We start from the raw sequence: 72,089 nt of genomic DNA, 5'->3' as shown, positions 1-72,089 counted from the left end.
AGGTGAAATTTTTAACTCCTTGTAAGTTGGGAGATATGGTAATTCTCCACGAGTATCGATTTCTAGCAATTTTGCATGACAATTTTCTGTGCTTAACTTTTAGGTTGGATGCACACTTTTTCTTGATGAATCGGCCTTTTTGGACTTAATGGGTTGTAGAGGACATAAAATACTACCCAAAATTTGAAGTGCGAGTTATAATTCAATCGAAGCTAGGAGAAATGGTGATTTTTCTTGGATATCAATTTCTAGACATTTAATTGCTGATGTAGGCTAACTTGTGGCTCTTCAAGAATTTAATGTTAGGTTTATTTTTATTTAATATTCACTAAGTGCTGACTTGTGGATTTTATATGTTCTAGAATGATTTGTAAGCCATTTTGGCTAGTATAAATAGAGTGTTTAGGCTTAGAGTTGAGAAGTTTTTAAGAGAGGATTGGAGCAAAACTAGAAAGTATGAATTTGCTATTGGATCTTTGAATATGAATGTATTTTGTATCTGGCCATAACCCAAAAGGCCTTACATTTGGGCATGTATGTTGAATATTTGAAGAATCAATGAAGTTTTTTTCTCTTCCTCCTTTGGTTGTTGATTCTATGTGTTAGATTTCCACTGTGTTAACTCTTGCAAGGTGGTTCAGAGAGCTAGGTGTGCCATTGGCCCTAGTTCTCCCTATCCTTTAGTGTGTTAGGTGGTATCACAGATTGAGGTTCATCCTTGTGGAGATTAGATCTTGTAGAACCCTAATTTAGATTTGGTTTTAGGATTGTAGATCTATAGATTTGACCTATAACTTGTAGAGGGTTACGATCTTGTAGGAACCTAATTTGTAAACATGGTTCATGGTAGAGGAATTGCTAATAATGCTATGTTGAATTAGTTGAGACAAATTGTGACCAAATTAGATGATGTGGAGATAGACTAGAGGAGAGGAGTGCATCTTGATGATGTATTTGATGATGAAGTAGTAGCTCCAAACCATAATCTGAAACGTGAAGGAGATCAAGATGAGGAAATATTGTTGAGAGTGTTGTCTAGAAAAAGTTCAAAACTCGCTATAAAAGTTGTTCCTTATGATGGAAATTGTATACCAATGTTGTGTTAGATTGGATCTCAAATATGGAGAAGTTCTTTGAGTATGAAAACACTCTTGATAATAAGAAGGTGAATATTGCAACTACTAGATTGAAAGATCATGCTTCACTATGGTGGGAGCATTTGCAAATTGGTAGAAAAAGGAGAGGAAAGGAGAAGGTAAAAACTTGGCCAAAGATGGTGAACAAGGTAAAGAATAAATTCCTTCCTACTAATTACCAAGTTAGCTTGCTAAGAAAGATGCAAAATTTAAAATAAAAGGACATGACTGTGAAAGAGTATACCAAGGAATTCTACAGATTGGACATCAAGTTTGGACATGCAGATGATAATGTTGAGAAAATTGTAAAGTACATAAATGGATTAAGATCTAGAATTCAAGATGAAATAAGTTTTGTGAAGTTGGAAAGTGTGGAAGAAGCATATCAATATGCCTTGAAAGTTGAGGAGATCTTGACAAAGAAGCATGAACAAAGACAAAGAGGTAGAGGTGATAGATTCCAAAGAGGCATAGGAAGATCTTATGGAGAAGGTGATAGATCTGAGAGTTCTATGCATGATAATGGAAAATTTGAATGGAAGGGTGATGATAAAGACAAGACCAAGTGGAAAGCTGGCAGTTCATACCGAGGAGGTACTAGATCTTACCTAGGAAGAAGTAATTCTTATTCTAGAGGTAGTTTTCATGGTAATTGTTTCAGATGTGTTAAAGAAGGACATATATCTTTTGAATATAGATCCTCTAAAAGTGGGCAGAATAATAGAAATGTTTTGATTCAAGTAGACATTGAGAGTTCACCATGTGGACTTGAGGCTGAAAAAATTTGATGGTGAGAATAACCTTATGTAATAAGGGAAGTGATGAGGAACCTATCCTTAGAAGAACTCTTTTCATGACCAGATATAAGATGGTTGAAAAATGTTGCAAGGTGATCATTGATAGTGGAAGTTCAACCAATTTGGCATTAGAAGAGATGGTTACAAAGTTGTGGTTGTAGAGGTTGAAACACTCTAAACCTTATCATGTTTCATGGATTAAAGATGAGCATAAGATATTGGTAAATGAGCAATGTATTATGAAGTTCAAAATTGGACATTACTTTGATGAAGTTTTGTGTGATATTATGCCCATGGATTGTTGTCATATTTTTTTGGGTAGATGTTGGAAATATGATAAGTATGTTGCGCATGATGGAAGATTGAATCAATATACTCTTTGGGTAAATGGGAAGAAACAAATATTGTTGCCTTTATTCGAAAGTCCAAATGAGGTTAGTTGTACTACAATAAAAGTTTGCATGGTTAATGAAAAGAAATTTGAAAAGGAAGTAAACAAGAATCAAGTTTGTTTTGCTATAGTTCCCAAAGGACTGAGTGTTGATAGTAATGACTGAGTAGGAGAAGTTGGTAATGAAAAAGTGATAGAAGAAATTATAGAATTGCTAAATGAGTATAAAGATATTGTTTTTTTTCTAAAATAGAGGTATCCCTGTAGCCCAACCTAGTGCTTAGAAGAGGCAAGTTGAGGCAAGACTAATCCTTTGTGGGTGGGGCAATAGGCTTTTACAGCGGTCCTACTAGTTAATCATGGAGAGAGGTTTGAACCCAAGACCATGGGGGTAACCCACAACCTCAAGCCTCATCTCTCAACCAAATGAGATAGCGTCTTTCAACATTATAAAGATATTTTTGCTGATGATACTCCCGATGATTTACCTCCAGTAAGAAGTATAAGTCATTGTATGGATTTGATTCCTAGAGTTAGTTTGTCAAACAAAGCACCATATAGATTGACACCTATAGAGAATGAAGAACTTAATAGATAATTGCATGAGCTATTGTAGAAAGGTTTGATCAAAGAAAGTTTGAGTCCATGTGTTGTACCTATTGTATTCGCACCTAAAAAGAATCGAGAATGGAGAATGTGTACTAATTCCAGATCTATTAATAAAATGATAGTGAAATATAGATTTCCTATGCTAAGGATGGATGACATAATGGATTGTTTGAGTGGAGAAAAGTATTTTATCAAGATTGATTTGAAGAGTGGCTATCATCAAATCAAAACCAAAGAACGTGATGAGTGGAAAACTACTTTCAAGAGAAAAGATGGTTTGTATGAATGGTTGGTTATGCCTTTTGGTTTGACTAATGTACCTAGTACTTTCATGAGATTGATGAATGAAGTTTTGAAAAGATTCCTGGGTAATTTTGTGATTGTTTATTTGGATGATATTTTGATATTCTGTAAGCCTAAGGAAGAACATCTTGAGCATATTAGATGAGGATTGTAGAGGTTGAAAGAGGAAAATTTGTTGATTAATCTAAAAAAGTGTTCTTTTATGCAAGAGGAGATTGTGTATTTGGGATTTTTGATTTCAGCTAATGGATTGAAGATGGATCCTTAGAAGGTTAAAGCAATTTGTAATGGCCTACACCTGAGAATGTGGGTGAGGTAAGATCATTTCATGGTTTGTTAGTTTTTACAAAAAATTTATAAAGAATTTCAGTGTTGTTTGTAATGCTATGAGTGAGACAATGAGAGGAGATAAAATGGAATTCAAGTGGACACATGGAGTTGATAAGAGTTTTGAGACTTTGAAATAAAAGGTTGCTAAATTACCTATATTGGCTTTACCTGATTTCAACAAAGTATTTCAAGTTGAATGTGATGCAAGTGGTAATGCAATAGGAGCTATATTAAGTCAAGAAGCTAAACATATTGCTTTCTTTAGTGAGAAGTTGAATGATGCTAAAAGGAAGTATTTTGTGTATGATCAAGAGTTTTATGCTATTTTCCAAGCATTGAAGCAATGGATATATTAATTGATTCCTACGGAGTTTGTGTTGTATACTAATCATTTAGCTTTACAATACTTGGCAAGTCAACATAAATTGAATCAGAGACATATGAAGTGGGTTGAGTACATTCAGAATTTTACATTTATCATTAAGCATAAAAGTGGAGTTACTAACAGAGTTGCTGATGCATTGAGTAGAAGACATTCTTTGTTGATTGAAATGAAAGAATTGTATGATGTTGATCCTGATTTTCCTAGGGTGTGGAGAGAGTGCAGAGCACCAAATTTTAAAAAATCACATAAGTAAGTATGATGAGTATTTCATTCAAGAAGGTATGTTGTTCGAAGGTATTCAGTTGTGTATTTCTAAAATTTCTATCAAGTTGAATCTGATTAAGAAAAAGCATAGTGGTGGATTGGCTGGACATCTTGGAATTGATAAGATATCAAGTTTGCTAAAATAGAAGTATTTTTGGCCACAAATGTATAGTAATGTTCAAAAATTTGTAAAGAGTTCTAGAGTTTTTCAAATTGCAAAGGGAGTGAGTCAAAATACAATTTGTATACAATTATTACTATTGCTAAGAAACCTTGGAGTGACATTAGTATGGATTTATTTTTTGGGTTACCTAAGATAGTGAAGGGGCATGATTCCATATTTTTTGTAGTGGATAAATTTTCTAAGATGTCTCATTTCATACCATGTAAGAAGACATCAGGTGCTGAGTATGTTGCTGAGCTTTTCTTTAAAGAGATTGTGAGATTGCATGGACTACCAAGAAGTATTATTTCTGACAGAGATAATAAGTTTATTGGTTAGTTTTGGAAGACTTTGTGGAAGAAGATGGGTATTGAATTAAAGTTTAGGTCTACATTCCATCTACAAATAGATGGATAGATAGAGGTTGTGAATAGAAGCTTGGGTAATTTGTTGAGATGTTTTGTTGGGAATAAGCCAAGTAATTGGGAGATGGTATTGGCACAAGTTGAATTTGCATATAATAACTCCATGAATAGGAGTTATAGGGAAGACACATTTTGAGATTTTTACTAAAATAAAGCCTAGAGGACTATTAGATTTGAGAGATATTATTGGTGAAGAAAAGAGAAGTGCTACAAGAGAAAAATTTACTGATTTAATGAAATCTTTACATAAGGAAGTGAAGTTGACAATAGAACAAAGTAATCATAAATATAAGGAGAATTTTGATCAATCTAGGAGACATCATGACTTTCAAGTTGGTGATGAGGTGACGGTTCATCTAAAGAAAGGAAGATTTCTATTTGGAACATATAGTCAGCTTAAGATGAGTAAGTTTGGACATTGTAAGATCTTGAAGAAGTTTGACAGTGGAAATGCTTATGAAATTGAGTTACCTAATGACATGGATATATCTCCTATATTCAATGTTGCTAATTTATACAAGTATCATGAGTCAGTTGATGAAGTTATTGTATCAGAGGACTATCCTAAGAAGAAGATTGAATAATTTGAATAGATATTAGATTAGAGAGTTGGCAAGAGAACAATGGGAAAATATTATTATGAATATTTGGTGAAGTGGAAGAACAAAGCTGTGGAAGATGCTTCATGGATTTCTCAATCTGAGTTCGATTCAGCTCAAGTTGTGACATCTCAATGATTCAGGAGATTCATTCCTTCCAACCTTGTTTGTATGATGTAGGAGCATCCTAGATTGCACTACTATTGTGTATGTTTTCAATTTTTACATTGTCGTTGAAACTGTGTTATGTTGAAACTATGTTTTCTGGTTTTTGGGTGCCTATTGTAGACCATGTACCTAATTTTCCATAATGAATGAGAGGCTATAAACTTTATGGATTTAAGAGGTCCTAGAGTACTATCTATGGTCCAAGGAAAAATCTATAACTCTTTGTAAGTTGGGAGATATGGTAATTCTCCTGGAGTATCGATTATGGCAGTTTTGCGCAATAGTTTTTTGCACTTGACTTTTAGGTTGGAGCACACTTTTCCTTGATGAATCAACCTTTGCACATTTAAGGGTTTGTAGAAGAGCTAAAATACTACCCAAATTTTGAAGTGCGAATTCTAATTCAATCAAAGCTGGAGATATCATGATTTTTCTTGGACATCAATTTTTGGACATTTAATTGTTGATGCAAGTCAACTGGTGGCTCTTCAAGAATTTAATGTTAGGTTTATTTTCATTTAATATTTGTTGAGAGCTAACTTGTGGCTTCTCTATGTTCTAGAATGATCTATAAGCCATTTTGGCTAGTATAAATAGAGTGTTTAGGCTTAGAGCTAAGCAATTTTTAAGAAAGGATTGGAGCCGAACTAGAAAGTATGAATTTACTGTTGGATCTTTGAATATGAATGTATTTTGTATTTGGTCATAACCCAAAAGGCCTTACAGCTAGCATCTATGTTAATTTTTTGAAGAATCAATGAAAGTGTTTTCTCTTCCTCCTTTGATTTTTGATTCTATGTGTTAGATTTTCGCTGTGTTAACTCTTACAAGGTGGTTCAGAGAGTTGAGTGTGCCATTGGCCTAGTTTTCCCTATCCTTTCATGCATCAACTACCTTCTATAAATCCTCCCCTATAACTTCACAACATTTTTGAAAAAAGAATGCTTGAAAACTATCTAGTCCTAAAGATTTATTAGGGTTGAAAACTATATACATATTTATATACATATATACATACATGGGTATGTGCAGGATCATGGTTTGCCAAAAAGTGGCGACGTGAAAAAAAAAGAGTTTGAAGATGCCTAAAAGCGCTTCAAAATCCACTCTGACTTTTTTTCACCTATCCAGGAACCAAACCTGGAAGGTAAGGCCGAGCCTTATCGGATATCCGACATGTGACCGGATATCTGATAATTAGAGTAATAATATTATACCGCTATTATTATTATTATTTAATATTATTATAATAATAACTATTATAATATAATAGTATGATATATTATTTAATATTAATATTTAATATGATATTATTATTATTTAATAATAATATTATATTAAATAATAATAATATCATATTAAATATTATTATTAAATAATATAACATATTAAAAAATATTATTATTATTATTATAATAAATAATATATCATATTAAATGATAATAATAATATTAAATAATATATCATACTATTATATTATAATATTATTATTATTATTTAATATTATTATTATAATAATTATTGTACTGTAATATAATATTATTATTATTATATTATAATCGTATAATATTATACTATAATAATAATATTATAATGTATTATATTATAATAATATAATATAATATTTAATATATTATAATATATAGTAATGTAATATAATATATATATAACATATAATATAATAATAAAAAGTAACATCTTATAATATAATATATGATAAAAAAGTATAATATATTATAAATTATAATAATATAATATAATATTATTATTATTATATAATAAAATATTTTATATTATAATATATAGTAAATTAATATAATATATATAAAATATAATATAAAAATATATAAAATGTAATATAATGTAATATAATGTAATATATATTATATGTTATATGTTATATTACATATATTATACTCATTATATGTTATTGCGGCCATATCAGATATCCGATGTTATATCGGATATCTGATATAATATCAGATATCCGATACCTATGCATTGGATTAAATAAAATCACAGACCCATGGGCCCTCATTTTACACGAATTTGGGGCCAGTATTACCATTATCGATCGGATATCAAATACGAGATCGGATATCAGATATTTAGGTTTTTTTTTTCCCTCAACTCATTTTTAACCTAAATTTAATAGATTTTAGGATGATTTTGTTTGTTTTAGTTGAATCTAGGGCTTTTTTGACAAAAATGGTTAAAATTTAGATTTTTTTTTAATATATATTACGTTTTGCAATTCAATAGGAATGGCTTATCGCAATGATGACACTGAGGTAGGGAATAATATTCCTTGTAACCCACCACCAAATGATCCAGTATCCCCACAAAACCATCCACCAAATGATCCTCTACCTCCTCAAAACCCTCTTCAAATCGAGGATTTGATAAATGATAATCTCACCGAGTTGAGAAGTTTGCATAGAACATATAATAATGTACCTTCACTGGCTCCTATGTTATCCACGTTAAACACCATAGTGGATAACATCGAAACCCTTACGAACCAACAAAATGCCACTCTTCGTTGGCATGATGAAATGCACCAGATGTTTGATGATGGTTTGGATTATGATGAGCTCGCGGCCCTCAACATATCCAAAGACAATTTGGCTAGCCTTTTTGCTAACCCAAAAATGGGTATACCAGTTGACCCAAAAAAAAATAAACTATCGATTAAATGGTGCACAAATGATGCCATACGTGCAAATTTTTGGGATCGTTGGTGGATGATCTTTGATAGCCCTCCACATGGCAATTTAGACATACCATTTTATTTCCTTAGAAAATTATATGTAGAATTTGTGTTGAAACTTAAAGTGAACTATTGGAGCATGAAGCCCAACATGGACTTGGGACTAGGAGCTCCTTAGGATAGACCCTCTTCCTAGTGGAAGAAACTTGGCACTTTTGTCCCCCCCCCCCACTAATATCTTCCCCCCTCCTCGAGTGCAACATCTAGATATTATGGCAGAGGCTAGCTCTCAGACCATCAAAGCCATTCATAGGCTAAGTAGCCTAATGATATCTTAGGCTAGGTCAGTCCTGCCTCCTCGTGTTGATGATGTTGGTGCCAGTTCATCATTGGCTAGCTCATCACACGTTTGTGTGCCTCACACTTGCATTACATGCAAGAATATTTGCCTAGGTCCCATAGGTGATCTTCTTGAGTATCATTTTGTATTAGACGAGGATACACCAGATGCACGTGCAGAGGCTACAGACCCTGATGCGAGAGAGGAGGGGAATGAGGAGGCATGGACTCCTTCAATGTCGGTACGTGTATATATTTTTTTGTTATGACATATGCGATTTAAAGTTAATTTTTATAATAGAGTAATTTTAATTTTTAAGCCATACTAACTTTTACATGTATGTGATCGTCATTCATGTTTAGTTGATGACCGAGGAGGAGCTCAGACAGATAGACAATGCTACACTCTCGACCATTTCATTTGGCCTTGAGACATCTACGGTACATTATGTTGTGTTCAATTTTTTTTTTCTAATATTGTAGCATATATGGTTGCTAATCTTTCTTTTATCTTTCAGATACCACCTGCCCTGGTGGGACAAAGTGCAGGGGGTGAGCCAGCATGCACTGACAAAGGAAAGGTAATTAGATGTTTTCTAATTGATTAAATATCGATGCATTCTTGTAAAATGTTTGTGGTAATATCATTTAATTACATTCTTTATTGTATATAGGGTGTGGCTACTGGCGATGAGCCTATATAGATTTGGCGTCCTAGATCATCAGGGATTTCCATTCGCACAAAGAGCCCCATTGTATGTATAAGTATCATTTATTTTTTATTTTTCTTATTGATGCAGAGGAAAGTATGATTGTTGTTTCATACAATTTATGTGATTTTTTCCATACCAATAATGATTCATGTCTTGCATATGTTCATTACAACTTAAATAGGCTTATATGCACTTGCCCAACTGACCAAGTTGGTTACAAAGGTTTATTTAATCAAACAAATACCAAATTACTACTTTCCCTCCAAAACTAATATGACCGTTTGAATTTGAAGTTCAAATTTCAAACTATAGTTTTTATGCATTCCCTAACTTTCTAAACTATTCCATTGACTCAAAATTGGTCATATGGATTTATTAAATGCAACTAAGTATGAAACTATCCTAAGACTACCCCATATGGCTCTTTTGGCCATTTTACATCATGTTGCCCTTAGGTCCTTACTAGGACTTTTATGACTTTTGTCTTTCAAAGTACATTGTTTATTACATAATTCCATTATTGGTTTTAATATATTCCAATTAACAATCAATGATGTCTTTGATCCTCTATCTTCATCTAGTACCAAGGCTCTCTTAGATGATTTAATAGGTGCCCCTGCACCAAACACCCCACCTTCAAAGAAACTCTTGTCCCAAGAGTTAAGAGGTACTATCTTCTTTCCTCCCATCCTTCTAGAGGGATGTTTGCAACTTTGCACCTGCAATGTATTACCCTACACACCTGCATAAAAATCATTAGAAACAAAAGGCATTAGATCCTTGTTACCAATCATGGTAACCTTACTGTCTGTTGATTGTGAACAGTCATGTTTTATCCTTGACAAAGGCTGAATAAATTGTTGTCTCAGGTCATGTTGACCCTGTCACTTATCCTCCATGGATATGTTCACTTCTTTGTTCACTCTCGTCACCAAAGGACACCATACTATTCCTATCATCACTCCTTTTTCTGTCACTGTCTGCTTGTAAGCAGAATTCTGAGTTTTGTCTTGAACAATCTCATCCTTCATAACCAAAAGAGATGGCTTCAGTGGCAGATCTGTCATATCATGTTTACTATCCCTCTGCTCCTAGAATTCCACAAACTCTTTTTTTTCCAAAACAAATAACTCTTTCCTCATCATGACCAGTCAAAGGATTTAGCTTAAACTTCACACCATCTTTGTGTGCTATATAAACATTTGATGAGCCAAAATGAATAGTGTTCCTTGAGGCTTGCCAAGGCCTTCCAAGGATTACATGGCAACATGTCATTAGAATGACATCACATATAACTTGATCTTTATATTATCCTATAGAGAAATCCACTATTGCTTGCTCCCTTACAACAATATTTTGTGCATCACTGACCCAAGATGCCCTATATGGTCTATCAATAGGATACTTCTTCAATCCTAGTTTATTTACCATTTCATAAGACACTAAATCATCAAAGGAACCAGAGTCTATTATCATCTTACAAATTGATCAAAAGTTCCTACAACCATGACTATCACCAATTACTTGGCAAAAACCGGTCAAGCACATGGGCTTGCTTGACCTAGGGCCGACTTGGAAAAATAGTTTCCCTTCTCTCTAGGCCTCCAATCTCTAGCATTATGTTTCCTAGTCTCCTAACTTGCATATCCCTCAGTTTTAGAGGGTGCCACTGGTGGGAATGCAAGTTAGGGATGCATTTGTGGAAGGGTCTAGGAAACAAGGCCTTTCAGACCACCTTCTACTAAAATGAAAATAATTTTTAAACCCCAACTCCTTTTTGAGTCAAACCAAAACCAAAAGTTTCCTAACTCACCCCTACAACTATTTTATACACTTAGTAATCATAAAAGTTTTGTATGGATCCGTACTAGCGTAACAGCTGAGCAATTACTAGTAAATTTTCAAAAAATTGAAGTTTTTATTATTTTTTCTCCAAACCACTGTACACTCTGATCTCCCCCTTTCAACTAAGATCACATATGACATATATAAAGGTCTACATGACCATTGGAACAACCATATAGGTTTTTCCAACCATAAAACAAATAAACAACTTTTTGCTAATACTGTTTAGACTCTAAATACCCTATTCTAAGGCCTTTTGGTCCCATGAAGTCACTTGGTTTATAACCACACCAAAATTCTCGTGGGCCTTACATGTGCCTTTATTAAAAAACATATACCAACTTGTAAAATATGGACCAAACCTTTATTCCAACTTCCTAATCTACTTGAATCCTCGCTTTCATGGAGTGGCAAGGTGTCTGGTAACATAGATACTTGTTCCCCCCTACCACATAGGTTAGGTGCCCTGCACCACCTTTCCTCTCTCTCATTCTGAACACTAGTCCACCAAGTGAGTGTTGTTCCTCTCAGTCTTGCTTTTGCTACTTTTACCTTCTTATTTGCCTCTATGTCTTCAAGATCAAAGTAGTTCTCAAGGGCCTCTATCCACCCTAGCACTTCTTCACTATCCATTTTACCCTGGTATATTGAAAAATCAATATGGTTCTTGCCACCATTACCTTGTACTACCTTAATGATTCTCATAAATCTCCTTTCTTTAGCATCATTCGTTGTCTCATGCTCTTGCCTTGCATTACTAACCTCTTCTTCTTCATGGTTCTCTCCATGATTTCTTCCTCTAACCTCTTCTCCTCTAGGTTCTTGCCCTTCCTTTTCTAAGGATTCTATCCTTGCAATAAGCTTTAGCCTCTCTCTTCTCATCTGTCTTTCTTCCCTCACTCTAGATGCTTCAAGTTCTCTCCTCTCTCTTTTCTCTCTTGCCAACTCTTCTCTCAATTATTCAAGTTCTCTAGCCATTTGATTTTTAGGAGGCATTTTCATCACAAGTTTTCTTCCTTCCCAAGGGCCAACTCACTAATTCTCTTTCTTTCCTCACCAAGAAATCTCTGGACACCACTTATGTACCTTTCAACTCTGGGACGCACAAGGAGGAATCAGACACTCCAAGGCTTCAACAAAGGGACCAGCACACTAAGGATGACAAAGACTCCTATGATGATGAAACCTACAAGTTATCTACTCCCAAAAGACCTTGTTGATTCTCTAATACCATTTGATGTAGAGGATGGAGGATCTAACCACAAACTTGCAAATTCAAGCACAATATGGACCCAACCCCTATGTTTCAATGGTGTTCCCAAATGCACACAATGCCACCAAAGACTCCAAACTTGGATTTACATTCACCAAGTGTTGCCTCCACCTCTACACACCTTTAAAAACTTTAACCAACATGTTTCTAAGGTTTCCAAACCCAAAAATCTTCAGTAGATACAAAAGAGACCAGTTTTGCCCTTTACTAGGCTATTCTCTTCTTTGGATCAGCAGACCCTATTTTCTTGATTTTTCTCCCAAACTTTCCAAAAGACCAAGAAAATAAACTAGATTTTCAGATACCCTTTTTTTATTTTTATAACATATCCTAAAATCAGATATCACTCCTTTGGAAAGATTGTACGAAACAAGGCAGTTTGTCTCAGAATTAAGCCTAATTAGACCACTTTTACAAAGCAAGTACCCTTTAAACTTGCAATCTGACTTAATCCTTTTTCATAGTCTCTATTAATGATCTAAATCAAAGTATTTTGAAGATTATAGGTGTTGGTAACACTCCTAAACACCCAAACTTCAAAACCCTCCTTAAAATGGCTTAAAAACCATGGCTTGGTTGTTCAAACCCCAAAACTCAATTCTAGAACTTCTCCTTCAGCATTCACCATGAATTTACATATCTAATATGATATTACCACTCATTCCAATATCAGAAAGCACTTACAAAACAAAGGATTCTTCAAGTTGCTCTTGAAAACCAATCACTTTCATTCAATTTTTTGAGACAGTCCATACAAATCTGACCCTTGATGTTGTACAATCATAATTTATAAGTTTCAAGGGATGGTTAGTAATCCCCTCAACCACCTCCAATCGGTTTCATTTGTTAACTCTTCATAAAATTTAAATTATGGAGTTTCCCTCCAAAAAACTCTTAACCGTTACTATTCAAATTTCTAGTTATTAAACTATGCTTTTAATGGGCTTATTGAACATTTCGACTTGTCTAATGACAAGATATGATCATGAAAACCTACATGAACCTATCAAATGACTCATCTACCATATAAAATCCTAAAATCCTATCTCATGCCCAATTGCAACTTTTTTTCACATATGAGTCCAACATTATAACTTTGTATGCTTCCATGAGCCATAATTGGTGCAAGGATTGCCCAATTGACTTCAAGAGATGCTCCAAAACCTCTATAATGCCTTGGATCTTCAATGTTCCCCTGATGAGCATGGGATGCTCCTGCATCACTTATCTTCATAAATAAATTCAAAACTAATTTTCGTGATATTAACAACTACTATTTTGTATCTCATAGGAGACTCCTAGTGCACATGAGGTCTGACGGGAAAATTATGTAGATTTGATGACGCGGCCACTCACTCCTGAGGAGGAGCCTACAATAGTAAGTTGTAGTTTGAATTCATGATTAAATACGTTATAAACTTAGCATGCTATGAATTATAATGTTATAGTTTAAATTGTAGATTCATCTGACAAAGGTATTTGAACATATACAACCCACAATCAGAGAGGTACCATCATTGTCGAGGGCATACGAGAGGACTCCTGACCAGTGTAGGAGGTTGACGAGAGAGGTATTTATTATGAAATTTTGATAGTATTAATCTCCATTATGCAAAAGATCATTATGCATTTGAGTAATTCAATGTTAGATACGTAGAATCATATAAATTTAGTAGTCTAACTTTGGGTTTTCCTTTTTTGTTTATGTAGGAGGCATCCGATCCACCTAGTGCAGTGAAGAGGCTGCATTTTGATCATCCACCAGCACCCTAGGATAGTATAGTTTTCGTAGGATGCATCATGAGACATTTTGAGATGGCATATGCCACGTTGTATAAAGAAACAGTGATATTATACACATTCTGATGGCATGATCAGACACATTTTGTATATGGATCTATGTATTTTGATATATGTTTGAGTACTTTGTCTATGGATACATGATCTTTGATATATATTTGTGTAAAATTTTGTTTATGGATACATGTATTTTGATATATATTTTTGTCATTTATGTGCACAATGATATACATATTAATTTAGTATCTAGTATTGTTCAATTTATCATGGATCATGTGTCATGCTCTAAATTTTACTAGTAAAAACACAACAATTTTTTTTTTTTTTGTAGCTTATGAAGTCGCATAAGAAATTACATATTGTAAAACAAGGTTATCATTGAATAGGAGTTCAAGACTCATGTGGATAGTGTCATCCGGTTGTAACATTTTAGTCACAGGTGGTTTTCAAATAGATTGGATGACAGCCTAGTTCAAGTTAGCGTCACGAGTCAAATGAGCAAGTTCAAGATACAAAACTCATAAATTAGTGGGTAATTCATATCCTAACAAGCCTCTGATACTAATATTCTAATAGGTTCTATTGGTTGTATCATATGGACTAGGTCGTGATTCTAGCATGTAAGGGAAGGGGATCAGAATTACTTATTATCCTCATTACCAATGTATACACATTCATTAATCATTACAATATATATTAATGTGACAATTACTATATGGTGTGGAAGTGTAGTATATCTTAACCGATTAAACACACGTATCTAGAGAATTTAGATTTAGTATTCATCACATGAGCACCCTTAGTCAAATAAGAAAATGTGCACTTATCTACCACACTATATTGAATCTAACCATTGGAAATTAGAAAAGATATGCCCCAAAGGTAGCTTCGAAGTCTACATGATGGAGAAGGGGCCACTTGCATTGATAGTATCCATCATTCAACACATTAGTTACACAACTTATGGAATAAACAATTTATTTTATGTGCCAAATGTGTATCATGTGCTTGCATCCATATCTTACTGGTTACAGGTCCTCTCGAAGATTGGACCAATACTGAGTCATTTTCTCCCTCTTTACTCTATTTAGTCATCCTTATGCATTCTATCAACATTGCTTCCTCACCCAAGTAGCACTCACTATAGTTTCCTAAACACAAAAATTACTATTTCAATACATAAATTAAACTCACTCTAACAAAAGACAATTACTAACTATCTAGCTCATCAACTACTAACTAATCTAGCTACATTTCCATGCTTTTACATTTACTATTTTAATTACTATAATTACTAGACTATTACATTTAAATTTTACATTATTACATCTAATTATTCATCATAAGCTCACTTTCTCACTATCAATATTATTATTATCAAAGCATGTTAAGATTCAAAGTAGTTTCATAGTACGAATTAGTAAGCACATAAAATGAGGAACTCTTAGTAAGTCTAAGGGCCAATTCAAAGTACTTAATGGGTAAGTGCACCAAGTTGTGGTGCCAAAAGGGGGGTATAAGTGGAAACCTTTTTCCTGAAATTAGCAATTTTTGGACTTCAACAAGAATTTGAAGATAGTTACGCTCAAAATTTTATGATATGACAAAAATAAAAGTCATAGTCCTCTGAATCTAGTTTCTAAACTACTAATTTTTTTTCAAAATGGTTTAGTTTTAGGTCCTCAAAAAAGGGGGCCACAAAAAGTGGTACTGTTTATTCTAGAAAAACATAACATAGTACAAAGTGTGGCCCCCATAAAATTTTAACTTTTTTTTTTGAAAATCTTTAATCACTCTAGTCAAAAGTTACCTAACACTGTTTAGTTTATCCTAGATTTTTTGGGTAATTTTATAATGTGTATTTTTTTTTAATGAATTTTTTAATCGGACACATCCCAAAAACTTGAAATATTTGTGTGCTCCCCCTAGAAATGATTGAAAACTAATGTAAAATCAAAACTTGTTTTTTTCAAAGTGTGTAGAATGGAGTCTAGTTTCTAAAAAACTAAGTTGTTGCAAAATTTGATGAACGAGCTAAAATCTATAGCCCAATTAGTACATGTTGGTTTTTGACAAAAAATGGACATACATTCAAAAGAAATTATAGATGAAAGGCTTGAAATAGTTTAAATAAAAAATAAATTATATGGTTGTGTAGCTAACACAAAGACCCATAATGTCATTTAACCTGATTTTATTGATGCTCAACCATGAGGAAACTAGAAGGAGAGCACACAAGAAAAATCAATCTTTTTTTGTATGTTTGCAACAAAACACGTCTTAGACCAGTTTATAGACTCCAAAGCTTTGGGTTGGATCCCCAAGGCAAAGCCAAACATTAGGCTTGGTAGAATGTAAAGCTTTAAATAGTGTGTGTGCCCTATAGTGCGTGCGCGCTATAGCACGCACACACTATTTAAAGCCTTTTAAATAGCACATACGCGCTTTGTAAAAATTTAAAAAAAAATTAAAGTGTGCACGCACTTTAATGCATACACACTATAGTGCATGTGCACTATAGTGCGTACGCACTATAGCACGTGTGCGCTTTGCAAAACTAGAATGAGAAAAAGAGGTGTCATCTTTTTGGCACCACAACTTGGTGCACTTACCCTAATAATAATTCATGATCTGTATTTAAACACATCCTACTACACCATCACATTGAGTGTGTCAATTTAAATTTGTTAGATGAATTGTTTATGCAAGGATTAGGTGCAAGCGTATATATAAGGTTTGTATATAACATACCTTGTCGTTCTGACATATATGTATTCATCATTTCATCCAACTAACATAGTACAATGTGGTGTACATGAATCATATTATCATTAATTATACATAGGGTACATGAGCTAACGAGCTACCTCTGATGACATGCCTATTGACCCTTATTACATAGTAGCTAACTAAAGCTTTATTCCTACACTACATTTTCAAATTGGTATATATATTCTATCGACTTTGATATTCTACTAATATCTTCAATCAAATCCACAAATTCATTATCTAACTAACATTCTCTCAAGCCAAATATAAAATTCACTTGACATTAAATCCAACATCTACACAGGTTTGTCATGCATTCAATTCTATCTAGTAACTCTTATCTATCAATGTGCTTTATTGACTAGATAAAACTAGATATGAGTTATTATTTTAATCCACCATCCATCCTTATCCTTGATTCTCCAATCCCATCATCCCGACAACTTACTTCATATTAACCCTATTATATGTACATCCAACTATCCTAATTTATAGTCTCAACACTAATTTAATTAAACCCTTTGTACTTAAAATCATGTTCAATTATATATGCATTCTCGTAAACTTATTTATTTCATTTAATTTATTTTCCTATATTGAACTTTTCCATTACCATATGGTTTAATTGTTACATGTTTCTAAATGAGCCCCTTGATATAAAAATTACCCTTAAACTAAGGTCAAATACACTAAGTGTCATTATCCTCTATTCAAGACTTGAAATGATTAAATAATTATCTAATAAAAATAAAAATAAATCTAAAGGGTGAATCTCCTATTTATCTTAAATCCTCATCATTCCCTAACTCTTTGAAAGGCCACATTTCTTCCTACACGTGGTCCCCACAAGGTCCCACGTGGGTCATGTGCAGAATTTTGACTAATCCAAGCCTTAGGACATCTTCTTCCCATCCCTCCAATCAACAATCCTAATGTGAACAAGTCATATTAAATTTCAACTTGACATTCTCCTAAGTATAAATCCCTTGGGATTGCTATCCAACTCCCCCTTAATTTCAAGTCGACTACCTATGCTTGGGAACACATGACCACTGCTGCAAGAAATTTCAAGTCGACTACCTATGCTTGGGAACACGTGACCACTACTGCAAGGAGGGGACGGCTAGTGCATAAGACAAGGATGTGACATAAACCCTTTCTCCTATGTACCCAAGTATATTAATGGGGATGAAACCCCTTTTCAAGAAGGCAAGCTCAAGGATAAAAGTTTTGACATGACATGTCAAAATGAATGTCAGATTTAACAATACACCTTGGGGAGTGGAGAAAACTTTTTTCATTATGATGGCTTAGGAAATGTTGGGGGCTACTATAGAAGGGTAGTCAAGATCAATCTTGGCTTTTATTTTATTTTTGAGTTAAATATTTAAATTTTTCATATTCTCTAACATGCACACTAATATGCCTTTATTTATTTAATTACTAATTTATAATTAGAGTGTTGGACGTGACTTAGAGGTCACAAGATTGTAATGTGTACCATTCTATCACTTAGGAAATATATTAGTCTAGGACACTCATTAGTCTCTATATGTTATTATTATTTTTATTTTTATTTGATAGCAGTCTAGAATTTGGGAATATTCTTAAATATTTTATTGCTCTATATTAAGTAAGAGATTTATTTGCCTTTACCATACATTTTCTAGAGAGGAAACTGCATGCCTACAACAATGTATCTCATATATTTTATTATGTCTTCTCTTACAAAAAACTTCATTTTGTTTTATCTTGAAATTAATTTGGTGATTTCCTTGCTTAGAATTGCATTAATCTTGGTAATTAACATCAATGTTATCCATGCATGTGATATGAACATAAAATTTTCCTTCCAAATTATTGAGTGCACAACAAGATTGTAAGAAATCTACTAAGTTTTAAATTTATACAATCAATGGTATCACATAACATCTATGGATTGTTATTATCAACTAGTCATTTACAATACCACAAGGAGAAAACTTTCTTTCACATTTTCAAATGATAACAAGGATGTCAAAGAAAATCTATGACTCATACCGATGCTTTCATAACAATATAAAATCCGAATGAAACATGCATATACAACCTTATCAATTATTTCCTCTACACGTACATTAGGTAACAATGATACAATCTCCTTCCATCACAATGGGGCAACATAAGGGACTTTTCAAAATCATAAGGAACATGAACATTCGAAGATATGGACAATGAGTAGCATGAACATTGTCCAACATGATCGTTGAGAACATGAACAAGCTAGTGAATCCTCCTTCACAAATGAGGGCACAATGTTAAGTTTTCTCATCCAACATCAATCTGCAAGATGATCATTTCAAGCCATTTCCATTGCTCCCTTGGACACAAATCTGCATATGCAACACAACAAAATAACAAGGACCATGGGTGCTTTCCACCTAACCATAGGCCTCAAAGAGACCACCCCCGCACTAGGGAACAAGGCTCAAACTGGGATACACATACAATATTTCAATGCATAAACATTACATTTAAAACTTGAACAATTTCCCCCCAAGGCTATTTCACAATGGCTTCACAGATGGAACCATAAACATAGGGTGAAGGTGTGTTCTAAAATGGAGACTTGCCATACCAAACCATATCTACAATTAACAATTTTCATGCCCTCTTGGGGCTATCATAATTCAAAAAATTTCATGCCCTCTCGGGGCTATCATAAATCAACAATTTAATGCCCTCTCGGGGCCTCCACATTTCCTCCTCCAAACCCACTACCATCAGTTGTAACTCCTCAAACTTCCTTTCTACACCATACTTTCCTTATCACCCCCAGCAAGATATGAAATGTTATGGCATACAATGGAGCCCATACTCCAAGGTTCTTAATACATTTTTTGAACCCAACTTAAGTCCTTCACCTTGGACTTCTCTTCCCTTCCCACAAGGGTGAGTGTAAGTCCCACACCCATAACAATACTCAAGCACAAAACAAGAAAAAAAAACCAAGTAGAAATAAAACAAGAAATTTTCAAGAGCACATCACATTTTCACAACACAATATCAACACCCATAATACAACAAGGAAATAGACGAAATCCAAACCTCATACTCACAATACTCCACATAATACAACAAGATGCACAATGGTGTCACACTAATCTACATGGAATGAACACCATTCAAGCACTCACATGAATGCTACTCCAGAATGCAATGCAATGCATACTCCATTGATAAACTCCACGCTTGAATATTTGCTTAACCATGCTAAAAGAAAGAAATGGAAAAGAAGCAAGTTTGAGATACCAACCTTGGTCCAAGCTAGGGTAAGGATAGTTGTAGTAGAGCTCCCCTAATCTCCCTCCAAAACCTAACTATCTCTGAAATTAGAGAGTGGGCCGACACCCCACTAGTTTGGCCAAGACCCTCTAATAAAGCCTTCCCACTAACTTATTTTAGCAAAAAAACTAAGCCACTACTTCTTACAAACTCTTCTCCTCTAATGGTGGATTGATAGCCCTCACAAGCTCTAAGTTATGACCCTCAAAGGATTGACCTCAAAATGCACTTAGAGCACCTTGGAGACTCCTCAGTACAGCGTGGCTGCAAATGATGGATGGTCTTCATGGCCACAACAAGGGTGTGACTAGGGTTCACCCGCCCATACAGAGTGAATGGAACTGATGATTCGATTCCCAGATCAGTGGTTTCAAAGTTACATTGTGGTGTACCTATGAATTGAGGCACACTGTGAGTTTTAGCATCGAGCGAGATCATTGTGCTAAATCCAAATAGAATGTGATCTCTCAAAAATGAGATAGATTATTTTAGGCATTAGTATCACCATCTTATAGCATTTGATAGTTAATCAATAGCCCTCACGAGCTCTAAGTTATGACCCTCAAAAGATCGACCTCAAAATGCACTTAGAGCACCTTAGAGACTCCTCGATACGGGGTGGCCGCAAATGATGGATGGTCTTCGTGGCTGGAACAAAGGTGTGACTAGGGTTCACCCATCCATCTAGAGCTAATGAAACTAATGATTCGATGCCAAGATCAGCGGTTTCAAAGTTACGCTATGGTGCACCTATGAACTGAGGCACACATTGAGTTTTGGCATCGAGTGAGATGCTGTGTTGAATCCAAACAGAATGTGATCTCTTGAAAATGAGACAGGTTATTTTAGGCCTCAGTATCACTATCCTATAGCATTTGACAGTTCACTAATAGCCCTCACGAGCTCTAAGTTATGACCCTCGAAAGATCGACCTCAAAATGCACTTAGAGCACCTTGGAGACTTCGGTATGGGGTGGCCGCAAATGATGGATGGTCTTTGTGGCTAGAACAAGGGTATGACTAGGGTTCACCTGCCCATCTAGATCTAATGGAACTGATGATTCAATGCCAAGATCAGCAGTTTCAAAGTTACACTGTGGTGCACCTATGAACTGAGGCACACTGTGAGTTTTGGCATCGAGCGAGATCATTGTGCCAAATCCAAACGAAATGTGATCTCTCAAAAATGAGATAGGTTATTTTAGGCCTCAACATCAACATCCTATATCATTTGATAGTTTATCGATAGCCCTCATGAGCTCCAAGTTATGACCCTCAGAATATCGACCTCAAAACACACATAGAGAACCTTGGGGACTCCTCGGTACGGGGTGGCCATGGATGATAGAGGATCTTTTTGGTTGGAACAAGGGTATCACTATGGTTCACCCACCCACTCAGAGCTAATGGCACTGACTTGTAGCCATTAGGAGTTAGATTTTTAAAAGTTGTCAAGAAAGGTTGACCCCTTTGACTTGTATCATGAAAGGTTGCTTTGTGCCTTGCTTGATTGTTTGAAGACTACTCCATGTGTCACTATCTTTCTTGGAAAAAAAATTGCTTTTGAACATCAAGCTTGCAATATTATCAATTATTGTCAAACTTTTTCAACCATGTCAAAACTTCAAGTGCAAATATTTGTTTGCATTTTTTTCTAAGGGGAGTTTCATAAATTGACTTTGATTTTCTATGTCTCTAGTGCTTGAACATGCTTAAAATGGCTCTTTGGTCTTAGAGCTATTGGTATTTTCTAATTTCATGGTCTATGATATGCATACTAAGAATTTCTTTCACTAAATGGTTTCCTTGATCTATTGACTACACTTAAATTTGTTCACTCGTCATCTCTCTTTCTTTATCTACATTACTATTTGGGATTTTTTGGTAGTTCTTGACTTGAGTCACTAGTGTTGTAACCTGCTTGGACAATTTGTTTGACAAGTCACTCATTCATTTCTACCTCTCTTTGACATGTGAACACTCTACCTCTCTAGTTTGGACATCAAGTTATCTTGTGTCACCTTATTAGCTTCCTCTTGTCTCCTTCATGCTTTATTATCTATCTACCACTATGGTATTCAAACCTTGTGCTACCAAACCTCAACCAAATCTAAATGATCATGATATCCTCCATGCCACTAAAGAGTTTCAAGATCTATATGTTCAATACAAAGAGCTAGAAGAGACAAATAATCTTTCTTAACTTCATCTCTCTAAGCACATGATAGAAATCAATTCTAAACTTGAGAAAAGGTTAGAGGAGAATATTGCATTCTCAAATTAATCTCCCTTAAGACCTTTACATACACACGGGTCATCTTCTTCAAGGTCTACATATTCTACGCCAAGACATCAAGTATCTTCATCTTCTACATCTAAAGACCTCTTTAGAGAACAAGCAAGTGATACCTCCTTTGAGCCTATGCCAAACTTTCATTATGGACCTATCTTTGACCGAGATAGTGATGAAGACATGGATGCATTCTATTCACTTAAGAAACAAAAAAATTATCATGGACAAATTTTTGAGAGAACTTTTACTCCATTGGAAGATTCTCATGAAAACATCTTGCAAACACTTCTTGATAATGAATCCATCACATTACTAGACAACTCTAGAACTTATGAACCCAAAATCAAACCTCCATGGTGGAGAAATTATCACTATTGCCACTTCCATGGAAGAAAATTTCATAAAACTAAAGATTCCATACTGTTGAAACATAAAATCGAAGATCTCATTTATGATGGGATTGTTGATACCTCTAATGACTCATGTGTCACAAGATCATGCTGATGAACCTATGTCAAGTGATGATTTCCTTGACACCTTCACTTCTTATAACACTAATGAACCTTCTAAAGTTTCAAAGCTTTTGAAAATGCCTCCACCAAACAAAGAACCTAATTCTTTCCATATAGACCATGTGTACCCTCAAGGGCTACAACTAAAAGAAAATCAAGCTAACCTTCACTTGTCTGCAAACCTTTTCCATGCTACTAAGACTAAATATCCTCAACATTCATGCAATACTATGATTACTATGCTCACTTTAGCTAAACTTGCATTATTGCTTTAAGATTATATCATGCTCACCTCACATTTTCCCTTGTCCTTAGAAGGTGCTCCATATCAAGATGACTCTCAAAAAGAAAAATATATAAATAAAGATCAAGATCAAACACCTTTTCATCTCATCCAAAATTTCACCTTTCTATATCCTATGTGTTACCCACCTTCTACATATGATGAGGATACCATTTCCACTACCTCCATTGAGCTTACTGAAACTTATGGGAAAAGTTATCTTTCTATTCTATATAAAGAAAGATGTCAAGATCAAAGTGTCCCCTCATGTTCTACTTCTCCATATCCACTTCAAAACTATGCTCAAGATTCAAACACTTCTATCAAAGGTCTTTCTCCTATAAAAGGTACTCATGAGTCTATTCATGACTTTGGTCATGCTACTCACTCTAAAGATGTTGAAATCCCTAGTCACTATCCCTTTGCATTTCATAATTCTATCTTTGGTCCTTATCCATCTAATCTAAAGTCTTCAAACCTTCTCCTACACTTTCTACTTCTAGCTCTCCAAAGTCTCTCTTGAAAGACTTTAATATTGAACATAAATCCAATTTGACATTCAATATTCCAAAGGCATCCACTCCATTTTCTTCCAAACATCTTTCTCAAAAGCTTACAAATATTCCACTCAATCTTCTTCTAACATTGTCCTACCAGCTCATACATCTAAACCTTGATCCATTTCCTCTATGATTCCTCCATCATTCAAAAACCCTCCAAGGTGTGTATAAATGTTGGTCTTCCCCACTTTGTCACCTACCCTTATGCAATGTTTTCAAAGCTACACTTACCTACTATCCATACTCATATAATCCTTCCAAGGAATGAACTCTTATCCTACTATCATCTCACTTCTTTCACCCTATCAACATCATTGAGAATACTATCTATGATCTTGGCTTATCATAACTTATCTTTCCTTTAGGAACACTATCTAACTTGAAAATAGTTGACTTGTTTCTAAAAAAAAATTTTAAAAATAGAAAAGAAGATAAAAAATGTGCCTTGGTGAAAACCATTATCTTATCCATGAGATTCCCTATTTTACTTTCTCATTCACTCATAGCCTTCATATCCAACTTTATATCATGTCATTATGCATATCCTATCTTGCTTATTGGCTTTAATTTCTTATCCTACATGCTATCTTCTTTCATGGATTTCATGGCTTATCCGAAATGTGCTTCATACAACTTTTAAATATGAAAGTCTTTCAAAATATTATACAATATTATGACGCTTTATGCTTTCAAATGCTATGATTGGTTGCAAAATGGAAGAAATAAAGTATTCTAATTGTTCATCCGTACTTTATAGATTTTTCTTATTTGATTATTTTGATAAAAATAGTTTTAATAATCATAATGTCAAGTTTATGTCAAATAAGGAAAAAACCAAATCTGTAATAAGATATCTGCAAGCAATTATCTTTCATATAGTTATAAATGCTCTTAAAATTGTCCTTATAGCCTTGTATCACATGCAAATATGATTTGCAAGAACTTGTTCAATATCTTCCTCTTATAATTCCTTACAACGAACCTACCAAAATACAAAACCCATACACAAAAAAAGTACACATTTTACATCATAATACATCATAAATTTTAGAAATTCTCTCCAATACCACCCCCCTCCAAAACTTCATGATGTACCTACATTCCAATATCATACAAAAATTAGTAACTTATTTTATTAAACAATATAATCATCAATTCATTAAATCATTATGAAGAAAATAACATAAGAAGTATATATACCTAGTCGAGTATTCCAATAGGGTCCTCTCTCTATTTTAGGGTCTCCAATAGGGCTTCATGATCAGCATTAGCAATAGTAAAAAGTTCTTTTACTTTTGGTCTTCCTTGATGCTTCAATAACTTTACATTTCTTGCTATAATAAGATACGAATATATGAGAATTACTTTGTGCTTCTAATAGTCTTTGAATGCAGGAATTTTGTTCCTTCTAAGCATGTATGTCCACGACCATGTTCTAGCAACAACCACTAAACCAATAGGATATGTGAATCCATCATCATCTATGAGCGGTTGTGCAAGTTTTTGTTTTCCTCTTACACAACATGCTAACCAATAATCGGATTTCTCATCATTCCCCTGTGGTGCAACCAATCCAAAGACATGTCCTGGCTGAAGTAGATCTGATAGATGGTTATGCTCAAGTGAACTTTCCATGTCATCATTTTTTATAGAGGGTATGATAGACAATGGAGTAATATAATGTGGATCCCATGTGTCCACCCACTCACTTGACTCACAATGATGCCAATCAAACTGAAAACAAGTATGACAAAAACAAGCTAGTTGTCATGTCCAAATGGTCCATGTACTAGAATCAGAGCTCCGAAATGAATGCATTTTTTTATGAGTCTCTCACTGTAGCACAATCTGATCTATCACCTATGGACCCTTCCTCAACCAATCAAAAGAACCTATGTACCACTGAATCAAGAGTCCCCTCCTGTGATAATGCTAAACTACACCAATCAACAATGCTACGAGCATTAAGAAGCTTTGTTGTTGAAATCTTCAGTTGCTCCTTAACTAGAGCTCTCTTCACACATGCCATTGCTCCATCATGTTCCCCTTTTCCATGGCCGGACTCAATAAAACTCCAAATATGAGGCACCCCTCTCTCTACGTGCATCCTACACAACCAATAAAACATACGAGCATTCTTGAATTGACCTGTACAGTTATCTGACCAAATGATATGTCTATCCATAGCAATTGCATGCTCATCTAAGAAGTCAAAAAAATTCTCAAAAAAATGTTGCACAAACTTGTGAGAGTGAGATCTATCATCACTCATAAAAAAATGATACTCTCTAATAATCTTTCGATTATCTTCTGCACTATCAGGGGCATGTCTATATGTTATGTGAACAAAAATTGCAATCTGAATGGAGTTGTAATACTGAGATTGTGTCTCATTTTGAGGTTGCAATGTGTAGTTCTCAGAAAAATCAATAACTGATATAATAGTGCCAATGGGAAAAGTCTCCTTACAGGTTATAAATTGTTGATCCAACCACTGAGACCTGTGACTATGTCTTACATACTTCTAAAAAATATTTTCCTTGAAATCTAAAATAAAATTACCCACACTGATATCTTTTCCAACCAATTCACATCTAGAGCTCTCACTCCCACTCTTCAATGTTTATTTCACCATTTCATATACCCTTTTTTTCAGTATTATCTTTCCAAGATCTTGTTCACACCCCTCATGGAAACATGTGTCAAACTTAGATAAGCCACCACATTCTTAACACTTCTCATTTAAGTGCACATTTTTATAAAAGGAAAAACCATAAACTCTATGACATAAGAGTTGATCTAGCAAGTCTCTTGATGATTTTGGAAGCCCACTAGCCCCACAATCCTCCAACATTTCTTTACTATGCAAAGTAGAATGGATGGAGCGTAATAGTTCATAGTGCATAGAAAACTCAACATGATATTTGTAACAACATGTATTTCAAATTGTGAGTGGCACACAATAAAATGGCTTCAAATATTCAAAAGTCCTTTGTGATATATGAAGACTTGGATGACTCTCCCTAAATTGTTTGAACAACATAGTTTGACTTACCTCTAAATGGTGTTTAGGATGTGGCGTGTGGTCTCTGATGCCAATTCTCAACTTTAAGACGTCTTTAGCATTGGGTAATACTCATGAGTTAGAGTGTCAAAATTGTGTAATTTCTTCCTTCACATTGTCAAATAGCTTCTTATCAAAATGTGGAAGTCTCCCATCAAATTCCCATGTTTCATTTTGAAGAGGATCATCAATTTTCTCTCATCGAATAAGTGCTCTTCTCAAAGTAGTATGATTTAGATTCAAATCAATACAAGTTTGTCTCATATATCTACCCTTTCTCAAATGATGACTTACCAAAGAGGTTGTAATAACCCTTCGAGCATCTCTATTATCCTTCTCTCTGCTATTTTTCCCAATGCTATTGAGAGCACTGAAAAGATTCTTCATGATAATGGCATTTCTTTCCAACTTTTTATTGACACGAATCTTCAATTTGGAAAGCATAGGTCTCATCTTTTGCATCTTTCATAAGCGCATGAAAAGCTGACATTGCTCTACCACTGTTTTGTTCCCGAAAAACATCTAATATAGTCTTGAAGCCCATAACCGAATGGTTCTTTCTAATTTTTTTCCTTCCAAACTAGTAATAATCGTTTCATTAATTTCAATTATCCATTTTGGTGTTTTAGAACCTTCATATCAATTATAATTAGGAGATATGTAAGGTTCTTGTGCATTAGTTTCCTCTTCATTGTCATCTTCAACATGGTCAATTATGCAATTTGGATTATCACTTGGTGGCATTTCTTCTTCAAAATTTTCATTCTCCAAATTTTCAATTTTGGCATTATCCTTTTCAATAGGTCAAATGACCTATGACCCCCTTTGACCCATATGAATGATTCGAATATGTTCTTAGGGGTCCTAGAACCCCTAGCGACATATCTCATCGTTCAACGGGTCAAAGAGGGTCATAAGTCACCCTATGACCCCCTTTGACCCATATGGCCCATTCAAATATGTCCCTAGGGGTCCTAGGACCCAGAAGGACATATGTTGTCATTTAATGGGTCAAAGGAGGTCATAGGTCACCCTATGACCCTTTTTGAGTCATATGAATGATTCGAATATGTCCCTATGGTCCTAGTGACATATGTCATCATTTAATGAGTCAAAGGGGGTCATAAGTCACCCAATGACCCCCTTTGACCCATATGAATGATTCGAATATGTCCCTATGGGTCCTAGGACCCCTAGGGACATATGTCATCATTTAATGGGTCAAAGGGTGTCATAAGGCACCCTGTGGCCCCCTTTGACCCATATGAATGATTCGAATATGTCCCTAGGGGTCTTAGGACACCTAGGGACATATGTCATCGTTTAGTGTGTCAAAGAGGGTTTGACCCATATTTCCCATTCGAATATGTCCCTAGGACCCCTAGGGACATATGTCATCGTTGCATGAGTCAAAGGGGGTCATAGGGCACCCTATGACCCCCTTTGACCCATATGAACGATTTGAATATGTCCTTAGGGGTCCCAGGACCCCTAGGGACATATGTCGTAATTTAATATGTCAAAGGGGGTCATAGGTCACCCTATAACCCCCTTTGACACATTAAATGATGACTTATGTCCCTAGCGGTCATAGGACCCCTAAGGACATATTCGAATTTTACAGATTGGTCAAAGGGGGTCATAGGGTAACTTATGACCCCCTTTGACCCATTAAACGATGACATATGTCCCTAGAGGTCTTGGGACCCCTACGGACATATTCGAATCGTTCATATGGGTCAAAGGGGGTGATAGGTACCCTATGACACCCTTTGACCCATTAAATGACAACATGTGTCGCTAGGGGTCCAAAGACCCATAGGGACATATTCAAATCGTTCATATGGGTCAAAGGGGGTCATAGGGTTACCTATGACCCCATTTGACCCATTGAACGATCACATATGTCCCTAAGGGTCCTAGAACCCATAGGCACATATTCAAATCGTTCATATGCGTCAAAGGGGGTCATAGGGTGATCTACGACCCCCTTTGACCCATTAAACGATGACATATGTCCCTAGGGGTCCTGGGAGCCCTAAGGACATATTCGAATCATTCATATGGGTCAAACGGGGTGATAGGGTGCCCTATCATTGCTTTTGACCCATTAAATGATGACATATGTCCCGAGGGGTCCTATGACCTGTAGGGAAATATTCGAATCGTTCATATGGGTCAAAAGGGGTCATAGGGTGACCTATGACCCCCTTTGACCCATTGAATGACGAAATATGTCTCTAAGGGTCCTAGGACCTCTAGGGACATATTCGAATCGTTCATATGGGTCAAAAGGGTCATAGGGTGACCTATGACACCCTTTAACCCATTAAACGATGACATATGTCCCTAGGGGTCATAGGACCCCTAAGGACATATTCGAATTGTTCAAATTGGTCAAAAGGGGTCATAGGGTGACTTATGACCCCCTTTGACCCATTAAACGACGACATATGTCCCTAGGGGTCCTAAGACCCCTAGCGACATATTTGAATCATTCATATGCATCAAAGGGGGTCATAGGGTGACCTATGACCTCCTTTGACCCATATGAATGATGACATATGTCCTTAAGGGTCCTAGGACCCCTAGAGACATATTCAAATCGTTCATATGGGTCAAAGGGGGTCATGGGTGACCTATGTCCCCCTTTGACCCATTAAATGATGACATATGTCCCTAGGGGTCCTAGGACCCATAAGTGTAGACACCTAAATTTGATTACATCACTTCAGTAATCCTATTTAGTTATCTCTAAAGGAATCATTAATTAAATTCCTATTTAATCAATCCTTTGCCATTCCCTAGTTGATTAATTTAATTAATCATCTATAGTCCTAATTGATAAATCAAATAACTTATGATTTATCAATTAAATCCTATTCTTCTATCTAAATCCAAAATCCTCATTTATTAAATAAACCTATTTGATAAATAAAACCCACAAATCTAATAACCCTTAACTTATTCCTAAACCCTCCTTTTAGCCTAATCCACCCCATCCACCCATACTAACCAAGCTTAGCCACTAACTCACCCACCCTTATGAATTCCATACACTTGCAAATCTCTAACATCCCTAATCTAATCCTAAACCCAAGCCTAATCCACCCCCTAATGTTGTCACATTCCCTAAGCAAGCTTAAGACTTTCTTAAGCCAAGGAAAGTCAACAATCTCAACTCCCTCCAAAATATCCCAACCACCCAACAATGAATGCTCTTACAAAAGCCATAAAGACTCTTACAAGCTCTTACAAGCCATAATGAAGGGTCTTTATGAATATATTATCCTTTGAGCCTCCTTTGATGAATAATCCTTCCCCTTTCCTCCATCCACTCACCCTATGACATGTGTCACTCCCTGATTGATGCTAAACAAGCACAATTCATGTGCTCCCTTTTGAGTGCATCCTAGCCCTCCTTAAGCTTTCATCTTTGCTTCCATCTTAGCCCTCCATCCCTCAAGCCCTTAGCCTATAAATTGAATCCCCTCCCAAGCCATTTCATCACAATCTTGGAGCTAAAGTTATAATGCCCTTTTGAGAGCCAAAAAGCCATCAACCATACCCTTATGATGCCAAATTGAGAGCTCACAAAGCTACCAATTTGCCATTTTTCATCTCCATTGAAGCTAGTTTTTGGCAACCTTGAGCATACATCCCAATCTTTAGACCCATCTACCAAGCAAGGAGCTAAATCCCATTGGGAGAGTCCATTTATTTGGCTCACATTTCCAATTGGGTTTTCCTCTTTAGTATCCCATTTATGTTATGGTTTATATGCTAGTTAATGATTTTTTTTTTGAATAGATTAGTATTACTTGCTAACATATTTCTCATATACATTTTGACACACTCGGTGGGACCCTACTATGGGTCATTTAATCCTCTATTTCTATCTATATGTTGTTTTTTGCTAATAATCTAATGTTTCTTGTCATTTGAGTGAGTTGTAGGGTTTAATCTTGTTCTTGTAGGTTAAAGGAAGCATTAGGGAGAAAAAACGAAGCTTCAAAAATCAAATTCCAAAATTTTTCTGAAGAAAATCCGCATGTTTTAAACCAAATTCTGCGCAATGTTGTCTCCGCAGATCGGCGTCTTTGACTGGTTGACTATCGTCTCCGAATCTAAAACTGTCATCTCCAAAGTGAATTATGTCATCTGTGTAGATCAGTGTCTCCGCATTTCAGTGTCTCTGCCTGGCTTTTATCGTCGTCTCCGATGCTGCCATCAGTCAAATTTTCATCTCCGCTACCGCCAGCAAACAAACTGTCATCTCCGCCGCTGCCAACTTAATCTGACGTCTTTGCCTCTTCCTTTGTCATCTATGCAGATTAGCATCTCTGCAGTTTGGCGTCTGCGCTTGATGAACTGTCGTCTTCACCTGTCACTGTTGCACTTTTGCTTTAAAATTTGACTTTTAGTGGTTTCGTAGGATTTAGACCATTTTAAGCATTTTTACGCATAGGAAAAACCACAAAAAAAGTTTTTAAAAAATTTCCCATAGTTAAGCTTTCCTTTTTGAAGATTTTGGTGACTAATCAATGTCTTTTTTGTCTTATTGTAGGTTGGAGCAACTTTTTGGGTGACTAATCATGTGTTTTAGGGTTTTCATTGAATGAACTTGAATGGTTAAACACATTTTCTATTGAATGAATGTTGCTAAAAAAAACACTCTTGAATGCCATGGGTTAAAATCAAATTTTCCTTGAATGCATGATTAAAATAACAAATCCAATCTTGAATGTCAAGGATCAATTAACCATTGCAATATCAAACACTTCATTTGGAGCTTCTAAAATTGAACAAAACAAATCTCTTTTCCACATGCAATCTAGGTAAAGTTTGATTTTTGGACATTCAAGAAACTTTGTTAAGTTAAAATACAAATTTGCAAAAATCAGTTTGAGTAGTTCCTTGGACTCACCTCTTTTCTAATCACCCATCAATTCAACCATTGGTTGCAATCTCAGTGCCATTTATGGGGATGGGTCTACTTGAAAAAGGTGTTAAATGTTCTACAATCTAACTCACTCACTTGGTCCTTGAACATTTGCTTTAACTTTATCAAAATTCTTAAATGATCAAAACTCTAGATTAAATCGATCACACTTCAAGTTTGGGCACTAAAATTGAACAACTATTGACGTGGAGGGCCTACGGGCATGCGCTTGACAAATCGAGTCTCACACATCTTTGCTTTGGGCTTTAAAACAAAATCACACCAACTCTTGAATGCTTTAAAAGGAAATCAATCGATACTTGACGTGGAGGGCCTCCGAGCGCGCGGGTTTACTTTTTTGTTGACCCTAACTCTTCTTCTTGTATTCATTCTTTGCTCGATTTTGTTTTGTTGGCACTTCAAGTTGGAATTAAACATTGTCTCTTAAACATGAGTGCTTGCAAGGTCTAGATCAGCACACATAAGAGTTAGTTGGTAAAAGAACAAGCATGTTTTTTAGCCCAAGGTCATCCAAGTCTTCTCTCCCCCTATCATCTTTCGAGGCCATCTTGTGTGCATAAGATTAGGATCCAAAACCTTGTTTCTTTTTAGGAGGCCTACTTGGGGATTTCATCACCCCTTGGGATGACCTCAACTCCAGCGTTTTGGCAGAGTACAAAGATCAGGAGGTGAATCCAAAAACACCTCTCTGGGAATCAAGATTTTTGTCACTCGGGCTAAGCCTCAAGGAACTTTATACCCTTGAGAAGTGAAAGAGGAGAAGTGGGTTACTGCTCCTCTTGGCTGTGTGACATATTTTTTGTTTCATCTATGGATTTGGGCCTCACGTACCTTTGGGTATATCGAGGATTCCCTAGCTAAACCAACTGTCAGCCTTATAGACAACCATCTAGGATGTTAATGTGTTTAAAGTGACTAATCGAAACATTTGTAGAACATACACACTCCTTGGTGCAAGTATCACATTTTGGGAATCAAAACTACTATCTGGTTGTTTCTATCTATTATTTGGTCTTTTACTTATTGAATGCATGTTTGCCAAACTTGGTCAATCCTAGCTTAGGGCACACTTAGCGTAGTCACTGCCTATCCTAGAAGTTGAACAAGTTGAAGCAAAATAACCGAGGTCTCTCAAAGCCAAACAGATCCAAGAATTCATGTCAGAGCAACCCAAACCCAAATAGAAGTTCCACAAAGTCAAACTCAAGCCATCTCAGGCATACCAAGAACTTTTAGCCAAGAGAAAGGAACTAACACTAAGCCCTCGAATTGCCAAACTCCACAAAGCAGAGGACAAAGTTGCCGACAAAGCAGTTCAAGAGGCCTGGTTAGAGTGCACCATCAAATTTAGCCAAAATCCAGGAGTTAACAATGCTTATTCCTTACCAACTAGGCATGATTTCTATGATTAGACCCCCTTGTTTCTCCACATCTTTTTGGATAAGCTTCACTTTAGAGTCATCTTTGTAGAAAATTCAGCCATTTTAGGTTATCCCCTTAAGCATTATTAGCTCATTCATCTCATTTAGGACCAAACCATCTAGCCAGCAATCCAAAATCTTCACATCCAAGCCTTCAAAATTTGTTGTCACCTTGCCAAAAGTTTTCCATTCCTAAAAACTTTCAAATCCACCAACCTCACCAAGGTTATCCCTTTGACAGAGCTTTGTCTAGGGTAATCTAGCTTTGTCACTTGTCATCCCTCATCACCTTGAGCTAAAGGTTGGGATCCACAAGTGGTCAATCTTGTGTTCTTCCTAAAGGATCATCAGTCTATCCTTAAGTTGACACAATCACCACGAAGCTTGCACATAGGAAATCAGACCTTTTGTGCTTTGGCATCATATTTTTGAAGTTAGAATCCCAAACCCAATCCTCCTTAGGTTTTGTCATATAGCTTTGCCTCAACCTAGGAAATCATTTGCATAGAAAAACCTTCCCCCCTTTTTTGCATCCACCAGCATTTGTTGCATCCCATCCCTAGGAGCATTTTTAATGCCACTTGTCACTTGCTTAGCCAAGAAGAAAGAAACAATGGATCCCTATCATTTGGATCGAGTAGCCTCACCCCCCTTGAGAAATCAGCCATCCTTTAGCCCAGAGAAAGCTATGCCATCACCTATTGACATTGAAGCTTTCATGAACCAACCAGGAAATGCAGTATTGTTAAATGCCATTATAAACAAGAACAAAGAGACAATCATGGCTAATTTTCAAAGGGACAATGTAGGAACCTTTGACTTTGGAAGACCCCATCCATTATCAAATCCATCTCACCCATTGTTTGGGCAGCTGCCACCACCCATAGGCTCTTATGATCCAAATTATCCTCAATATATGCCAAAAGAAGAGCCTCCAGCCAATCCATATGATCCAATAGACCCAAACATACCATCATCCACCCAAGTTGAAATCTCCATGCTGCAAGCCAAACCAGCCGCCACCACTCCATCCTTGGTTCATACCTCTCCGCTCCAAACCCCCTTTACCCAAAACACCTCACCATTCATGCCCTTCACTATTGCTGTTGTTGCTCCCCAACCCAACCTTCCAAATCCACCCATCTCCCAAATCAGTGCTAGCATCTTTGGCCAACCTTAGCAATATACAACAGGGATGTTGCCCATGGGGCCAAGTAATCAACCTTTCATCACCCCCAGCTTGTTCAACATAGCCCAAAGCACAATCCCATCATTTCCATTAGGTCTTGGGAGCTCAGTGCCATCAGCCACAAATCCACAAGCTACTACCCTCACTCCACAAAGTTATCAAACCCCACAAGCTACTACCAATGTTCTGCTCAGCTCTCAAGTGACCCAAGCTCCCACCACCACTCTACCAAGCTTCCAAATCCAACCACCAAGCTATCAAACCCCATCAATTCCATTTCCTAGCTTTCAATTCCCACCACCTCCACCACCAACTAATCCATTACCTCCTAATACCAACTACTTTTCAATGCCACTTCTAGGAGGTAACCCACCAATCCAGCTGACCACCAATTATTTGTAGGTGCCATCCCAAATGGGGGCACAGCCCACATACCTTGGTCAAACCCCACAAGCCCCCCGATCCTTTCCCCAAGCTTCACAACCATCTTACACCTTACCTCCACAAATCCATTCATTTATCCCACAGCTAGCTTATGTTCCTCAATCCCAACCTCAAATCCCATATCAATAGCAAGCCTCGCAGCACATGCAGCAATATGCGCCACCTCCCCCTCAACAACTCGTCATCCACCATGCAGCTACCCAAACAATGTACAATCCCTATCAGCAAATCCCTCACATCCATCCATATTCGGTGGCCCCATCTAGTGCATACCTACCTCAAGGCACTCCTATATTGGGGGCACCCCAACCATCACCTATCAATTCAGAATGGGAGCAAATGAAGACAACTATGAAAGCCATCCAAGAAGGGAATGATCCGAAGACATTCAAGTTTGAGAATGTGTGTCCTTACCCATTTGATAGAGCCATTACCATGAAACCATTTCCCAAACACTTTGAGGTACCCAAATTTGACAAATTCAGAGGAAAAGGAGACCCTGTCACACATATCAAAGAATTTTACATGCACTGCCAGGACGTGGCATACAATGATGTCTTCCTCTTGCACCTTTTTCCCAAAAGCTTGGCTAGACCAGCTCTTGAATGGTTTTATAGAATCCCCTATGGCACAATTAAAAGCTTTGCTGAATTATCTGAGGCATTCGTAGCCCAATATGCCCATCTTGTTGAAACAGAGCTATCAATAGTTGACCTTGTCCATACTAAGAAAAAAGGTGGAGAAAGCCTCACTGAATACCTGCAAAGATGGAAAACCCTTACCACCTGCATATCCTGCACCTTGCCAAAGCACCATGTGGTGAAAATGTTTATTGATAATGTCCATCCTAGCTTGGCTCACCACATGACCATGAACTATTTGCAGACCTACAAAGATATCAAAGAGAAAGGAATGATCCTTGACCAAGGACTCGTTAAAGATGGTGTGGTCAAGATTTACAAGGCAGCCAACCAAAATCAATCACATTCCAATGACAAGTCTAGATATTGGAACAAAAACAAGCATGTTGCAATAGATGGCTTCACTGACACCAGACATGTGAATATTGTCGATCCTTCTCACAACCAGTCCAACCCACCATATCAACCAAACAATCAACAAGCTATCAACTACCAACAACAGAATAATCAAAGCTATCAAAACAACAATCCAAGACCCAACTTCCAAGGGTCTAGCAATCAAGCTAATGCCATCAATGTAGTTGCAAGACAAAAGCCCAAATTCCAACATACACCTAGAAATTATACACCCCTTGGTGAACCTTTGGATGTCATTTTTGAGAAATTAGTCAAGGAAAACCTCATCAAATTTCCTCCTACCCAGCAAATTGACCCAAGCCAATCTAAAGCTGCATGGTACAAAGATAATGAGTACTGCAAATTTCATAGGGTAAAAGGTCACACTACCCTCAGATGCATGAAACTGAAAGACTATGTGCAGGACCTCATTGATCAGAAGGAAATCACTGTTGGTGCCCAAACCTCTCCCAATGCAGGCTTACAAATCTATCAAAATGCTTTTCCTTCTCACAACAATAAAAATCTTGGAAAAGCACCTATCCAAACCAACAACAACAACACCAACAAATGTCAGCCAAACCAACAGCATGGGAAGAACAATGACCACACTTCATCCTATATAGACTATGGTAGCCTTATAGGTTGTATATCCAAGAAAGAGCCTTCTGTCAATGTTATCGATATCTAAGGACCAAACAATGAGTGTGCAATCACCACTCAAAGAGCCCGTTTTAACATCGCAGGCCCACCAATTTCACTAGCACCATCAGCTCTGTCAAAAAGCCAGTTCAATATCTTGGAACACCTTGGGAACATGCCAGCCCAAATCTCCATTTTAGACCTTCTTCGCACTAGTCATGTGTACAAGAACATCCTTGATAGTGCTCTCATAGAATCTTGTGTCCCTTCTGATATCAATGCTACTGATTTTTGTAATCTTGTTGGACACCTATCCTCCTCATGTGCCCTATCATTCAAACCCATCGACATACCCATGGTCGAGCCAGATCACACCCTTTCGCTTCGCATAGCCATCATGGTATCCAACTTTACCGTGAAAAGTGTAATGATAGATAATGGATCAGCTTTGAATATTTGCACCCTAAAATTTATAAAACAAGCTGGGTATACTGAGGAAGATATCATCAGTGAGGTTATCACCATCAAAGCTTATGACAACTTGGAAAGAACCATAGAAGGAACTATTTTACTGCCAATCAAGGTTGGGCCAGTCATCCAAGAAACACTCTGCCATGTTATTGATCTAAACCTACCATTTAACATCCTCCTTGGTCGCCCATGGATTCATGCCATGAAAGCCGTTCCATCCACTTACCATCAGTGCATCAAATTTTTGCATCAAGGCACTAAGGTAACCATCCATGCCGATCCAGAACCCTTTGCCTACTGCAATGCGGTTGAAGCTTCATATACAAACCACTGCCCTAGAATTGATATTGGCACATCCATCGCCAGCTCATCCCACAATTTTAATGACCTAGAAACCATTCTCGCCTCCACCTTATCTACTGTGAAGATCAATAACAAAGGCTGTGGAGAGTATAGTCTGTCGGATGCATTTGTTGTTGGGGCACTCCCACTTGATCCACATGCCCATGGAAGACTGACATATCACAAAGCTAAGGAGATTCCACCTCCTTTATACAAACAGTTTGGCCCAACAACCTTTGTATCCTCGAAAATCCCTCTTCATGAGGAGCTCACTCCAGATATCAACAAATGGTTACATAAGGATGCACCTCAAAGAAGTCAAGCACACCTTGATCACTTTAGCCAGAAGTATCCCCAAGAACATAAGCTCATTACTGACAAATGGAACTATCAAGGTGGTGGTCTAGGACCAGAAGAAAGAGGCATGCAGTGCCCCATCGACGCACACAAGTGGGAATCGAAGGCAGGTCTTGGCTTTGGCATACCCACAACTAGGGGTACCAATGAGAACAGTCACACTTTTTCGAACATTCACCATGACCTTGTCGACATTAAATACATTCCTGAGGAAGTTGAAAAGAGAGCCTATGACGATATCCTAGACCAAATCTCCCTCGGAGACTTTGTTCTTCAAGAACTATCCATCCACCTCATTGACCTACCACTCGCCCATCCACAACTCATAGATTGGGACCAACCAAGCGTCATACACATTGATGAGTTCACATCAGAGGAAGCACTTTTGAGATTCATGGGAGCCAAAACACCTCACAAGAAAAAAAAGCCAGATTCTGCCTATATCTACAAGCTAGATCCCGAAGGGTATTTTGGAGAAAATCCCCAACCTAGTTTCGATACACCCAAAACTGGAACTAAGGTGAATATGAGACTAGCTAAGGCAGCAAAGAGAACCCCTCAGCAAGGAAATCCAAGGCCACAAGCAGAACATGAGGATTTAGCATTACCTCCTCAAGATAATCAACCAGAGATATCTTCTATTCTAATTGAGGATACTAGGGAAGTCAACATCGATTCTTCAACGATCCCTAGGCTTGTTCACATTGCTGCATCCCTATCACAGGACCAAGCTGACCTCCTCTTTGAGGTCTTAAGAGAGAGCATTGGTCGATTTGCATGGTCATATCAAGACATGCTAGGGCTTGATCCAAAGCTTGTAGTTCATCATCTTGTAGTCGATCCAAAGATCAAGCCCGTCAGACAAAAGCTTAGAAAAATGCACCCCAAGGTGGCATTATTGGTCAAAGCTGAATTAGAGAGAATGTTAGCTGCTAAGGTTATCTGACCTATCGACTACTCAGAGTGGATCTCCAACATGGTCCCTATCACTAAACCTTCCAATGACATCAGAATCTACATTGATTTCAGAGATCTTAACAAAGCTTGTCCAAAAGATGATTTTCCCTTGCCCAACATAGATATGATTGTTGATCTTACAGCTGTACATGAAATTTTGTCCCTCATGGATAGATTTTCTAGGTATAATCAAATCAATATTGCAGAAGAGGATCAGCATAAGACAACATTCACTACCCCTTGGGGAACCTTTTGCTACAACATGATGCCTTTTGGCCTAAAGAATGCTGGGGCTACCTATCAAAGAGCTATGACAGCCATTTTTCATGATCTCATCCATAGCATTTTGGAAGATTATGTGGATGATATCTTGGTCAAGTCTCATACCTTCATGAATCATCTTGCTGACCTGGAGAAAGTCTTTGATAGGTTAGCCAAATATCATCTCATGCTGAATCCCAAGAAATGTGTCTTTGGGGTCACATCGGGCAAGCTTCTAGGCTTCATAGTTTCTAAACGAGGTATAGAGATCGACCCCAAGAAGGTCAAGGCTATCTTAGACATGCCTCCTCCCCAAATACTGCGACAGCTTTGCTCTCTTCAAGGAAAGCTCCAATTTTTTTGACGCTTCATCTCCCAGCTTGCGGATAAGTGTACACCATTTTCACATTTACTGAAGAAGGATGAGAACTTCAAGTGGGATCCTTTATGTCAGCGCAACTTTGACCATCTCAAGTAGTATCTCATCAATCCCCCTATCTTGGTTCCACCAGTTCCTGGTCGTCCCCTGATTTTGTACATATCAGCAACACCTACTACTCTAGGGGCACTTCTAGCACAGCTTGATGACTACAACAGAGAAAGAGCTATCTACTACATTAGTAGAACCCTAGTTGGTAATGAACTCAATTACACTCCTATGGAAAAAGCTTGTTTGGCAGTTGTTTTCTCAACTCAAAAGCTTTGCCACTACATGCTAAGTCATACCATCCAACTAGTCTCCAAGATTGACCCTCTCAAGTATATGCTCTTCAAAACAGCACTTACAGGCCATTTGGCCAAATGGGTTATGCTCCTTAGCGAATTTGACATCCAGTATGTGGACAGAAAGGCAATCAAAGGGCAGGCTATAGCAGATCACCTAGTTGATGCACCTCTAATAGATGCATATCCTTTGATCACAGAATTTCCAGATGAGCATATTTGCCTAATTGAAGAATAGCCCCCATGGAAACTTTATTTTGATGGCTCATACACATCTCATGGATCAGGGGTAGGAATATTGTTGGTCACACCTCAAGGAGATTACATTCCAAAAGCCTTCAAGCTACAATTCCCTAGCACCAACAATATAGCTGAATATGAGGCCCTCATAGTAGGATTAAAGATAGCTATAGAATGGAATATCACTGAGTTACAAATCTTTGGTGATTCTCAGCTCATCATCAAGCAATCCCTAAATGAATATCAAACCAAAGATGAAAATCTATTACCCTACAAAGAGCTAGTTGATCTGCTGACCCAACATTTTACAAAGCTTCAATTTACACAAGTGCCTCGAATACAGAACAAAGCAGTAGATGCTATGGCTACTATAGGCTCGCTCTTGGAAATTCCCCAAGCAGCTACACAGTATGAGTTTTTAGTGGAGCAACTCCTCACACCTGCCTATGCGAATGAGGATTCAAACTGTATTTGTATCTTGGTTGGTCCCCAATCCCCTTGGTACCATGAGATTCACGCTTACCTTAACGATGGTATCATATCCCCTCACCTCACATGTACCCAATGCCAAAACCTCATCCAAAAATCATCCCGCTATGTTGTCATAGCCAATACCCTATATCGTCGAGGTTATCACGATACTCTCTCTCGATGTTTAGACCAAAACGAGGCCGCGATGGTGTTAAAGGAAGTACACTCTGGACTTTTCGGTGCCCACACAAGTGGTATTGTCCTAGTGTGACAAATCCTTAGAGTAGGCTACTATTGGCCTACCATTGAAGAAGACTGACTTTGTCAGAAAGTGTCTCCCATGTTAGTAGCATGCAAATCTTGTGCACGCTCCAGCACAAGATCTACAGCCTATTGCACCACCTTGGCCTTTCGCTTGTTGGGGCCTTGATCTAGTTGGAACTATCACACCCCTCTCATCTGATGGACATAAATGGATAATAACAGCTACAGACTATTTCACTAAATGGGTAGAACCAGTCCCCCTAGTCTCAGCTACAGGAGTTCAAGTCTCCAAGTTCATCTTGTACCACATTGTTTGCCGCTTCGGCATCCCATCCACCATCTTCACTGACCACGGAGGTAACTTTGAAAATCTCAACATGAAAGAATTATGCACTTCCCTCTGCATCCGTCACCGCTTTTCTAGCCCATATTTCCCACAAGGTAACGGCCAGGAAGAGGCAACTAACAAAACCCTCCTCAAAATCCTAAAGAAAGTTGTCAATGATTTCGGCCGTGATTGGCACCTACAAATAAATCCAGCCCTATTGGCCTATCAAACTTCCTTCCGTACATCCACAGGCACAACTCCATACTCCCTAGTCTATGGTGCCGAAGTGGTACTACCTATAGAGGTTGAACTTCCCTCCTTGTGCATATCTTTGCAAGGGCAAATATCAGATGAAGAATACAAAGTAGCTTGGCTCACCCAGCTAGATCTCTTAGACGAGAAGCGACAACAAGCCTATGATCATCTCACAATCTATCAAACTCATCTCAAAAGGAATTTCAACAAGAGGGTGCTTCCACGAAACTTTCAGCCAGGTGACTTGGTCCTCAAAGAAAACATGAAAGTCCAAGTAGATCAAGAAAAGAAAGGCAAGTTTGAACCTACATGGCTTGGTCCTTATGTTGTCACTGCTTCCTTTGGCTCCGAAGCCTATCAGCTATCTACATCGAAAGGAGAACTCTTGAATGATCCTACTAGCATCATTCATCTCAAGAAGTTCTATGCTTGAAGATCCTTGGTATACCCAGCTTTTGAAAAATACAAAAAAAAATAGTAAAGAGAAATAAGTGTCCAATGGTGAAAACTTGGCAATTCAAGTGCCTTGGATAGGTACCTTGGTGAAAACCTGGTAATTCAGGCACCTTGTGTACTAAGACTAATCCATTATCTATCACTATCCTATCCCTCATCCATTCACCCACCATCCCATAAAATACCTGCTTGTTCCCTTAGTGTTCCAACCAAATATCCAAAATCTAATGGAACTTGTAAATACCTCCTATACAGCTTGTAAAATCTTGTACCAAAGCTTGTATTATACCTTTTAAATCTTGTACCATACCTTGTATATCCTAATCTTGTCCAAAGTTTGTACCATATTCTAGCCTGTAAATAATCTTGTATCCTAGCTTGTATACTATCACGTGCACACACAAAACCCCATTTTCACTTAAGCTTTTCGCAAACCATCTACCTATCCACCTATCACCTATTATAGACATCCCATCCTTCACAAACATTTCCATCTCACAAAAACCAAAACATGAACAAACTTGTACATTTTTAACATATCTTGGTCCATCAGCTTGTACATCCTCTTTAGCTTAGTACCATTGTATCTATCCAGCGTTCGTGTCAGTTCGTCCTTGATCAACATCTTGCACCCATTGCACATCTTGGTTAACTATTCCATTGCATCCTTTAGCTAGATCTCCTATCACCAAAGTGTTATCCTTCTTAGTTCAGCTTGCCAGAGGCATCACTCATCCAGATCCATCAGCTTAGGTGCTCTCCGATAGATCCTCGCAGGATATAGCTTTCCTCATGTCTAATCTTGGTCCGTTAGTACCTCGTCCTACCCATCTCATTGGCAAACGGTTCTCTTTTGGATTTTCACTTTCTTTTGATTTGGGATCTTCCCTTTTGGGTCTTGAAGTATCTTTTCCAAGAAATCTCCTTGTTCCCTCCTCAAGGTTGCCACGATCTTCCATATCATAGTATGCTGCGAATGGGGCAATTAGAGTGTAAGGTCTTGATCAAGTCTTTCATTTGTTTTTCTTTTCTGCTTGTGGGTTCTCCAGTGTCGTTTCCACGTTGCTTCCTCTAGGATTCATGTGTGATGCTGGGGCAATCTTTGTGTGTTTTTTTTGAGTCAGTCTGTTAGTCCCCTGGATAGTTGGTGAAAAAGCCTTGATGTTCTTAGTAACCTTGGCAATTAACCAACAGTCCTATAGAAAATCTAGTGCTCAACTACATGGTGGTACTTCTATTTGAAGTATCCCCCTGCTCAAAAAGCTTCAATGGAATCCCTTTCTCTCCATTATCCCCCATCCATATCTAGCATCCATCTCTCCTACCCCAGCTTATGCATCAGTATCTCTTTGAATCACTCCTCACCTTTAGCTTTAGGGATCCACAATCCTAGTCTTAGGGATCCACCAATCTAATCAACCCACCAAGCCTCATCTTTCAAGATCCACAATCCTAGTCCTAGGGATCTTTGAAACCCATCTTCAGCCAATCTGACTCTTTGAAATCCTACTGCATTAGCTCTATCATCCCATCATCCATCTCCCTACTATGGATTCATTTTATAGCGCTCTAATCATCCATCCTCCTCCCAATCCTAGAAATTCTTAAGCTTGCTTTACTCTTGTGCCCCTGATTTTCCTTTATCATCCTCCCGTAATGAGAGTTTGAGCTAATTCAGCCCCTTCTCTTTGCCAACCTGTATCATAGCTCATCTCAATTTCTTGTACTTTTCAAGAAATTTTCGAGCCTCATTTCTCTCCCTGCCACCTTCTTGAGGGGGCATCATTTAAGTCTAGTCTCTCCTCTTCTTATCCGAGACTGGGGCAACCTCGTTGCTAAAACATCTTCCTTGTGTTGTCTTCATTCGAACTTCTTTGAAATAGTGTTGTCTCAACACTATGTCAAAGAGGGGGAAAATGTAGATACCTAAATTTGATTACATTGCTTCAGTAATCCTATTAAGTTATCTCTAAAGGCATCATTAATTAAATTCCTATTTAATTAATCTTTTGCCATCCCCTAGCTGATTAATTTAATTAATCATCTATAGTCCTAATTGATAAATCAAATAACTTATCATTTATCAATTAAATCCTATTCTTCTATCTAAATCCAAAATCCCGATTTATTAAATAAACCTATTTGATAAATAAAACCCATAAATCTAATAACCCTTAACTTATTCCTAAACCCTCTTTTTAGCCTAATCCACCCCATCCACCCATACTAACCAAGCTTAGCCACTAACTCACCCACCCTCATGAATGACATCCACTTGCAAATCTCTAACATCCCTAATCTAATCCTAAACCCAAGCCTAATCCACCCCCTAATGTTGTCACATTCCCTAAGCAAGCTTAATACTTTCTTAAGCCAAGGAAAGTCAACAATCTCAACTCCCTCCAAAATATCCCAACCACCCAACAATGAATGCTCTTACAAAAGCCATAAAGACTCTTACAAGCTCTTACAAGCCATAATGAAGGATCATTATGAAGATATTATCCTTTGAGCCTCCTTTGATGACTCATCCTTCCCCTTTCCTTCCATCCACTCACCCTGTGACATGTGTCACTCCCTGATTGATGCTAAACAAGCACAATCCATGTGCTCCCTTTTTAGTGCATCCTAGCCCTCCTTAAGCTTTCATCTTTCCTTCCATCTTAGCCCTCCATCCCTCAAGCCCTTAGCCTATAAATTGAATCCCCTCCCAAGCCATTTCATCACAATCTTGGAGCTAAAGTTATAATGCCCTTTTGAGAGCCAAAAAGCCATCAACCATACCCTTATGATGCCCAATTGAGAACTCACAAAGCTACCAATTTTCCATTTTTCATCTCCATTGAAGCTAGTTTTTGGGAACCTTGAGCATACATCCCAATCTTTAGACCCATCTACCAAGCAAGGAGCTAAATCCCATTGGGAGAGTCCATTCATTTGGCTCACATTTTCAATTGGGGTTTCCTCTTTAGTCTCTCATTTATGTTATGGTTTATATGCTAGTTAATGCTTTTGTTTTTTAATAGATTAGTATTACTTGCTAACATATTTCTCATATACAATAAGGACATATTCGAATCATTCATATGGGTCAAAGGGGGTCATAGCATGACCTTTGACCCCCTTTGACCCATTAATCGATGACATATGTCCCTAGGGGTCCTAGGACACCTAGGGACATATTCGAATGGGCTATATGGGTCAAAGGGGGTAATAGGGTGATTTATGACCCCCTTTCACCCATTAAACAATCACATATGTCCATAGAGGATCTAGTACACCTAAGGACATATTTTAATCATTCTTATGGATCAAAGGGGATCATAGGGTGACCTGTGACTCCCTTTGACCCATTAAATGATCACATATGTCCCTAGGGGGCATAGGACCCCTAAGGACATATTCGAATCGTTCATATGAGTCAAAGCGGGTCATAGGGTGACGTATGACCCCCTTTGACCCATTAAACGATGACATATGTTCCTAGGGGTCCTAGAAAACTTAAGGACATATTCCAATCATTCATATGGGTCAAAAAGGGTCATAGGGTGACTTGTGTCCCCCTTTGACCCATTAGATGATGACATATGTCCCTAGGGGTATTAGAACCCATAGGGACATATTCGAATCATTCCTATAGGTCAAAGGGGGAAATAGGGTGACCTATGACTCCCTTTGACCCATTAAACAATGTCATATGTTCGTAAGGGTCATAGGACCCCTAAGGACATATTCGAATGGTTCAAATTGGTCAAAGGGGGTCATAGGTTGATCTATGACACCCTTTGACCCATTAAACAATGACATATGTCCCTAGGGGTTCTAGGACCCCTAGGGACATATTTGAATCATTCATATGGGTTAAAGAGGGTCATAGGGTGACCTATGACTCCCTTTGACCCATTAAACGGTGACATATGTCCCTAGGGGTCACAGGACCCCTAAGGACATATTTGAATCGTTCATATGAGTCAAAGGGGGTGATAAGGTGCCCTATGACCCCCTTTGACCCCATAAATGATGACATATGTCCCTAGGGGTCCTAAGACCCATAGGGACATATTCGAATCATTCACATGGGTCAAAGGGGGTCATAGGTCACCCTATGACCCCATTTGACCCATTACACGATGACATATGTCCCTATGGGTCCTAGGACCCATAGCGACATATTTGAATCATTCATATGGGTCAAAGGGGGTCGTAGGGTGACCTATGACTCCCTTTGACCCTTTAAAAGATGACATATGTCCCCAGGGGTCCTAGGACCCCTCGGGACATATTCGAATTGTTCATATGGGTCAAAGGGGTTCATAGGATGACCTATGTCCCCCTCTGACCCATTAAACGATGACATATGTCCCTAGAGGTCCTAGAACCCATAAGTACATATTTGAATCGTTCATATGGATCAAAGAGGGTCATAGCGTGACCTATAACTCCCTTTGACCCATTAAATGGTGACATATGTTCCTAGGGGTCATAGGACCCTTAAGGACATATTCAAATCGTTCATATGGGTCAAAGGTCATAGGGTGACCTATGACCCCCTTTGACCCATTAAATGATGACATATGTCCCTAAGGGTCCTAGGACCTTGAGGGACATATTTGAATCGTTCCTATGGCTCAAAGGGGGTCATAGGGTTACCTATGACTCCCTTTGACCCATTAAATGATGACATATGTCCCTAGGGGTCATAGGACCCCTACGGACATATTTTAATGATTCAAATTGGTCAAAGGTGGCCTATGACCCCCTTTGACACATTAAATGATGACATATGTCCCTAGGGGTCTTAGGACCCCTAGGGACATATTCAAATCCTTCATATGGGTCAAAGGGGGTCATAGGGTGATCTATGACACCCTTTAACCCATTAAACGATGACATATGTCCCTATGGGTCCTAGGACCCGTAAGGACATATTCGAATCATTCATATGGGTCAAAGGGGGTCATAGGGTGACCTATGATCCCCTTTGACCCATTAAATGATGACATATGTCTTTAGGGTCCTAGGACCCCTAAGGACATATTTGAATCATTCATATGGGTCAAAGGGGGTGATAGGGTGCCCTATGACCTCTTTTGACCGATTAAATGATAACATATGTCCCTAGGGTTCCTAGGAACCCTAGAGACATATTTGAATCGTTCATATGGGTCAAAGGGGGTCATAATGTGACCTATGTAAACCTTTCACCCATTAAATGATGACATATGTCCCTATGGGTCCTAGAACCCAGAGGGACATATTTGAATCGTTCATATGAGTTAAAGGGTTTCGTAGGGTGACCAATGACCCCCTTTGACCCATTGAATGACAACATATGTCCCTAGGGGTCCTAGGACCGCTAGTGGTGCAGAGCACAAAGCTTGGTATTAGAGGAATGGATAAAAACTCCATCTTGTCTTCATTCTTCCTTCCTCATACCTCTTTGGATGTAATTAGAGGTTTTATGAAGTTTTATGAAAGGTTTGAATAAATTGAGCCCATTTGTGTAGGCACTTCATCTTATTTGGTGACCCTATAAACCAAGGATGTAAGTAGCCTATAGGGTATATATGTTTTAGGTGTTTAGGAGGGTTTCATATGGCCTAAATAGCCATGATGCTCAATAATATCAAGTTTAGAATGTGTTTTGAAGTCTTCATATGAAAAGTTGCTCATATCGGCAGTTTTGAAAAAAAGTTGCTGACAACTTTTGCAAGAAAACTGTGCAACTTTTCCAAATTAGTTACATTCGACCTCTAACTGCCTTGGAGGTCGGTTTTTAGGTGTCATTAGGCTATAAATATATTGATCCTCTTCCCAAAAGAACAGAGGAACTTCATTGTACGGATTTTTCATTGGATGAATAAAGAACTCCCTATTTTTCTGTTTAACTCGCTGTTTTCAGAGGTTGCACGTGTGGTACGGACGTGAGATTAGAAGTTTAATGGTGGATTTGCAGAGTTTTATGTCCCACTGACTCATTGCATTTTGTTTCGAGTGATTTGAAGGAGTTTGGACAAAGTTAGAGCAAATTGGGTGAAACCAGTCCCAAACCCTCCATAAAATCAGGGTTTTGTGCAAATGAGCCATTAGAGTGCACCTAATTGGTCTCAGGGGTGCAAAACCCAATAATCTGAGAGAAGACATGTACCATTTGTTGATTCTAGGAGTAGGAGTAGTTTCTATGGTGGGAGTCCAAGATTCAATGAGGCCCTAGTTCAAGTTAGGCATAGAATTTGAACTCGGAATTCAGATTTGGAAGTAGAATTGTGAAGTTCGGTTGATTGGAGTGCAACCAAGGGTTGAATTGGAAGTCTTAGACCTTCCCTAACACCATCCAAGTCAGTATCTTATTCTGTGTACCCATTTCCTTGCACTTGCTTAACAAACCAAGCCTAATTAGGCCTATTAGGACTGCATGTTTTGCATAGGTTGGGATATGCTGGAGTGGAGTGAGATTTTAAGATTTGGAGGTCTTTAAGAGGAGTCAAAAGGGTATCTGAAACTCTATTTTATTTACCAAGTCGTTTGGGGAAATCAAAAGATATTGCTGAAACTCAGGTTTTGCTGACCTACTAGGATTTACTAGGTAGGAATTGGTTGGGTGTATTACAAAAGTGTGGGAATCTGAAAAGTTGTTGATTCAGAGTATATTGGGATAGGTGAAGGTGTGTTGACCATCAGATCAAGTGGTTGAGAGGCCTAAAGCATAGATCCTTGTTGTGGCCTAGTTGAGGGATACTATTTCTAAAGACAAATTGGGAGCAGACTTTGCTTACCTGTTCCTTGCATTGAGAAGGTTGTCAAACCTTGTGAGAAGGTTATTTGCCAAGAGTGGAAGGTCCTTTAAGGATCTCCTAAGGTTAGAAGCAAGTTTGGCTTGTTTGAAGGGTCTAAGTGCAATCTAGACCAAGAGTACACTTCCGGTGTGTAACTCTGCATCAAGGTGGTATCAGAGCAGGTTAAGACCTGTTTTCATCATGTCTGAAGGAGAAGATGGACCAGAGAGGGCTCTCCCTCTGAGGGTCACAAATGCAGAACTAGCCAAGATAGTACAAGAACAAATGGCTGAAAGTAGGGCCTTTAGAGAAGAGAATAGAGTAGTCAAGAGAGAGTTGGAGAGACTCAAGGGCAAGTTGAAGAGAGGAGAAAACTATGAATCAGAAAATGAAGAGGTGGAGCAAGATGACAATGCAGCAGCAGTACCACCTGATCAAAGGCCTCTCTTACAAGCACTAGAAAGGATGGGAGTCAAGGGTGGAGAGATCCCTACATTTCAAGGAAAACTCAATCCTGATGAATGCATTGATTGGCTTGAAGCCATGGACAATCACTTTGAATTTGACCACATTCCACCAAGCCAAAAAGTAAAGATTGCCAAGACTAAGTTGAAGGGTGCAGCACTAAGCTGGTGGAATTTTATTCAGAATGAGAGGGCTGAGGATGGCAAGGAGCCCATAACTACTTGGAAAAGAATGAGAGTAGAGATCAAGAGGCAGTTTGTGCCCGAGGATTATGAAATCCTTGTGAACCAAAGGTTGCATAACCTTAAACAAAGGGATCTTGATGTGAGCACATACACACAAGAGTTCCATAACTTGACATTGAGAGCCAAGGTCAATGAGACAAATAAACAAAAACTAGCTGGGTATGTAAGTGGCTTGAAGTATTCTATTCAAGATGAATTGACATTGGTGAATTTGGAGTCTGTACACCAGTGTTTTAATCTTGCATTGAAGATTGAAGAGAAGCATAAGAGGAGAGGTGATTCAAACACCAACAAAAGAGGAGGTAGCAATAATTTCAGAGGAAGAGGGGGCAGATTTCAAGGCAGAGGCTCTGGTTTTAGAGATGAAAATCAGAATCAGAATATTGATACCAGTCAAAGAGGATCTTTTAGAGGCAGAGGCAATAATGGCAATAGAGGAAGGAATGGCAACAGGAGCAGAGGAGGCCAGGTCTTCACTGGTAGGTGTTTTATTTGCAATCAGACAGGGCATCAATCCTTTAGATGTCCCCAAAAAGGAGGAGACAGCAGCAGACCCGGAGATAGGAGAATTAATCTATTGCAAGAAGAAGAAGAGGATGGGCAAAGCATCTCATCCTATCACACCACAACCTCTAGACTTGCTAATCCTAAAACTGGAGAGTGCCTCATGATGCAAAGGACACTTTTGAAGGTGCCACAACCTGCAGAACCACCTCAGAGAAAAACATTGTTCAGGACACATTGCAAGGTGAAAGGAAAGGTATGTAAGTTAATTGTGGATTCAGGATCAACTGACAATATAGCATCTAAAGAAATGGTGGATAAATTAAAGTTGCCTAGGATACCACACCCATACCCTTATAAAGCTTCTTGGTTAACAAAAGACAAACAAACATTGGTAAATGAACAAGTTTGGGTGGAGTTCACATTAGGAGAGTATTCTGATAAAGTTTTGTGTGATGTCACTGAGATGGATGCATATCACCTCTTATTAGGAAGGCCATGGCAGTTTGATGTAAAATCAAGGCATGATGGAGAAACCAACATTTATACAATAACTAAGGGAGGTGTTAAGTATACAATGAGGCCATTGCCTGATGATAGCAAATCAGACCATATAGTTAGTAGTGTGGCTTTAGTAGGGGAGAAGGAATTCCTCAAAACTATAAAAGAAAAGGACACACCCTGCTTTGCAATAGTGGTAAGACCAAAACAAGAATCAAGGAACCTAGTCAAGCCTAGAGCAGATTTGAAAAAAGATGATGTAGGACCCAAGGAGGTTAGGGATTTACTAAACAAGTATCATGGGATTGTGGCAGGGAGTGTACCATCTACTTTACCACCAGAGAGAGAGGTGAGTCATTGTATAGACCTCATACCAGGGGCCACTTTACCAAATAAGGCTGCATACAAGTTGACTCCAGAACAGAATGAGGAGATAGCAAAACAAATAGAAGAGTTGCTGTCTAAGGGTCTGATTAGGAAGAGTGTGAGTCCATGTGCAGTACCTGCAGTACTTGCACCAAAAAAGGAAGGAACATGGAGGCTATGTACGGACTCAAGGGCTATAAACAAGATAACCATCCGGTATAGGTTTCCCATGCCAAGAATGGAAGATTTGTTGGATTGTTTAGGAGGGGCTAAAATTTACTCCAAGGTAGACTTAAAAAGTGGATACCATCAGATAAGGATCAGAAAAGGGGATGAGTGGAAAACAGCATTTAAAACAACTGAGGGTCTTTATGAGTGGCTTGTGATGCCATTTGGGCTATCAAATGCCCCAAGTACCTTCATGAGATTGATGAATGAGGTACTTAAGCCTTTCCTTAACAAGTTTGTTGTGGTATACCTAGATGACATACTAGTGTTTAGCAAGAATGAAGAGGAACACTTCAAACATCTAGATTTGGTCCTAAAAAGATTGCATGAGGAAGATCTCAAGATCAATTTGGAAAAGTGTATATTTGTGAAGGATGAACTGATATTTCTTGGTTTCGTTATTTCTAAGGACTCTTTGAAAATGGATCCATCCAAAGTAGAAGCTATAATAAATTGGCCATCTCCTACCACTGCTAGTGAGGTTAAAAGTTTCCATGGTTTATGTAATTTTTATAGAAAATTCATAAGGAATTTTAGTGGGATATCTGCTCCAATGGTGGATACCATTAAGGGGGGCAAGAAATGTCATTTTGTATGGACTAATGCTGCAGAAGAATCTTTCCAAATGCTAAAGCAGAAGATAGCACAAGAACCAGTCCTAAAGTTCCCTGATTTCAACAAAGTGTTTGTCATAGAATGTGATGCAAGCACTAAAGCTATTGGTGGGGTATTGAGTCAAGAGGGCAGACCAATAGCCTTCTTTAGTGAGAAGTTAAATGAAGCAAAGCAGAAATATTCAGTATATGATCTAGAGTTGTATGCTATGGTCCAATCCTTAAAAAGATGGAGGCATTATTTACTTTCCAAGGAGTTTATTGTTTTTACTGATAATCAGGCTTTGAGCTTTCTTAACAGGCAGGAAAAATTGAATCAAAGGCACATGAAGTGGATGGAGTTCATCCAAGCATATACTTTCTCAATCAAGCACAAGAAAGGGATCACAAATAAAGTTGCTGATGCCCTAAGCAGAAGAAACCTCCTAGTTCAATCAATTGAACTTGAAACCATTGGCATAGAAGGTATGAAGGATCTATACAGCCAAGATGAGGATTTCAAAGAGATTTATAAAGTTTGCCAAAGCATGGAAGGCAGGTATCACACAGAGCTCTCTGATTTTTTAATTCAAGATGGTTTATTGTTTAAGGGGGGACAATTATGTATTCCTAAGGGATCATATAGAGAGAATATAATCAAAGAAAAACATAGTGGGGGCATGTCTGGTCATTTTGGATTAGACAAAACACTTGAGCAAGTTAGGAGATTCTACCATTGGCCAAAAATGCAGACCGATGTAAGAAAGTTTGTGGAATCTTGTATAATTTGTCAAAAGGCTAAAGGGCACTCATCAAATGCAGGGCTTTATACTCCTCTACCTATCCCTGACAGACCATGGGATTCAATAAGCATGGATTTTGTATTGGGATTACCAAAAACTAAGGCAGGAAATGATAGTGTGTTTGTGGTTGTTGACAGATTTTCCAAAATGTCTCACTTTATCCCTTGCAAAACTACACATGATGCTTCAAACATTGCAGGTCTATTCTTCAAAGAAGTGGTAAGACTCCATGGTTTACCAAGGTCTATTGTTTCAGACAGAGACTCCAAGTTCCTAGGACATTTTTGGAGGACTCTTTGGAAAAGACTTGGAACAAACCTTAATTTTTCTTCTGCCTATCACCCTCAATCAGATGGGCAGACTGAGGTAACAAATAGGTCACTAGGGAACCTACTAAGATGCTTGGCACAACAATATGGTGGATCATGGGATAACATATTACCACAAGCTGAATATGCATACAATGATTCAGTAAACAGAAGTACTGGTTTGACACCATTCCAAATTGTTTATGGTGAACACCCAAGGGGAGTACTAGAGTTAAGGGATGTCAGTCAGATGGAGAGGAGAAGTGCCCAAGCTCAAGACTTTGCACAAGTGATGAAGGAGGTACAACACCAAGTGAAAGACAGGCTGTCTAAATCTGCAGACAAGTACAGAGAACATGCCAACAAGAAAAGAAGGGATTTGCAGTTCAAGGTTGGAGACCTTGTCATGGTCCATTTGAAGAAGGAGAGGATGCCAAAGGGACAGCATACCAAGTTGATGGCAAAGAAAATTGGTCCATTTAAGATCCTACAAAAATGTGGGAACAATGCATACAAAATTGAATTGCCACCGGATGTTGGATTGTCACCAATCTTTAATATCTCTGATTTGTTTGCTTTCAAAGAACCTACTGATATTGTGGATGTAGGTACAGGTCTGGAAGAGCAGGTTACTGATGTTGCATTGCCAAAGACACATAAACTCCAAATTGAGTGCATATTGGACAAGAGAGTTTCTATGGAGACACGAAGAGGCACATACTATACCTACTTGGTCAAATGGGCTGGGTTACCTGAGGAGGATGCAACATGGATGACTCAAGCAGAGATAGAGAAAGCAGGCTATCAATTTAACACCATTCCCAACTCAAGGGACTTGAGTTCTTTTGGAGAGGGGTAGTATGGTGCAGAGCACAAAGCTTGGTATTAGAGGAATGGATAAAAACTCCATCTTGTCTTCATTCTTCCTTCCTCATACCTCTTTGGATGTAATTAGAGGTTTTATGAAGTTTTATGAAAGGTTTGAATAAATTGAGCCCATTTGTGTAGGCACTTCATCTTATTTGGTGACCCTATAAACCAAGGATGTAAGTAGCCTATAGGGTATATATGTTTTAGGTGTTTAGGAGGGTTTCATATGGCCTAAATAGCCATGATGCTCAATAATATCAAGTTTAGAATGTGTTTTGAAGTCTTCATATGAAAAGTTGCTCATATCGGCAGTTTTGAAAAAAAGTTGCTGACAACTTTTGCAAGAAAACTGTGCAACTTTTCCAAATTAGTTACATTCGACCTCTAACTGCCTTGGAGATCGGTTTTTAGGTGTCATTAGGCTATAAATATATTGATCCTCTTCCCAAAAGAACAGAGGAACTTCATTGTACGGATTTTTCATTGGATGAATAAAGAACTCCCTATTTTTCTGTTTAACTCGCTGTTTTCAGAGGTTGCACGTGTGGTACGGACGTGAGATTAGAAGTTTAATGGTGGATTTGCAGAGTTTTATGTCCCACTGACTCATTGCATTTTGTTTGGAGTGATTTGAAGGAGTTTGGACAAAGTTAGAGCAAATTGGGTGAAACCAGTCCCAAACCCTCCATAAAATCAGGGTTTTGTGCAAATGAGCCATTAGAGTGCACCTAATTGGTCTCAGGGGTGCAAAACCCAATAATCTGAGAGAAGACATGTACCATTTGTTGATTCTAGGAGTAGGAGTAGTTTCTATGGTGGGAGTCCAAGATTCAATGAGGCCCTAGTTCAAGTTAGGCATAGAATTTGAACTCAGAATTCAGATTTGGAAGTAGAATTGTGAAGTTCGGTTGATTGGAGTGCAACCAAGGGTTGAATTGGAAGTCTTAGACCTTCCCTAACACCATCCAAGTTAGTATCTTATTCTGTGTACCCATTTCCTTGCACTTGCTTAACAAACCAAGCCTAATTAGGCCTATTAGGACTGCGTGTTTTGCATAGGTTGGGATATGCTGGAGTGGAGTGAGATTTTAAGATTTGGAGGTCTTTAAGAGGAGTCAAAAGGGTATCTGAAACTCTATTTTATTTACCAAGTCGTTTGGGGAAATCAAACGATATTGCTGAAACTCAGGTTTTGCTGACCTACTAGGATTTACTAGGTAGGAATTGGTTGGGTGTATTACAAAAGTGTGGGAATCTGAAAAGTTGTTGATTCAGAGTACATTGGGATAGGTGAAGGTGTGTTGACCATCAGATCAAGTGGTTGAGAGGCCTAAAGCATAGATCCTTGTTGTGGCCTAGTTGAGGGATACTATTTCTAAAGACAAATTGGGAGCAGACTTTGCTTACCTGTTCCTTGCATTGAGAAGGTTGTCAAACCTTGTGAGAAGGTTATTTGCCAAGAGTGGAAGGTCCTTTAAAGATCTCCTAAGGTTAGAAGCAAGTTTGGCTTGTTTGAAGGGTCTAAGTGCAATCTAGACCAAGAGTACACTTCCGGTGTGTAACTCTGCATCAAGGTGGTATCAGAGCAGGTTAAGACCTGTTTTCATCATGTCTGAAGGAGAAGATGGACCAGAGAGGGCTCTCCCTCTGAGGGTCACAAATGCAGAACTAGCCAAGATAGTACAAGAACAAATGGCTGAAAGTAGGGCCTTTAGAGAAGAGAATAGAGCAGTCAAGAGAGAGTTGGAGAGACTCAAGGGCAAGTTGAAGAGAGGAGAAAACTATGAATCAGAAAATGAAGAGGTGGAGCAAGATGACAATGCAGCAGCAGTACCACCTGATCAAAGGCCTCTCTTACAAGCACTAGAAAGGATGGGAGTCAAGGGTGGAGAGATCCCTACATTTCAAGGAAAACTCAATCCTGATGAATGCATTGATTGGCTTGAAGCCATGGACAATCACTTTGAATTTGACCACATTCCACCAAGCCAAAAAGTAAAGATTGCCAAGACTAAGTTGAAGGGTGCAGCACTAAGCTAGTGGAATTTTATTCAGAATGAGAGGGCTGAGGATGGCAAGGAGCCCATAACTACTTGGAAAAGAATGAGAGTAGAGATCAAGAGGCAGTTTGTGCCTGAGGATTATGAAATCCTTGTGAACCAAAGGTTGCATAACCTTAAACAAAGGGATCTTGATGTGAGCACATACACACAAGAGTTCCATAACTTGACATTGAGAGCCAAGGTCAATGAGACAAATAAACAAAAACTAGCCAGGTATGTAAGTGGCTTGAAGTATTCTATTCAAGATGAATTGACATTGGTGAATTTGGAGTCTGTACACCAGTGTTTTAATCTTGCATTGAAGATTGAAGAGAAGCATAAGAGGAGAGGTGATTCAAACACCAACAAAAGAGGAGGTAGCAATAATTTCAGAGGAAGAGGGGGCAGATTTCAAGGCAGAGGCTCTGGTTTTAGAGATGAAAATCAGAATCAGAATATTGATACCAGTCAAAGAGGATCTTTTAGAGGCAGAGGCAATAATGGCAATAGAGGAAGGAATGGCAACAGGAGCAGAGGAGGCCAGGTCTTCACTGGTAGGTGTTTTATTTGCAATCAGACAGGGCATCAATCCTTTAGATGTCCCCAAAAAGGAGGAGACAGCAGCAGACCCGGAGATAGGAGAATTAATCTATTGCAAGAAGAAGAAGAGGATGGGCAAAGCATCTCATCCTATCACACCACAACCTCCAGACTTGCTAATCCTGAAACTGGAGAGTGCCTCATGATGCAAAGGACACTTTTGAAGGTGCCACAACCTGCAGAACCACCTCAGAGAAAAACATTGTTCAGGACACATTGCAAGGTGAAAGGAAAGGTATGTAAGTTAATTGTGGATTCAGGATCAACTGACAATATAGCATCTAAAGAAATGGTGGATAAATTAAAGTTGCCTAGGATACCACACCCATACCCTTATAAAGCTTCTTGGTTAACAAAAGACAAACAAACATTGGTAAATGAACAAGTTTGGGTGGAGTTCACATTAGGAGACATATTTGAATTGTTCATATGCGTCAAATGGGGTCATAGGGTGACCTATGACCTCCTTTGACCCATATGAACGACGACATATGTCCCTAGGGGCCCTAGGACCCCTAGAGACATATTCGAATCATTCATATGGGTCAAAGGGGGTCATAGGGTGACCTATGTCCCCCTTTGACCCATTAAATGATGACATATGTCCCTATGGGTCCTAGGACCCCTAGGGACATATTCGAATGGGCTATATGGGTCAAAGGGTTTCATAGGGTGACTTATGACCCTCTTTGACCCCATTAAATGACGACATATGTCCATAGGAAATCTTGTACACCTAAGAACATATTTGAATTGTTCTTATGGGTCAAAGGGGCTCATAGGATAACCTATGACTCCTTTTGACCCATTAAACGATGACATCTATCCCTAGGGGTCATAGGACCCATAAGGACATATTCGAATCGTTCATATGAGTCAAAGGGGATCATAGCGTGACGTATGACCCCCTTTGACCCATTAAACGATGACATATGTTCCTAGGGGTCCTAGGAACCTTAGGGACATATTCAAATCATTCATATGGGTCAAAAGAGGTGATAGGGTGACCTATGTCCCCCTTTGACCCATTAGATGACGACATATGTCCCTAGGGGTCCTACAACCCATAGGGACATATTCGAATCATTCTTATGGGTCAAAGGGGGTCATAGGGTGACCTATGACTCCCTTTGACCAATTAAACAATATCATATGTCCGTAGGGATCATAGGACCCCTAAGGACATATTCGAATCATTCAAAATTGTCAAAGGTGGTGATAAGGTGATCTATGACACCCTTTGACCTATTAAACGACGGCATATGTCACTAGGTGTCTTAGGACCCCTAGGGACATATTCGAATCATTCATATGGGTCAAAGGGGGTCATAGGGTGACCTATGATCCCCTTTGACCCATTAAACGACGACATATGTCGCTAGGGGTCTTGGGACCCCTAAGGACATATTTGAATCGGTCATATGGGTCAAAGGGGGTGATAGGGTGCCCTATGACCCCATTTGACCCATTAAATGATGACATATGTCCCTAGGGGTCCTAAGACCCATAAGAACATATTCGAATCGTTCATATGGGTCAAAGGGGATCATAGGGTGACTTATGACCCCATTTGACCTATTAAATGACGACATATGTCCCTACGGGTCTTAAGATCTGTAGGGACATATTTGGATCATTCATATGGGTCAAAGGGGGTCATAAGGCAACCTATTTCTCCCTTTGACCCATTAAAAGATGACATATGTCCCTAAGGGTACTAGGACCCCTAGGGATATATTTCAATCATTCGTATGGGTCAAAGGGGGTCATAGGGTGACCTATGTACCCCTTTGACCCATTAAATGATGGCATATGTCCCTAAAAGTCCTACAACCCATAGGTACATATTTGAATCATTCATATGGGTCAAAAGGGGTCATAGGGTGACCTATGACTCCCTTTGACCCATTAAATGGTGACATATGTGCCTAGGGGTCATAGGGCCCCTAATGACATATTCGAATAGTTCATATGGGTCAAATGTCATAGGGTAACCTATGACCCCTTTTTACCCATTAAATGATGACATATGTCCCTAGGGGTCCTAGGACCGTGAGGGACATATTCGCATCGATCCTATAGGTCAAAGGGGGCCATAGGGTTACCTATGACTCCCTTTGACCCATCAAACGATGACATATGTCACTAGTGGTCATAGGACCCCTACGGACATATTTTAATGATTCAAATTGGTCAAAGGCAGTCATAGGGTGACCTATGAGATCCTTTGACCCGTTAAATGATGACATATGTCTCTAGGGTCCTAGGACACCTAGGGACATATTCAAATCCTCCATATGGGTCAAAGGGGGTCATAGGGTGACCTATAACACGCTTTGACCCATTAAATGACGACATATGTCCCTATCGGTTCTAGGTCCCGTAAGGACATATTCGAGTCATTCATATGGGTCAACGGGGTTCATAGGGTGACCTATGATCCCCTTTCACCCATTAAATGATGACATATGTCCTTAGGGGTCCTAGGACCCCTAAAGACATATTTGAATTGTTCATATGGGTCGAAGGGGATAATAGGGTGCCCTATGACCTCTTTTGACCGATTAAATGATGACATATGTCCCTAGGTGTCCTAGGACCCCTAGGGACATATTCAAATCATTTATATGGGTCAAAGAGGGTCATAATGTGACCTATGTCCCCCTTTGACCCATTAAATTATGACATATGTCCCTAGGGGTCCTAAAACCCAGAGGGACATATTCGAATCGTTCATATAGGTCAATGGGTGTCATAGGGTGACTAATGACCCCCTTTGACCCATTGAATGACACCCTTTGACCCATTAAACAATGATATATGTCCCTAAGGGTCATAGGACCCTTAAGAACATATTCAAATTATTCAAATTGGTCAAAGGGGTCATAGGCTGACTTATGACACCCTTTGACTCATTAAATGATGACATATGTCCCTAGGGGTCCTAGAACCCTTACGAACATATATGAATCATTCATATGCATAAAAGACCCTATGACCCCCTTTGATCTATTAAATGATGACATATGTTCCTAGGGGTCCTAGGACCCCTAGGGACATATTCCAATCATTCGTATGGGTCAAAGGAGGTCATAGGGTGACCTATGACTCCCTTTGACCCACTAAACGATGACATATGTCCTTAGGGGTCATAGGACCTCTAAGGACATATTCAAATCATTCATATGGGTCAAAGGGGGTCATAGGGTGACTTATGGCCACCTTTGACCTATTGAATGATGACATATATTCGAATCATTCATATGGGTCAAAGGGGGTCATAGGGTTACCTGTGACCCCCTTTGATCAATTGAATGACGACATGTCTGTAGAGGTCCTAAGACTCCTAGGGAAATATTCAAATAATTCATATGGGTCAAATGGGGTCATAGGATGACCTATGACCCCTTTTGACCCATTAAGCGATGACATATGTCCTTAAGAGTCTTGAGAACCCTAAGGACATTCGAATCATTCATATGGGTCAAAAGGGGTGATAAGGTGCCCTATGACCCCCTTTGACCCATTAAACGATGACATATGTCCCTAGGGGTCTTAGAACCCATACAGAGATATTCAAATCATTCATATGGGTCAAAGCGGGTCATAGGGTGACTTATGACCTTGTTTGACCCATTGAATGAGTACATATGTCCTTAGGGGTCCTAGGACCCATAGGGACATATTCGAATCGTTCATATGGGTCAAAGGGGGTCATAGGGTGACCTATGACCCCCTTTGACCTACTGAATGACAGCATCTGTCCCTAATGGTCCTAAGACTCCTAGGAACATATTCGAATCGTTCATATGGGTCAAACGGGATCATAGGGTGACCTATGACCCCGTTTGACCCATTGAACGACGACATATGTCCTTAGGGGTCCTAAGACTCGTAAGGACATATTCAAATCATTCATATGGGGCAAAGGGGGTCATAGGGTGACCTATGACCCCCTTTGACCCATTAAATGATGACATATGTCCCTAAGGGACCTATGACTCATAGGAAAATATTCAAATCGTTCATATGGGTCAAAGAGGGTCATAGGGTGACCTATGACCCCCTTTGACCCATTGAACAATGACATATGTCCCTAAGGGTCCTTTTTTAATCATTCATATCTGAAAAAGGGGGTCATATGTGACCCATTAAACAACGACATATGTCCATAGGGATCTTGTGATCCATAAGGACATATTTGAATCATTCATATGGGTCAAAGGGAGTGATAGGGTTTCCTATGACCTCATTTTATCAATTAAATGATGCCATATGTTCTCAGGGGTACTAGGACCCATAAGGACATATTCAAATCGTTCATATAGGTCAAAAGGTGTCATAGGGTGACCTATGACCCTATTTGACCCATTGAACGACAAGATATGTCCCTAGGGGTCCTAGGACCTATTGAGACATATTTGAATCGTTCATATGTATCAAAGAGGGTCATAGGGTGACATATGACCTCTTTGACCCATTGATCAGCAACATATATCGCTAAGGGTCCTAGGACCCCTAGGGACATATTCAAATCATTCATATGAGTCAAAGGGGGTCATAGGGTGACCTATGACACCCTTTGACCTATTAAACGATGACAAATGTCCCTAAGGGTCATAGGACCTCTAAGGTCTTATTCAAATTATTTAAATTGGTAAAAGGGGGTCATAGGATAACTTAAGACCCAATTTGACCCATTAAACGACGACATATGTCCCTAAGGGTCCTACGACCCCTAAGGAAATATTTGAATCATTCATATGGATCAAAGGGGGTCATAGGGTGACCTATGACCCCCTTTGACCCATTAAATGACGACATATGTCCCTAGGGGTCCTAGGATCCATAAGGACATATTCGAATAATTTATATGGGTCAAAGGGGGTCATAGGGTGACCTATGATCCCCTTTGACTCATTAATCAATGACATATGTCAAAGGGCCATATGGGTCAAAGGGGGTCATAGGGTGACTTATGACCCCGTTTGACCCATTAAACGATGACATATGTCCGTAGGGCATCTAGTACTCTTAAGGACATTTTTGAATCCTTATTATGGGTCAAAGGGGGTCATAGATTAACCTATGACTCCGTTTGACCCATTAAATGACGACATATGTCTGTAAGGGTCATAGGACCCCTAAGGACATATTCGAATCATTCATATGGGCCAAAGGGGGTCATAGGGTGACGTTTGACCCCCTTTGACCTATTAAACGATGATATATGTTCTTAGGGGTCCTAGGACCCTAGGAACATATTCGAATCATTTATATGAGTCAAAGGGGGTCATAGGGTGACCTATGTCCCTTTTTGACCCATTAAATGATGACATATCACCCTAGGTGTCTTAGAATCCATAGAGACATATTTGAATCGTTTAATGGGTCAAAGGGTGTCATAAGGCACCCTATGACCCCCTTTGACCCATATGAACAATTTGAAAATGTCCATAGGGGTCCTAGGACCCCTATGGACATATGTCATCGTTTAATGTGTTAAAGGGGGTCATAGGTCACCCTATGACCCCCTTTGACCCATATGCCAATTTAAATATGTCCCTAGGACTCCTAGGGACATATGTTGTCATTTAATGGGTCAAAGGGGGTCATAGGTCACCCTATGAACCTCTTTGACCCATATGAATGATTCAAATATGTCTCTATGGGTCCTAGCACCCCTAGGGACATATGTCATCATTTAATGGATCAAAAAGGGTCATAGGTCACCCTATGACCCTCTTTGACCCATATGGCCCATTCGAATATGTCCTTAGGACACTTAGGGACATATGTCATTGTTTAATTGGTCAAAAGGGATCATAAGGTGCCCTATGACCCTCTTTGACCCATATGAACGATTTAAATATGTCCGTAGGGGTCCCAGGACCCCTAGGAACATATGTTGTCGTTTAATAGGTAAAAGGGGGTGATAGGTCACCATATGACCCTCTTTGACCCATATGAAGGATTTGAATATGTCCCTAGGGGTCTTAGGAACCCTATGGACATATGTCATTATTTAATGAGTCAAAGGGTGTCATAGGACAACCTATGACCCCCTTTGATCCATATGAACGATTCAAATATGTCCTTAAGGGTTATAGGAACCCTAGAGATATATGTCGTCATTTAATGGGTCAAAGGGGGTCATAGGTGACCCATATGACCCATTCAAATATGCTACTAGGGGTCCGAGAACCCCTAGCGACATATGTCGTCATTTAATGGGTCAAAGAGGGTCATCGATCACCCTATGAACCCCTTTGACCTATATTACCCTTTCGAATATGTCCCTAGGGGTTCTTTGACACCTAGATACATATGTTATCATTTAATGAGTCAAAGAGAGTCATAGGTCACCCTATGACCTCCTTTGACTCATATTACTCATTTGAATATGTCCCTAGGGGTCCTAAGACCCCTAGGGACATATGTCATCATTTAATAGGTCAAAGGGACCTATAACCCACTTTGACCCATAATACCCTTTCGAATATGTCCTTAAGGGTCTTAGTACCCCTAGCGACATATGTCAACATTTAATAGGTCAAAGGGGGTCATAGGTAACCCTATGACCCCCTATGACCAATATGAATGATTCAAATATGTCCTTAGGGGTCCTAAGACACTTAGGGACATATGTCGTCATTAAATTGGTCAAAGAGGGTCATAGGTCACCCTATAAACCCCTTTAACCCATATGAACGATTCGAATATGTCTCTATAGGTCCTAGGACCCCTAAGGACATATGTCATCGTTTAATGGGTCAAAAGAGATCATAAGGCTCCCTATGACCCCCTTTGACCCATATGAATGATTTGAATATGTCCCTACTGGTTATAGGAACCTCAAAGACATATGTCATCGTTTATCGAGTCAAAGGGGGTCATAGTTCACCCTATGACCCCATTTGACTCATATGAACAATTTGAATATGTACTTAGGGGTTCTAAGAGCCCTAGAGACATATGTCATCATTTAATGGGTCAAACGGGGTCCCCTTGACCCATATGACCCACTCGAATATGTTCTTAGAGGTCCAAGGACCCCTAGCGACATATGTCATTGTTTAATGGGTCAAAGAGGGTCATATGTCACCCTATGACCCCCTTCGACCCATATTACCCATTCGAATATGTCACTAAGGGTCTTAGGACCCCTAGATATATATGTCGTCGTTTAATGGGTCAAAGGGACCTATGACCCCCTTTGACCCATATGAACGATTCGAATATGTCCGTAGGGGTCCTAAGACCCCTAAGGACATATTTCGTAATTTAATGAGTCAAAAGGAGTCATAGGTCACCCTATGACCCCCTTTAACCCATATGAACGATTCGAATATGTCCCTATGGGTCTTAGGACCCCTGGGGACATATGTCATCGTTTAATGGGTCAAAGGGGGTCATTTGACTCATATGAACGATTCGAATATGTCCCTAGGAATCCTAAGACCCCTAGGGACATATGTCATTGTTTAATGGGTCAAAGGGGGTCATAGGTCACTTTATGACCCCCTTTGACCCATATGGTCCATTCGAATATATACCTAGGGGTCCTAGGACCCTTAGGGACATATATCATCATTTAATGGGTCAAAGCGGGTTATACGACACCCTTTAACCCCTTTTGATTCATATGAACAATTCGAATATCTCCCTAGGGGTCCTAGGACCCCTACGAACATATGACGTCATTTAATGGGTCAAAGGGGGTCATAAGTCACCCTATGACCTCCTTTGACCCATATGAATGATGACATATGTCCCTAAGGGTCCTAGGACCCCTAGAGACATATTTGAATCATTCATATGGGTCAAAGGGGGTCATACGGTGACCTATGTCCCATTTTGACCCATTAAACGATGAAATATGTCCCTAGGGGTCCTAAGACCCATAAGGACATATTCGAATCATTCATATGGGTCAAAAGGGGTCATAGGGTGATCTTTGACCATCTTTGACCCATTAAATGACAAAATATGTCCCTAAGGGGCATAGGACCCCTAAGGACATATTCGAATCGTTCATATGGGTCAAAGGGGGTCATAGGATGATGTATGACCCCCTTTGATCTATTAAACGACGACATATGTTCTTAGTGGTCCTAGGAACTCTAGGGACATATTTGAATCGTTCATATGGGTCAAAAAGGGTCATAAGGTGACCTCTGTCCCCCTTTGACCCATTAAATGACAACATATGTCCCTAGGGGTATTAGAACCCATAGGGACATTTGAATCATTCATATGGGTCAAAGGGGGTCATAGGGTGACCTACGACTCCCTTTGACCCATTAAACGGTGACATATGTCACTAGGGGTCATAAGACCCCTAAGGACATATTCGAATCGTTCATATGGGTCAAAGAGGGTGATAGGGTGCCCTATGACCCCCTTTGACCCAACAAATGATGACATATGTCCCTAGGGGTCCTAAGACCCATAGGGACATATTCAAATCATTCATATGGGTCAAAGGGGGTCATAGGGTGACCTATGACCCCATTTGACCTATTAAACGATGACATATGTCCCTACGGGTCCTAAGACCCGTAGGGACATATTTGAATCATTCAAATGGGTCAAAGGCAGTCATAGGGTGACCTATGACTCCCTTTGACCCATTAAAAGATGACATATGTTCCTAGGGGTCCTAGGACCACTATGGACATATTTGAATCATTCATATGGGTCAAAGGGAGTCATAGGGTGACCTATGTCCTCCTCTAACCCATTAAACGATGACATATGTCTCTAGAGGTTCTAGAACTCATAAGTACATATTTAAATCGTTCATATGGGTCAAAGGGTGTCATAGCGTGACCTATAACTCCCTTTGACCCATTAAACAGTGACATATGTCCTTAGGGGTCATAGGACCCCTAAGGACATATTCAAATCATTCATATGGGTCAAAAGTCATAGGGTGACCTATGACCCCCTTTGACCCATTAAATGACGACATATATCCCTAAGGATCCTAGGACCCCGTGGGACATATTCGAATTGTTCCTATGACTCAAAGGGGGTCATAGGGTTACCTATGACTCCCTTTGACCCATTAAATGATGACATATGTCCCTAGGGGTCATAGGACCCTTACAGACATATTTTAATAATTCAAATTGGTCAAAGGTGTCCTATGACCCTCTTTGACTCATTAAATGATGACATATGTCCCTAAGGGTCTTAGGACCCCTACGAACATATTCAAATACTTCATATGGGTCAAAGGGGGTCTTAGGGTGACCTATGACACCCTTTCACCCATTAAACGATGACATATGTCCCTATGGGTCCTAGGACCCATAAGGACATATTCGAATCATTCATATGGGTCAAAGGGGGTCATAGGGTGACTTATGATCCCCTTTGACCCATTAAACGACGACATATGTCCTTAGGGGTCCTGGGACCCCTAAGGACATATTTGAATCGTTCATATGAGTCAAAGAGGGTGATAGGGTGCCCTATGACCTCTTTTGACCGATTAAACGATGACAACATATGTCCCTAGGGGTCCTAGGACCGCTAGGGACATATTCGAATCGTTCATATGGGTCAAAGGGGGTCATAAATCATCCTATGACCCCCTTTGACCCATTGAACGACAACATATGTCCCTAGGGGTCCTATGACCCATACAGACATATTCGAATCATTCATATGGGTCAAAGGGGATCATAGGGTTGCTTATGACACCCTTTGACCCATTAAACGATGACATGTCCCTAAGGGTCATAGGACCCCTAAGAACATATTCGAATTGTTCAAATTGGTCAAAGGGGTCATAACATGACTTATAACACCTTTTGACTCATTAAATGATGACATATGTCCCTAGGGGTCCTATATTCGAATCGTTCATATGCATCAAAGGGGGTCATAGGATCACCTATGACTCCCTTTGACCCATTAAACGACGACATATGTCCCTAGGGGTCGTAGGACCCCTACGGACATATTCAAATTGTTCATATGGGTCAAAGGGGGTCATAGGGTAACTTATGACCCCCTTTGACTCATTAAACGATAACATATGTTCATAGGGGTCCTAGGACCCCTAGGGACATATTCGAATTGTTCATATGGGTCAAAAGGGGTCATAGGGTGACCTATGACCCCCTTTGACCCATTAAATGATAACATATGTCCCTAGGGGTCTTAGGACCCATAGGGACATATTCTAATCATTCATATGGGTCAAAAGGGGTCATAGGGTGACCTATGACACTCTTTGACCCATTAATCGACAACATCTGTCACTAGGGGTCTTAGGACCCTTAGGGGCATATTTGTATGGGCCATATGCATTAAAAGAGGTCATAGGAAGACTTATCACCCCCTTTGACCCATTAAATGATGATATATGTCCATAGGAGATCTAGTACCCCTAAGGACATATTCAAATTGTTCTTATGGGTCAAAGAGGGTCATAGGGTGACCTATGACTCCCTTTGACCCATTAAATGATGACATATGTCCCTAAAGGTCATAGGACCTCTAAGGACATATTTGAATCATTCATATGGGTCAAAAGGGGTCATAGGTCACCCTATGACCCCCTTTGACCCATATGAACGATTTGAATATGTTCTTAGGGGTCTTAGAACCCCTAGGGTCATATGTCATTGTTCAATGGGTCAAAGGGGGTCATAAGTCATCCCATGACCCACTTTCACCCATATGGCCCATTCAAATATGTCCCTAGGGGTCTTACGACCTAGAAGGACATATGTTGTCATTTAATAAGTCAAACCTATGACCCTTTTTGACCCATATGAACAATTCAAATATGTCCCTATGGGTCCTAAGACCCCTAATGACACATGTCATCATTTAATGAGTCAAAGGGGGTCATAAGTCACCCAATGACCCTCTTTGACCTATATGAAGGATTCGAATATTTCTCTATCGGTCCTAGGACCCCTAGGGACATATGTCATCGTTTAATAGGTTAAAAAGTGTCATAAGGCACCCTGTGGCCCCCTTTGACCCATATGAACGATTCAAATATGTCCCTAGGGGTCTTAGGATACCTAGGGACATGTGTCATCATTTAGTGTGTCAAAGAGGGTTTGACCCATATGTCCCATTCAAATATGTCCCTAAGAACCCTAGGGACATATGTCATCGTTGCATGAGTCAAAGGGGGTCATAGGGCACCCTATGCCCTTTTTGACCCATATGAATGATTCGAATATGTCCTTAGGGGTCCCATGACCTTTAGGGACATGTCATCGTTTAATGTGTCAAAGGGGGTCATAGGTCACCCTATGACCCATTGAACGACGACATATGTCCGTAAGGGTCCCAGGACCCCTAGGGACATATTCGAATCGTTCATATGAGTCAAAGAGGGTCATAGGGTGACCTACGACTCCCTTTGACCCATTAAATGATGACATATGTCTACGGGGTCCTGGGAGCCCTAAGGACATATTTGAATCGTTCATATGGGTCAAAGTAGGTGATAGGGTGCCTTATCATAGCCTTTGACCCATTAAATGATGACATATGTCTCGAGGGGTCCTATGACCCATACAAAAATATTCAAATCGTTCATATGGGTCAAAGGGGGTCATAGGGTGACCTATGACCCCCTTTGACCCATTAAATAATGACATATGTCTCTAGGGGTCTTAAGACCCCTAGGGACATATTTGAATCGTTCATATGGGTCAAAGGGGTCATAGGGTGACTTATGACACGCTTTGACCCATTAAACGACTACATATGTCCCTAGGGGTCATAAGACCCCTAAGAACATATTCGAATTGTTCAAATTGGTCAAAAGGGGTCATAGGGTAACTTATGACCCCCTTTGACCCATTAAATGATGACATATGTCCCTAGGGGTCCTATGACCCCTAGAGACATATTCAAATCATTTGTATGCATCAAAGGGGGTCATAGGATGACCTATGACCTCTTTTGACCCATATGAATGATGACATGTGTCCCTAGGGGCCCTAGGACCCCTAAAGACATATTCAAATCATTCATATGGGTCAAAGGGGGACATAGGGTGACCTATGTCCCCCTTTGACCCATTAAACAATGACATATGTCCCTAGGGGTCAGAGGACCCATAGGGACATATTCGAATCATTCATATGGGTCAAACGGGGTCATAGGTCACCCTATGACCCCCTTCGATCCATTAATCGATAACATATGTCCCTATGGGTCCTAGGACCCCTAGGGACATATTCGAATGGGCTATATGGGTCAAATGGGGTCATAGGGTGACTTATGACCCGCTTTGACCCATTAAACGATGACATATGTCCCTAGGGGTCCTCGGACACATAAGAACATATTTGAATCATTCATATGGGTCAAAGGTAGTGATAGGGTGTCCTATGACCCCTTTTGACTCATTAAATGATGACATATGTCCCCAGGGGTACTAAGACCGATAAGGACATATTCAAATCGTTCATATGGGTCAAAGGGAGTCATATGGGTCAAAATGGGTCAAGATATGTCCCTAGGGCTCTTAGGACCCATTGGGACATATTAAAATCGTTGATATGGATCAGAGGGGGTCATAAGGTGACGTATGACCCCCTTTGACCCATTGAATGATAACATATGCCCCTAGGGGTCCTAGGACCCCTAGGGACATATTAGAATCATTCATATGGGTCAAAGGGGGTCATAGGGTGACTTATGACACCCTTTGACCTATTAAATGATGACATATGTCCTTAGGGGTCATAGGACATATAAGAACTTATTTGAATTGTTCAAATTGGTTAAAGGGGGTCACAGGGTAACTTATGACCCCCTTTGACCCATTAAACGACAACATATGTTATCAGAGCAAGGTTTTCTTTTAGTTATCCTCTGCAGGAAAGTCTCACGGTTAAGTGGGAGTCTCACAGTTGAGTGGGAGTGATGGCAGATGAGGGTAAGTTGAGGGTTGACAGGTTTAATGGGCAGAACTTCCACTTATGGAAGATGCAAATGGAAGACTATTTATATCAGAAGGATTTATGGAAGCCGTTGGAAGGAAAGTCTAAGAATCAGGGAACTATGTCAGAGGCTGAATGAGATCTTTTGGACAGAAAGGCACTCGGAAGCATTCGGTTATGCTTGTCACCATCGGTGGCATTTAATATTACAAAAGCAAAGACGACAGAAGATTTGATGAAAACCCTAGCGACATTGTATGAAAAGCCCTCCGCTTCAAATAAGGTATTTCTCATGAAGCGTTTATTTAATATGAAAATGGCAGAAGGTGGATCTGTTGCAGATCATTTAAATGAGTTTAATACTATTACTAGTCAATTATCTTCTGTGGGTATCAATTTTGATGAAGAAATTAGGGCTCTCTTGATTTTGTGTTCTTTGCCTGAAAGCTGGAATGGCTTGGTAATGGCGGTGAGTAATTCTGTTCCTGGATCTAGTACCCTAAAATATGATGATGTGATCGGTGTTATTTTAAGTGAGGAAACTCATAGAAAATCCTCAGGTGGATCTACATCAGGAAGTGCTTTAAATGCACAAAGCAGGGGCAGAACGACTGAAAGAGGAAGTAACTCTGGAAATCGTGAGAAATCAAGAGGAAAGTCAAAGGGGAGGAGGTCTCAATCGAGAGGACCAAATGATTGCTGGTACTGTGGGAAACCAGGGCACAAAAAGAAAGATTGCTGGACTTGAAAGAAAAATGAAGGAGATAAATCAGATGGAGACAAACAGGCAAATGTGGTAAGTAACAAATCCGAAGAGGATGCTTTGCTTCTGTCTTTAGAGAATGTTGATGATTCATGGGTTTTAGATTTTGGTGCTTCTTTTCATGCTACACCTCATAGAGGTTATTTCATTGATTATGTCCAAGGGGATTTTGGGCTTGTTTATTTGGGGGATAATGAACCCTGTCAGATTGTTGGAAAGGGAAAAATTAAGATTAAGTTGCAGAATGGGAATCATTGGCTACTACATGAGGTAAGACATGTTCCAAAACTAAGTAGAAATTTAATTTCAGCAGGGCAACTCGGTGATGAGGGTTGTGTAGTTACTTTTAATGATAAAAATTGGAAGGTTTCAAAAGGTTCCCTTGTAGTAGCAAGAGGTGTGAAAGTAGGCACCTTATATCTTTGTACAGGTCATATTGTTCCTTCTACTTTGATTGTTTCAGAGAAAAATGAATATTCAGGAACAATTACTGCAGTTGAGCAGGGAGAACAAATAGCTGCTGTAGATTCTGATACAGCGCTGTGGCACAATAGACTTGGGCACATGAGTGAGAAATGTATGAAAGTAATTCATTCAAGGAAAGCTTTACCATGTCTAAAATGTGTGAATATGGATTTCTATGAAAGTTGTGTGTATGGAAAACAAAAGAGAGTGACTTTTGTAAGGACAGAGAAGGAAAACAAAAAGGAGAAATTAGAGCTTGTGCATACAGATGTATGGGGACTGGCTTAGGTATCTTCTCTTGGTGGCTCTCATTATTATGTTACATTTATTGATGACGCAACTAGAAAAGTATGGGTTTATTTCCTTAGACAGAAATCTGATGTATTTCAAACTTTTAAGAAATGGAAATGCTTGGTTGAAAATGAGACTGGTAAGAAATTAAAATGTCTCAGATCTGATAATGGTGGTGAGTATTGCAGTCATGAATTTGAAGATTATTGCTCCACTAATGGTATTCGTAGACAAAAAACTGTTCCAAGGACTCCACAGGAAAATGGAGTGGCTGAACGCATGAACAGGACTATAATGGAGCGCGCAAGGAGCATGAGGTTGCATGCTGGGTTGCCCTTACACGTGTGGGCAGAGGCTGTCAATACTGTAGTATATTTGATTAATAGAGGTCCCTCTACTCCTTTGGGCTGTGGTATTCCAAAAGAAGCATGGAATGGTAAGAAGGTGAGTTATTCTTTTCTCAAGACCTTCGGTTGTGAAGCTTTTTCTCATATAGACTCTGAAAATAGAACCAAGCTAGAAGCTAAATCAAAAAAATGTGTCTTTGTTGGATATGGCATTAATGAATTTGGCTATAGGCTTTGGGATTTTGAAAATCATAAAATTATAAGAAGCCGAAATGTCATATTCAATGAAAAAGTGTTGTACAAAGATCTGTTGCAGCAACATGAGAAGAAAGAAGATGATTATGTAGTGCTGGATGATACTCCAAAAGCTGATGTTCCAGCCATTCCTCATGATGTGCAACAACTGCAACAACAAATACCACACACACCAGTGAATGTTAGACGGTCAACAAGGCCAATTAGACCTCCACAAAGGTTTTCTCCCTCTTTGTATTCTATTTTACTTACTGATGCTGGTGAACCTGGAAGTTATGATGAAGCTGTGCAGGTGGATACTAAGATTCAATGGGAGTCTGCAATGAAAGATGAAATGGACTCTTTGCTGAAAAATAAGACATGGGATTTGTGCAAGTTGCCTGCAGGTAAAAAGGCTTTACAAAATAAATGGGTTTACAGGTTGAAAGAAGAGGAAGGAGGTAAGAAAAGATTTAAGGCCAGGTTAGTTGTAAAAGGATTTGCACAGAAAAAGGGAATTGATTTTGATGAGATATTTTCTCCTGTTGTTAAAATGACTTCTATTCGTACTGTTTTAAGTCTTGTGGCTACTGAAGATTTGCATTTAGAGCAGATGGATGTTAAAACAACCTTTCTTCATGGTGATTTGGATGAAGAAATATATATGGCTCAGCCACAGGGTTTTGAGGTCAAAGGTAAGGAGAACTTAGTGTGCAAATTGAAGAAAAGTTTATATGGCTTGAAGCAAGCACCTCGGCAATGGTATCTGAAATTTGACAGTTTTATGCATGAGCATGGATATAATAGGTGTCATTCAGATTACTATGTTTATTTTAAGAGGTTGGATGATGATAGCTACATTATTTTATGTTTATATGTTGAT

General features: G+C 38.9%; 1 protein-coding gene across 1 annotated transcript; it reads left to right on the top strand.

Moving 5' to 3' along the window:
- Nucleotides 1–31,130: 31,130 nt before the first annotated feature.
- On the top strand, nt 31,131–53,524 carry LOC149533104 (uncharacterized). Its single transcript, XM_089805804.1, has 3 exons — nt 31,131–31,441; nt 48,835–50,875; nt 51,371–53,524. Exons 1-3 carry the CDS (start codon nt 31,131–31,133, stop codon nt 53,522–53,524), a joined length of 4,506 nt encoding a protein of 1,501 aa, XP_089661930.1.
- Nucleotides 53,525–72,089: the final 18,565 nt, after the last annotated feature.

Source organism: Cupressus sempervirens, chromosome 10 (genome assembly GCF_028749045.1).
Source record: "Cupressus sempervirens isolate cs-2001-9-10 chromosome 10, ASM2874904v1, whole genome shotgun sequence".
Taxonomy (NCBI): domain Eukaryota; kingdom Viridiplantae; phylum Streptophyta; class Pinopsida; order Cupressales; family Cupressaceae; genus Cupressus; species Cupressus sempervirens.
Note: the sequence above shows the minus strand (reverse complement) of the source record. Positions and strands in the feature narration are given on the sequence as shown.

Coding starts and splice junctions, on each gene's coding strand:
- LOC149533104 (XM_089805804.1), top strand. CDS start 31,131: ATGTTGTCTCCGCAGATCGGCGTCTTTGACTGGTTGACTATCGTCTCC. Junction 31,442..48,834: donor ATGAACTGTCGTCTTCACCT/GTCACTGTTGCA, acceptor GTATCAGAGCAG/GTTAAGACCTGTTTTCATCA. Junction 50,876..51,370: donor GTCCATGTGCAGTACCTGCA/GTACTTGCACCA, acceptor GTTATTTCTAAG/GACTCTTTGAAAATGGATCC.